Source organism: Fundulus heteroclitus, chromosome 6 (genome assembly GCF_011125445.2).
Source record: "Fundulus heteroclitus isolate FHET01 chromosome 6, MU-UCD_Fhet_4.1, whole genome shotgun sequence".
NCBI classification, from domain to species: Eukaryota; Metazoa; Chordata; class Actinopteri; order Cyprinodontiformes; family Fundulidae; genus Fundulus; species Fundulus heteroclitus.
In genome coordinates this window covers 6,783,111-6,851,907 of record NC_046366.1, presented here as the reverse complement: position 1 = coordinate 6,851,907, position 68,797 = coordinate 6,783,111, and the positions used below count along the sequence as shown (strand labels likewise).

Below are 68,797 nucleotides of genomic sequence, written 5' to 3'. Positions count from 1 at the left end.
CGCCGCTTTCTGACTTCTCATTAACATGACTGTAGCCCGTTAAGCCAAGATGGTTTTAAGTAGTGGCAGTGTTGAACCCGGACGTTTTTTAAACCTATGTAATCTGATACTGGTGACCAATCATGATTATGTAACGTCTAAAGGTGGATTTTGTAAAAGATGGTTGACGGTTGGAAGCCCACGGGCCGGCTGTGTTGGAGCGGGGGACTCTGCAGCCTTGCAGTGTTTTTGTTTTCATGGTCCTGCCGACCCAAACGTGCATTTGGAGTCCAAACAAATGAAAAGTGTGTGTTTTTGGAAATCAACCCTAGTGAGATAATTCCTGTTTTGTGAATTGCAGGGTTTCTGATATCAGCAGCGGGAGGGTTTGTTGTTGTTTTTTAAGAGACGGTGTAGTTACAATTTAACTTGTGCAGCTTCCTCTTCAAGCCGTGCTCCAGTCGCTGCTGCTACACTGGTTTAGGTGGTAGTAAAAACATGGTGGCGTCTTCTTGGTGTAGCAGGTTTGAGTTATGGGATCTCTAAAGTTCTGCAAATAGACACTTCTACTGATTTCTATCTTGAATAGAGAATAAACAGCATACAGGCTTAAAATAGCCAAGCAATGTTGGCGTGTGCAACCATGAACGCCAACAGAGCCATGAAGACTGGCGCTCCCGTACCTGGAAGTAACGCCGCTACACCGCAGCGTTAGTTTGGGAACAGCAAACATAAACTCTGATTCCAAGTTTTAATCACAGTATTTAAATTGTATTTAATATTGGCTCTGGTCCCATGACTGCATCTTCAGCCCACCCTTATTGTGAAAGTTTTTTCTTGCTTTTCAATTCTTTGATTTCGTTTGCGCGGCCTTGGACGAGTGGTTCTGTCAAAGTGGACAGATGGCGCTCAGGGCCTTCAGTGTCCAAAGAATGTGCCACATGTGCAAAATGACAGCACTCGATCTGGACCATCAAACGACGGTGTGTTCGTATCTGTGTGAATGCATTTTTATGAAACCGTGTTTCTCTCTTTTATCCTCAAAGTGAACAGAATATTTTAAATTTGATTCAAACCACAACTGTTTTGACTTTTCTGCCGTCTGGGGGCCCTTATTTTTTTAACTCTGCGCGTAAAGTTGCCAAAAAAAGAAATGGTGTTAAACTGAACTTTTCGTTCATGCCTATGAATGTCAGATGTCTGTGTGGCAAATATTAGATCTATGCTGTAAGAAAGAGCATGTGCACCTTCAGCACTACACACAGGACTATCTCTTGTGTCAGTCCTTTGCTGCGCAGATGAAAGGTTGCCAGCGGGATCCGGCCTGACTCTGCATCCCTGAGCAGAAGTGTTTGGGCTCTTATTGTTGTGAACAGGTGACTGTTCTGCTCCAGGAGCATCGAAAGTTACGGAAATGTAATTTTTTGCGCTTATCTTTGTTTGAGACGACGGTACGGATGCTAGCTTTGGCCCAGAAGAGAGTACTGCGCTGCATGAGGACTGAGGTTAGCTGGCCTTTTGTTGTTGTCGTCGCCACAGTTGACTTTCCCTCTGAAAATGCCTGTTTGTGCGTTTAGGCCTCGAACTTCCCGGCACAGCACGGTACACGGTATTGGAGGTTTTATGGGAGTATTCATACCTCTTGAACTTTAGTAACCTTTGCAGTGTTACAACCATAAACCTTAGTGTATGCTACCAGGATTTTGTGACCAACACAAAGTAGTTTTAAAACTGTAAGGTGGAAGAAGAAGGGTTGTAATTCAGCATTTTATTTTCACTAATGTAAACCAGAACCGTGTTGCCTGCATTCATTGCTCCGGTACGTCTAAATAAAGGCAACAGGGAAGAACGGGCTCGGCTCAGGTGTGTAACTATTTGGTGAAGCTGCACAACGTATTGAATTGCAACATGAACGTTTGCTATGTTGCCTTTAAATGGACGGTGTGGACCCAATGTTTGGTTGGAGATCATATTTTGAGGGCCATGCATTCACTCTGAGGGTCTCTAAGTGCCCTGCATGCACATCATATGTAGTTTGTAGAGGCTGAGATGCTAAGCCTCATAAAATGTGGTAATGAGAAGAAAAACAGTCTTCATAGTCGTCAATATCAATCAAATATTCAGCAGTCGACCCTAAACATACAGCTGGAGTCGACATGGAGGGGTTTATATCCGGGTTCGCTCAAAGTCCAGACACAAATCCAATTGGAGACATGTGGAGAGGCTGGTAAATGGCTGCTTACAGAGCCTCTCCAGCTAGTTTGTCTAACTTTGAGCTGTTCTGCAGAAGTTTCAGTCAGGTAGGAGAAGACCTGGAGAAACATGCAGCAAAAGCTGCTTCTGCCCTGAGGGATGAAATCTAATACAGATTTTTATTGGTGAGGAATGTAGGAAACCAGCTGTCGATTCTTCCACTTTACAATTCAGCACTGCTGTGTTGGTCCATCAGGTAAAATCCCTATAAAAACACTGCAGTTTGTGGTTTTAATGAAGCAAAATATAAAAAGGTTCAGAGGATAACATGACTAGCCCTAAGCCCTGTAATTTAGGGCAGTAGAACCAGTTGTCCACCTGAAGTGTTGTGATCAGGGACGTAGGAAGTTGCTCGTCGTCACCAGACCTGGCCATGTTCCGGTTGTTCCCTAACGCGTTGATACTGCAGTCTGTTCCCTGGCAGAAGGTGGGTTTTGTCGTGGAAACAACCAGACGATGTCTCACTGCTGCTGCCAGGGATGGCCCGAAGAACGTAATCTAATTTGACCTTTGAACTTCAGAAAAGGACATGTATCATTTGGCTGGAGTCCTCACTTTTAATGACTCAGCATGTTGAGAAAGATGGTGACTTTCCCTTATTTCCTGCTCTAAATGAGGTCCCTGGAGTTATTCTTTAACTTAGTCTAGTTGTTTACAGACGGATTATAAACTTAACAGTCCCGACTTGTGGTCAGAAATAAAGCCGAGACCAGCAGATGTTCTGTAAATCGTTGAGCCCTCTGTGTTCTCCTGAAGAATAGGGATGTGTGTAATGTTCCCCCCCCTGGTTGCATTGGGTTTCCTGCTTGCCTGATGTCACCTTTCTGCCCTCCTTCAGTCCCCTGCTGCCAACCTTGACAAGCAAGGTGAGCCTCACCACCACAGAGACGCCAGACCTGCTGTGAGCCGCCGCCGCCACAACTCCTCTGATGGTTTCTTCAACAACGGCTCCCTGCGCGCTCCAGCAGGTAAGCCCTTACTGCCGAGGGAACCTTGTTTCAAACCCTTAGTAGAGAACCGGGCAAAACAGGAACACCAGTGGCATAATGACCTGACAGAACGTGGCTTATTGCAACGTTCTGACGAGAACCTGGAGTTGAGTGGAGCGCTCCTAGAAGTTCTGCAAAAAGAGGGAATCCAGCTCCCATAAATGCAAGCAACCAAGTAGAATCACTGGCCTTCACTCTTGTATTGCCGGCTGATTTAGAGAAATAAACAATTTAAGTGTCACTTCCTTGTTTGGCTAAACAGAAGCCAGGAGAACACGTAGTGCAAGTGTTAATGACCTTCTTTCTGTCATGCTGAGTTGCTTATCCTCAGTGAACCAACGTGTGCTTCCATTTCCCCGTCAATTAATATAGGATTAAGATAGATTTTACCAAATTAAGGGCCATTCTAAACTAAAATAGACTGGATACTGGTCCATGCAAGTATTCAACAGCAGCACTGTACAGTTTCTGTCTCATTTTGCATGATAATTTTTTTTAGTGATCAACAGGGTAGGTTGTTAGGAGTTCCTAGTTTTTTTTTTTTTCTGCTCTAATTGTAAACTTCTGTCTGGGTTATTAGCCTCTGACAGCTTTGCAACTAAACAGAGAAGTAAAAGCTTGTTTCGTTGCTTCACTATTTGTTGGTCAACCGAGCATGTGGCCTTTTTCTGTCCATCTACCTCATAGGGAAGGTTCCACCTCCTATGGAACCAGAAGCTGGTTAATTTATAGAAAAGAGTTCCAGTTTCTTTAATGAATAAAGAATAATTTAGGCGATGGGTTGAGATGGCCTTGTTGGAGGCAGTGGCGTCTTCTAGGTTATAACCTGGTTATAACCTAGTAGTTATAACCTGGTTATAACTACTAGGTTATATATAACCTGGTGGTGGCAGAGTCCTCTCTGTGACTTCACGTTTAACTTATGATAGTTTTTGTCAGCGTTCCAATCTTTCCAAAAACTTTTCTCCTCCCCCATCCTGTAGGCGACGGATGGCAGCAGCCCTCGCTGCTACTGAGACATGACTCAGTGGACTCGGGGGTGGCCAAGGGGGGGCACGGCGGACTGGCAGGGGGCTCTTGTTGGAAGGAAACGGCCAACTGGCACGGAGCTCCCCGCGGTGCCCCGGACAGCCACCACCACCAGGGACGCCACCCCAAACGAGGAGGAGGCGACAGGGACAGGCAGGGGGGGCACAGGCAGCGCAACGGTAACTTCCATCCCCGCAAGGGGGCTTCGTACCAGGACAAGTTTCCCACCGAGGAACGCAAGGACGGCAAGGACGACAAGCTGAATTTTGTAGAAGAGGACTTTGTGAGTACACGCCGCTGGATTTCTACAAAGCTTTTATTGTAGTAGTAGTAATAATAATAATAATAATGCAGCACTGACCTGTTTAGGTTTGGTATGTTGGGCATCCTTCTTTTCTTTAATACTTTGTGCTGATTAGTGGTGGGTATTGCCAAAGAAGTCGCGATTTGATTCGAATCACGATTTACATGCCACGATCCAATTCTATCACGATGCATCACGATACTTGAATTATTGCAATGTATCGCGATGCATTGCGATATTTTCACTGAACACTGTTAGAAAACAATACAGCCGTTACCAGTGGCTGACTGGCTGTGTATGATCTGGATAGTGTCTTCAATTGATACATAACTGAAAGCAACTGAATTCATACGTAGCTGTATTTATTGAAATGACTTTTGGAGGTATTTCCTTGAAAACGATTACTGTTACTGGACACAAATATTACTATTACTGGAGTGGACACACAGACAAAAAGTGCCTAGGATATATAAAACTTAAAATAACAAAATAAGGATAATCAGTGACGTTTACATGGCCTCAGTGGTCCTTTAAACCAATGAAGTTGTATTCCACTTGTTTTTGGCTGATGTTTGCAAACCATTCATGCGATTTTATTTATAATTTTTTTTAAATTAATAATCGATACTTGGCGTCAAGAATCGATGCAGTAGATCGCGAAAATTAGAATCGCGATGCATCGTCATGACGATTGTTTTGCACACCCCTAGTGCTGATTGTAAAATGTTTTGGTCTGCAGCCCTCCCTCAACCCTGAAACAACTGGAAAGCCTGGCAGTCAGATGCGAGCAGTGGCTCCCCATGCGGGGGTGTGGGGTAGGAGCATCTACTCCTCATGGTTAAATGTGTCGATTGTCTTCACCTGTGAACCTGTCCTCTCTAATTGTTCGGCGTGTTTTAGAAAACCCTCCTGTTAGCAAGCAGATGGTGTCCAAAATGCTGGTCATCAAGAAGGTTTCCAAGGAAGACACTGGCACAGCGTTCTCTGCAGGCTTTGCCACTGCTGGCACCTTGCCCGCCAACGGCAGCAAAGCCCCCCTCACAGGCTCCAGCGTCTACAAGAACCTGGTCCCCAAGCCCGCCGTGGCCCACACCAAGGTACGGATGACACCAGAGACGTTTGAGCCACCTCCAGAGGTGTACGTCCTGCTTATTTAATGTTTCTGGTTGGCAGTATAGCTCTGGCTGGGAATGGCAGCTTAGGGGACTGTCTGTACGTTCTGCGGGTTCTCGCTGGGTGTTCCGGCTTCCTCTCACAGTGCAAAACCATCATCCGGGGTGGCGAATAGCGCGTCTCCACCTGGCAATCTGCTGGGCCTGGCAGTTGTCAGGAGACGGTGCTGGTCTGGCTGTGTTGTGTAAAGAGTAAAGTTTAGAGCGGCTTCTGGTGTGGGGTTGTTTGTAGGAGCTGGTTCTGAATGCTTCAGCTGACATAGATGACAGTGTTTGATAGGGAAGACCTAGACTGGCCTGCAGAGTCCTGACCTCAATATAGTGTATTTCAATGCTTCACACACGACTGCCTAACAGATCTAAGCCTCTGGATTAAAGGTTCAGGGAACAGGTTTTAGCTTTGATGGCCACCAGGGGCAGCAGAGCTTCATCATGACATCAATTTAGTTGATCTGCTATTGGGAATAAAATGGGGTTCTAATGATAAAAGAGCAAAAAATATAAGGCCATAATTTTTTTTTTTTTAAATATGTATGGAGAGATCTGAAGCTGCAAAAAATATTTGATGTGGTGAAAGTGGTAAAAAGAATGATAATTTTTATGAGTTTTTGAAGCGGCGCTGGTGGTTAAAGAGCCTAAACTCATTTGGACTCTTTCTGTAAACAAACTGATCTTTTCCAGAACCCCCAGTGGAAGTCCGGTGGGAGAGAGATCACAAAGTCGGGCCTTCACATGCCAGGCCGGGATTCAGTCTTCACCAGCCCCGTCTCTGCAGCCAAACCCAGCCCCCCAGTCAGCGCACCACAGCACAACACCCAGAAAGAGGTGAGAACGCCTCACGGGGCCCCATAAAGGGCTCCCCCTGAAAGAAGGCTTTTAAAATGGAGTAGATTCTGGGATCTCTGTTGTTCTTGTTAGATGGTATTTATCAATATACATTTCAATCTGGCTAATGATATTTGCTGAGCCGCAAAACTGAAAATGGCGCATTGTGAATATAGTCACTGTTAAATGACCTGTCCCAGTGCTGAAGGTTATACGTGCCATAAATGTTGGATTAAAAACCAACTTTTCTCTGTTGTCGTGCGTGCAGCAACCTTCCAGCACGACTCCCCCCATAGATATTGCTCCATCAAGACTGAAGCTGATGCGCCGCGGTCCGGACCGAAAGAGTGAGTTTCTGCGAACCCTGAAGGACGAGGGCACCGGAGAGCTGACGACGAGCAGCAGCCCAGGAACATCAGGAGAGGTGGGCCGCCGTTCACAAAGCCTGCCTCATAAACGCCACCGGTGCCACTGAACCTTTCTGTGGACAACGTTTCATTTCAAATGAAAGGATTTAATCGTTTCATCACTGGTCCCAGAGAGGAGGCCGCTAAAGAGCGCCGATGCATATTTGAAGTAGCTCACATCCAATCATGTTGCAAATACAACCTTTGCATTTCGATAAGCTAAGATTTCAGTTTGTAGATGTTCAAAGCTGGGTGAGATCTTCCTCCACAGGACTTGCAGCTGTAGCTGCTGCAAAAAGGGGATTGACTCACATACACAACCATGTGTAGGTGTTTAAAATGACCCCTGCTCTGTGTTGGTCCCGCACATAAAAGCCTAATAAAACAGCAACATTTGTGGTTGCAAGAAACGAATCAAGTATTAATGTTCGGAGGTGTGAATGAATTTTAACGTTGACCCAATATGGCTTGTTGTGTTCCTCAGGGAGACAGCAGCACCCCAGAGCCCAAAGCCTACAGCGAGGAAGCGTGCCACGAGAACGGCCTTACCTACTCCCTCAGCGATTCAGACACGGAGCACCTGTCCAGCTCCCTGGAGGCAGAGCACAGGTAAGAGGGCCGCGGGCCGCACCTGCGCCGCGCACATCTGCTGCCTGAACAGACTAAGCAGAGCGTTGGTGTCCTGCAGGCTGCTGAAGGCCATGGGCTGGCAGGAATACCCCGAGAACGACGACAACTTCCTGCCTCTGACCGAAGACGAGCTGAGGGAGTTCCAGACTAAAACCGAACAGGTGAGGACTCGACGACACGAAAACCAAACACCGACGCCAGCTTTCCCCCCCCCCGTGACTCATCCCCTGTGTTTCTACCAGCTGAAGAAGAACGGCATGCAAAGGAACGGGGTTCTCCCCAAGACACGGGGCGTGACCCTCCACTTCACCCCCTGGAGGAGTGTGGCGGAGGCGCGCGTGGAGGAGGGTTCCGAGTCCGAAACCAGTAGCAGCAGCCAGACCTCGGACGACGACGACTGCATCAGATCCTAACACGGCTTTACGGAACAAAGCATACAAGAAAACAGCCGACACCACATCCCAGCAAGCCACCCCCCCCCCCTCTTCCTGTCTCATCTTTCCTTTTAGAGCACCATTTTGTTCTCAATTTTCTTTGTTTTTGTTTTGTTTTTTTTCGTCATTCTTGCACAAGGGAAAAACCAATCATATCCCAGTGAAGGGGGAGATTCCTGCTCTGCCAGACGTTGTTTTCCCTGCGTTTCCTCCTTCACTGCAGTCCTTGACCTCCTTCCTCCCCTCACCCTCTTCCTTTTTCTTCCTCGCTTTGTTGAACTGAAGTGTTCATCAAGAAAAAGAAGGGCAATGAATGCACACTTGATTCTGCTTTAAACAGACTAACTCATTTCATTGATGATGCTGATGACACATTAATAATGATATTAATAAAAATTGGTTCCTGACAAGCTGATATGTTTCACTATGAACCCGACTCCTGTGGTGCTTCATCTGGTCCCTCCTTCACGTGGTCTAGACCAGCAGTAGCTGAAACTGTGTCTGAAAACGTATTTTGGGCCGGAGTGGGTCAGCGGTCACCATGGTGACGGCTGGCCAAGTGGTGCCGTCAGTAAGGAAGGTGGGAAAAGGTGCCTGTATTTACTCTTTCAGATACGACTTGTTGGTCATCCACGTGGATCAGAGGCCTTTGGCCGTCTCTGCAGCAAATAAGGTGCCACAGATGGGGGAAGAGTAAAGTTTTAAGTCAGGAAAGCCATAAAATTGCTGTGATGAAACCATGTATATATGCATACCTTGGGAATTGAACTGATTAGAGTGTACGCTTTATTTTGCATATAAAGTAACATTCAGTTAAATTCAAAAACTTCATAAAATGAAAACAAAATCATCACCAGTGAGACCATAAGCAAATGGACCAGTTACTGCTAGAAATATGAAATCTGTATAATGTGTTTGTTTAATGAGATTCAGCAACTCTTCAGGTTTATCTCACTTGTTTTGTAGTTTCTCTGTAGGCCTGAATTTGACTCGTGCGTTTCCGTTACATAACGTCAGATTTAAGGGTTGTCAGAAATCTGCAGCGCAGGGTGAAGCTCCTCTGCTCCCCACCATAGAGTCCTCCCCGTTGACCCCATGAAAGGTTCAGGAGCTATCAGGTGTTTGTGGATGCAGCAGGACCTTTTGGCTCAGCGTGAAGAACACTGAGCACTTCATGAGATGTTTTCACTCCTATATTGCTTCTTCTGGTCTTGACCCATAGATCTCAGGATGCTGGAGCTTCATGTTGTAGATTGACCTGCAGGAAGCCGACTGAAACAATGTGGCGTCAACATGCTTTCATACATTTTCCAGGATGAGGTTTTTTCTAGATTATATTAGGACTTGTTTAGCACTTCAGGAGCAAACTTTTTTTCTGCTAGATTTTTGGAGGTTACACAAGTTGTGTTTTAGGTGATTCAGAAACACTTGGATTTAAAGGGTCCAGATTGGACTGCACACCTCAGTGCATCAGGTGAGCTGAGCAAGTCATGGTTTTACTCAGTAAAACTAGAGTGTACACGCCTAGAACGTTACTCATAAGCTTCAGTCTCTCATGGATCAACACCAAGTAGTGTGTAATTAGACAGTTTGAGGGGATGATAGCTGATTTGATCTAAAATGTCTGTGCACGAGTATTCAGTCCCTTCTACTCCCTGCCTCTAAAAATCCAGTGTAACCCACTGCCTTAATCTGAATCCTCCCAGAGACGTAGTGGAGCAGCTCAAATCGTCTGGCAATACTGAAGCCAAAAACAAATTCCTAATACAAGTTTATGGCAGTAAAACTAATAGAATCTTTTCCAGAGATCTGCATCTGCAGGTTGGTTTCTGTCAACTCAGAAATGTGGTCTTCAAAAAAAAAAAAAAAAAAAAAATTTTAATTCTAGATGTGCTTCCATTTTATTCATTTTTGCCCAACCTTTCCAGTGTATTTTGTACTTAAGTTGAATTTACTGACACAAAGCACAGATGACAGCATTCTTTAAAATAGGCACCTTACCAAACCACATTTCCCCCCATTTAAAGCTAAAATATTGTGATCAGGCTGGACTGACTTGTTGGACTCTGTTCACCTAACCGTGTCTCTAGTTACAGACCATCTGTAGTTTAGCCAAGATTAGAGTCCATCTTTACTGAAAGCAGTCAGCATTTTCTAGGATTTGGGAAAATGTAAAAAGGCCCAGAAGAGCTTTAAAACCTTGTGAGCTTGCTTTATTATGGTTAACTTCTGAATTAACAGTTCCATTATTTATATTTTTAAATCTTTTGGTCTTTCATCTGTTGCCTTGTAGTTGGTTCAGATTCATGTTCTCAGTCTGACTTAACTGATCAGAGCGTACATTTCCTCTGCTCGTCTTCAGCCTCATAGTAACCTTAGTCAGCCACTCCATTCAAAATGTTACACTCTTGGTGTAGATCAGCCAAGAGCCATCTCTTAGCTCTGTTAAACCATTCTACACAATAGAAGGAGTCATTTATTAACAGGAATTATTGGTATTTAAGTGTTGGGGAAATAATCCTGAAACATCTGTAGCAAAATTCACAAAATTGCTGAAGAATAATCAGTCAAAGTTCAATCTTTATTTAGCTTTACAGGTTACAAAACGGTTTAGAAAATGACATATTTACAACCACAGCAACCAGATGGATGCGCTGGGCAGGAGGACATGAACCAGTTTGGTTCTAAAAGCACCAGGAGGCTCCAGCTGTGTGCAGCCAAACCTGACCAGAGTTCTCAGCAGTCTGCTTCGGCAACACGTCCCCTGAAACGACCACCTTACTATTCTTGGACAGTGAGCGCCAAAGAAAGAGCAATAAACCTTGAAGCACGGGTCGGTGCTGGGATCTGACGCTACTTGGCCACCTCCATGTTCTCAGCGTGTTCTGCTGGATCTCCGTTAGCTTTAGGGACGCCGTTGGTGTGCGGCTCCTGCACGGCGTCACCGTGGCCCTCATCCTGCTTCACCCTCTTCACTTCAGTCTCCTTCACTGGACTTTCCTCTGGTTTCCTCTGAAGGGAAGCACAGAAAAAATGAGGTCTCATCATTAGATCTGAGACTTCAGATCAAACGGCCTCCAGCTGGACTGCAGCCATACTGGTTTATGGATCTGCTGCTGCTGACTGATGCATGTTCTCCACATCCCAGATTTCATGTTACAAACACCACCACCACCCAGTAGTCAGAGAGAAGCCCCTTTGCTTTGTTGGCAACTTAACCCAAACCCTAGATGATTCATTTAAATGAATTTAATGAAGCAACTTCAGTGAGTTTGAGCTGCTTATGAACTGGACTAACAATCCAGGTTTTTAGCAGCAGACTGCTGAGAATCACCTGCTGGAATGTCACAGGAGTCACATCTGTTACCATGCCCTACAATAAGTTTCACCGTAAACGCTTCATGTTTGGGTTTGTCCTGAAAGAATTCAAACGCTATTCCTGCAACAGAGGCGCAGCAGCTAGGGAGTAAATCCTGTAACCGGAGGGTTGTCGGTACGACCCCATGCTCTGGCTCAGTGGTTGTGCCCTGGGTAAGACGCTTCTCCCTCTTTGCCGGGTGGAGCTGATGCACAGCAGCCTCGCTTCTGTCACCATGTGAATGTAGCTATAGAAGTACAGTTACCACTGATATACCCCAAAAAGAAATGACGAGTTACTTCTATCTGGACTATTGCATAGAATTCCTCCAAATGGCTCCTTCTCAGTAAGAGCTTAGATCAAAGTTTTGGTTGTGCCCCCCCCCCCCCCAGATCAAAGTGAGCTCTTACCTTCTTCCTGACCAGGTGGGAGATATCAGACACGGGAACTGTGGAGGCCTGTTCAGTGGTGCTGCTGCTGCTGCTTTTGAGCTGGTTGGGAAACGGGACAAACAGCATTAGGAAAAACAACCTTTGGACATTTCTGATCCATAACAACAAGTCAGGCTGCAGTTAGAGATGCAGGAAGAAATTGGTTTTCAGGTTAAACAGAACAGGGCTGTGATGGACCCAGAAGCTTTCCTTTGGAGTACACCAGAAGGAGCGTCTGGGTAGGAGATGAGATCGCTCCTAAAGCAGGAGTGAGCTCAGCACACACCAGAAAGGCTCGTGACCCTTTCAGCCATCCAGATCTATTGTGGAGAAAACTGGATGAGGAAATGTCCAAGCTAAGAGTTTTTATCTATGCTTTAAACACTGATCTGCATGTAGAAATGGTCTGAAAGGCGACCAGCCTCTGCTCCTCAGATGGTGGCTCCCAGAAAGTCTGCTTTAGGTCGTGTTAACACCCGACAGTCGGGTAGATTCCAACCACTCCAGAGTTCAGTTCAACCGAGCAGAGAACCCGGTTCTGAGGTGGACCACAGTTAGGTTTTTGGGTCCATAGTTCACATCTCCCCAAACCAAGAGAACTTTCTGAGCAATGAAGCAGTGTGATTAAAGCGGACTGAACAGGGCAGATGTGAAAGCTCCCCACGGCTACAGCCAGTGGTGCCCAGGAACAGGAGGAAGCTCATTCTTCACAACTTGGAACCAAACCAGGGTTTCTAAGAGGAACGTGGAGAGAACTTTACTCATCATGATGTAATTTAAGAAGGCAAACATTTACGGTGACTGTTTGGAAATGGCTGTTTCTCAGAGCGAGAGGATTTCCCCTGAAGGTGTGAGCTCAGCGACACACTGAGGCCAGCAGAGACACTGAGGACATTTTGGTCACTTCTCCTGAAGCAGAAAGTGGAGCTGAGGGCGCCGTGCTTCAGGAGATTAACTGTAGGCTGAAGACCACCAGCTCACACTGAGGGGTTGATTTTAGTTGAAGACCAGCAGAGACACTGCAGCTTTCAACTCCTCCATCCTGCAGGTCAGTTTCATTTAAATGGCAGATTTTGTCAACCAGCGTGCTAAAACAGATCATTTGAATTTGATTAAAGAAACACGATGAGTTCTCCTTTATGACTATAGTTATATAAAAGGTGAGCTGAATTTTTGCTGCATGTTTTAGTCTTGCCCTTCCTTAAAGGAAAGGATGCTCAGGGCTTCTGCAGCAGGTCAGGCAGGACAGAGACACCTAAACATGCCTGACTGGGTCCCTGAGGACCAGGGTTGGGACCCATTGGTGCAGGGAACCAGGAGTCATTCACTGCATCAGGTACGTTTATATTGAAAAGTGTTCGATTGTAGCTGGATCCTGGATATTTGATCCCTTTCCTAATCCCAGGCAGTGATGTTAGATCAGGACGAGCAGAGAAAAATCTAACACTTACTGCTGGACTGGATGAAGAGTCGGCACCGTTCACAGTGGAACCAGGCAAGGCAGAGGAACTGCTGGCTCCATCCTACAGGGCGATGAAACAGGATTTCATGATTTACCTCTAAACAGAATCCTCTGTCTTCATATGTGGAATAAGTCCAGAAACAAACACTTCCAGTTAAAATGACTTAATGGGATACGGCGAGTATCAGCTGACCTGAGCAGTCTCAGACTTGGTCTTCAGGCCTTCGGTGGCGTCCTCCACCTTCTCCTGGATGTCAGGAAGCAGAGCCTTCAGCTCCTCCAGCTCCTTCCTCTCTGCTGGCAGAGCTTCTGGACCCTCGGCTTTGTCAATCATCTCCTGCAGTTTCTCTGAAGGGTGAACAGCGTCTGACTAAACATGGAGCTCCACAGGCAGCGATCTGCAGAGAGCTGGAGCTGCAGCGGCCCTTACCTAGCCTGCTCTTGATGACGGAGATGGAGTTATTGAGGGCCTGGATGGCCTCGGCGTACTGCAGGTTCAGGCTGTAGGTAACGCCCAGCTGGTAGTGGGTCTCAGCGAGCAGGCGGCTGTCTGAGTCCAGATGTTTCAGCTGGAGCTTCAGACACTCCTGGAAGTCCTCCAGAGCCTGTGTGTAGTTTCCTGACAGAGCGACGGAGAACAGAGTTAACACAGCCGACAACGTTACTGCACATCACCACCACATCATCCACTGGACTGAAAACAAGGCGATCTGCAACGGACCGAACACTGGAGCTCTTCAGAGCGTCAGCGGGATCACTGACCAACCATGTGAAGCAAAATTCACAGGTAGGAGGAATGTGGCATACTACATTATAAAGTAGTAAAGAATCACTCAGCTGGGCTCAGCATAAATGCAAGCCGCACCTTTCGGCCATTTGCAGATCTGTGGGAAACCATATACAGGACTGTCTCAGAAAATTAGAATATTGTGATAAAGTTCTTTATTTTTTTGTAAAGCAATTAAAAAACATGAAATGTCATACATTCTGGATTAATTACAAATCAATATCGCAAGCCTTTTATTGTTTTAATATCGCTGATTATGGCTTACAGCTAAGAAACCCAAATATCCCATCTCAAAATATTAGAATATCGTGAAAAAGTATACTAGTAGGCTATTCAACTAATCACTTGAATCGTCTAATTAACTCGAAACACTGCAGGGTTTCCTGAGCCTTGAAAAACACTCAGCTTGGTTCAGTAAACTAAATCACAAGTATGGTAGTGGTTAAGAGACGACATCAGATTCTCACAGTAACTGGTGTACTGACCATGGCATTACTGTCCTTGATTGGCCTGCCAATTCCCCTGACCTGAACCCCATAGAGAATCTGTGGGGTATTGTGAAGAAGAAGCTGAAAGACACCAGAGCCAACAATGCAAATGAGCTAAAGGCCGCTATTGAAGCATCCTGGGCATTCATAACACCTCAGCAATGCCACAGGCTGATTGCCTCCATGCCTCGCCGCATTGATGCAGTAATCTGTGCAAAAGGATTCCCAACCAAGTACTGAGTGCATTAATGGACATTTTCAAATGTTTGATTTTGTTTTGCTGTTATAATTTTTTTTTTTTACTTGGTCCGAGGAAATATTCTAATATTTTGAGATAGGATATTTGGCTTTCTTAAGCTGTACGCCATAATCAGCGATATTAAAACAATAAAAGGCTTGCAATATTTCAGTTGATTTGTAATGAATCCAGAATGTATGACATTTCATGTTTTTTAATTGCATTACAGAAAATAAAGAACTTTATCACAATATTCTAATTTTCTGAGACAGTCCAATCCTGGAGGTCCGGTGCCTTGTAGCCCTACATGCAGCTCTGCTTCAACATGCCTGAGTCAAATCCTCAGGGATCATGTTTAGAAAACATGAAGCAGAATCCATGTGAAGTGTACCAGCGGCAAAAAGCAAACCGGGCACACAGCTAGAACCTCTCCTCTAGATCAGAGCCGTATTAAACATCTGCCTAGCAGGTCCTGCCCTCCGCACACATTCAGCCATAGATGGTCGATGCAGATGTTGATTTAGATTAGTCAGCTGATCCTTTTTGTTGTGGAATGGCACAAAATAAAAAAACTAAAAAAAACCCACCACCACAAAAAGCAGAGCCCTAATGCCAGACTCACCTGTGCACTGCATAGGTGAGTCTGGCATTAGGGCTCTGCTCTGGGGTTTGGACCCAGTCCCTGGAAGTTCTAGCAGAATGCCACTCTGGGTCTAAAGTGGTGTATTAAACGTGAGGGTAGGAAACGTCCATATAATGTTGTGAAAACTTTTATTTAAAATGGCTCATGGACCTCCCTTTTATTCATTATGTATACCGTATTTTACGGAATATAAGGCACACTTAAAATCCTTAAACTTTCTCAAAACTTGATGCTGCGCCTTATGATCTGCTGCTCCTTATATATGAATTACAGCTTACTGACCCATTTTATGTGGTACAGTGAGCTCATAAATCTGTTAAAATGTCTAAGTACATTACTGCACGACTCTGGTTAGCAACAAAGGCGCTCCACTCTACAGATATTTAGAGCATTACGGTACACTGTGTCACTACCTGATCAGACCCCTGAGCTGTCTACAAGACTGCCTGACTGTAATGTCTAAACTAGAAGTGCATTAATGTAAAAGCAGCCCGCACTCAGAGTACGTGCTAGCAACAATAAACTAAGTTAATTAAATATAAAAGTTCTGTTTATTTTGAATAACATGTAATGGGCCTTATAGTCCGAAATAAACAGTTAAGTGTCACCAGCTCCAGCGTGAATAACACAAATGCTTATGAAAACATTGCTCCACGATCAAAGTGTGATAACGAGGGAACTTGAACGTCAGGACTGCTCATGAAGTCTGGATCCAACTTTCCCCGTCTGCACAGCGAGCTTCAGAAATGAGACCCCAGGACTTTAACAGGACACTGCTCAGGAGCTAATCCAGCCGTTTGCTTCAGGCGTCTGACAGTTCCAGGACACCAGACCTCGAAGACCCCTGCTCTAAACCATGAGCTCCATCTTCAGGATGGAAGGTGACCAAGGCCAAGGTAAAATAAGCTGCTGGTACCTGACTCAGCAGAAACTTCTCCCAGCTTCAGGTGGCTCTGAGCTGCCATCAGCTGGTCCTCCTTCGTCTCCTTCCTGATAAACCCAAACACACGGCCAAGGTCAGGACCGGACCCAGCAGGACCCCCGGCCCACAGGACCCACTGCACTGCTACCTTTTGTAGATCACTTTAGCGACCTCCAACATCTCCCAGGCCAGCTGCAGGTTGCCCACCTCCTCATCCTCACTGTCCTGAGGAAGAATTACACAGATTCATTAAGCCGCCATCACACTTCAGAGGAGGTTTAAAGTTCTCTTAAAGCCATTCTTCAGTGCCTTCTCTGCTGTGGCCTCCCCTTCACCCTGCTCCTCTGCTTCAGCCTCCATCTCCTCATCATCCCCCTCTTCCTCCTCTGCCTCGTCATCTAAAGAGGGGGCGTGTTGTAAAGTTTGGTTAATAGTACATTCAGTGGCATCAGTCATTTGCATTCATTGTCCGGCCACATCAGAGAAATTACCTCCTGCTTCTTCTGGCTTGTCTGCAGATTCTTCCTGATCAGCAGCTGGTTCCTCTGGACCACATTCTTCCTCCTTCTCCTCCTCCTTTTTCTTCTCCTCAGCTTCATCCTTCTCCTCAGCCTTGTCCTTTTCATCCTCCTCGCTGTGCTTCTCCTTCTCCTCGTCTACCTTCTCTGGTTTCTGCGGCTCCTCAGCAGCCTCTGAGCCGTCAGGCTTGCTCTCCCCTGTGGCCTCGCTGTGCTTCCCGTCATCCTTCTCTGAATCTTCTGCCTTCTTCTCTGCCATGGCGTCGTATATCTGCACCCTCAGCTCGTCTCTGGTCTTTTCTAAGGACCAGAGGGAGGAGCGTTACAGCCGGTAGGAGCTGGAGCAGAGAGCCGGGGTTCGCCCAGCGCACCGTCGCCTCACCGTCTACGTTCTCCGTGCTCTCGATGTTAGGGTCTTTGGGTTTTTCTTCGTCCTCCTCTTCCTCCGGCACTCCTTCCAGAGCGTTCCCCAGGACAGAGTTCTCCATCCTGTAATCACATGCTACGGTCACTGCCAACGTGCCTCCGTTTGAGGAAGAATAAATCACTCCCAGGGTTAATGTGAGCAGGAACGAGTGCTTTTAAACCCACCGTGCCAGATCCAGCAGCGCTTTACCGCACCAGAAGAACGCCTCCCCGCATTCGTCTGCCGTGTCTCCGTACTTCTTAGCTCTGAAATCAAGACGGTTCCCCTCGGTCAGATCATCAGCCCGTTACCAGAGTTACTGTTCGCACCAAAACACTCCCATGTTCCTAGACCAACTTCCTATACTAGTTGAGCCGGTAAAGCCAACAGGAGGAAAAGATGATAATAAAAAAAGCCCCAATGGACCGATCTGTTGGTCGCACACCGGAGCTTTGCCATCAGAGCGCAGGATAACGGCGTTCTGGCGGCAGCAGATGCTGGACGTGTGCCTGTAGCTGACCGGTTAGGTCCCAGCGCTGCAGACACTCAGTCCTGCCCATCTGCACCATGCTGCTGAACACTTCACCGTTTACCAGCAGCAGCGTGTTCTTTCCTTCAGAAAGTACCCCTGGCCCCGTGTTTGTGTGATTTGATTGAATTGGACTTTGTAAAGTGACTTCAGATGACAGTTAATGAATTGACACTACATAAATAAAATTTAATTGCGTAATCCTCTCGTCTCCTAGATGCTGTCCATCCTCAGCCTGCTTCGGGTCTCGGTTTCCACCCCCACGCTTTCTCAGGAAGATGATGTTGCAGCAAGGGTCCGATATCTGCTTATAACTTTAGTCTTTATTTCACGATCTGAAGAGTCTGACTGTATTTTATTAGGAGTGGAGGTCACTGGACGTCTTGGGCAGTTGGATGGTCCTCTGCACCGCCACCTTGTGTTGGCAGCGCAGCATTACAGCCAGGCGCTAAGAACAGCAGCAGCAAACTAAAGACCTGTAGCTACTCAACGTTGGACAAACAGCTTCTATCACCAGTTTGGATTTCACTGCACAGATCATTCTCAATCTGTTAAAAAAAAAGGACCCGTTTGGTACTTTGGCTCGAGATCAAATATGTTTTGAAGGGAGCTATAAAATAACCTGAACTCAAGAAGAGATTTTGTTTTTAAACATTTGCATGTTCCAAGCATTTATATTGTTGAATGAGCACATTTTCAATCCCTTTATACGACAACAGAAGAGTTAGTGAATGAATGAATGAATTTCCATCTGACACTTTTGCTAAGGTCAGGTCTTTGGTTGCTTTGCCCCTCAGTCTTCAGGCTTAACCCCACATTTCTCCTAACTGCTGGTCACCTAAATATCTAAATATTTGGTCCAGTAGTATCAGAACATTTAGTTTAATGCAAGTCTGTTTTTCCTGAAACAAAACTTTTTTTTCTTTAATCCAAGTAACTCGTAAGAAACAGAATACACTAAATTATAGTTTGAATTCTGCTGTTGCTCCAGTGAAACATTGATCCCTACACAGTTTAGACAAGTATGGTCAACAGGGGACATCTGAGTTTAGATCCAGTTTTCCTAAATAAGAATAAAAAGTAACATGTGCTGCAGGATTGACAACTGCAAACGGCGATGAAGATTCCTGGAGGAAGACTAGCAGACACGATAAAGTCTTCAGTCAAACAAAACAGCAAGTTTAGAGTCTGTGAGGGGGGAATGTTTTGACCTCTTCCACTGGGAAACAGGATGGGATCCAGATACAAAACATGCTCCACAAACATCATAAAGAAAGGAAAGAAGCAGTAACTGGTGAAGAACTGAACTAACCTGAAGAAAGAGTTTTAACAGATGGATGGTATGATACGGACGTACACGACCATCTTCAATAGAACAAAGATACCTTCACTGTCCTGAATGAGAAGGGAGGCCAAATAATGCGATAACCTGAGGTTCTCAGATGCACCAGCTAATTGTATAAAAGCACAATAGTCGCGCTGGGCTGCATCCATTCATCCCAATTAGAACAACAAAGAACACCTGAAGGAACCTGGCATCGAGACTCCGGCCTGGTGGTTTCCCCACATGCTCCTGAACTTCGCTGAGAATCCGTGTTCCGTTCGCTAAACCTTTAAGTGGAACCTTAGAGGTGCAGCTATTGTAAACCCAGGAGAACCATTAGTCCTGAGCCTGTCTGAGACTCACAGCATGCCGCAGGCCTCCTGCAGGGAGCTCACCGCCTCCACCACCTTCCCCATCACCAGGTACTTCTTGCCAGAGCCGACCAGCTTGTTGGCCTCCTCCATCTTGGCTTCACTGGACAGAGACCGAGATTAGTGGTCAACGGGGTTCAAAGACGGAAATAATGGCTTTGCCAAAAAAAAATTAAAAGTTGCATTAAGAGACAAGTTTAAACTGCTGAAGTCACATAAGCTAAGCTTTAGAGAGCGCAGACAAACAGCGTACCTTGTTTGAGAGTAACACCGGCGGCGAGAAGTTCAATCAGGAGACGCGACTGGTTCCTCGCGTGGACTGCTCCGTTGTTTCAATTTAGCGCGAAACGGCCCTCTTCTTCCGGGTTCACGGACAAACGCGGGAGAATTCTTAAAGGTACAGGCGCATCTGAATCGCTGTCCTGTATTTTTTTTTCCTCATGATGCTTTTTTAAAATACAATAAAAAAACAATTTTATCTGTTTTGTAAGTTGATAAGAACCATTTAGCTCATCTAAAAAGGTTTTGTTGTAATCACATTTTTTTTTTAAATACAAAAAATTGTAACAATTGGGTTTTAGGGGCAAAAAAGAAAATAATCTGATGTTTATAAACAAATGCATCACAAGACAAATACTATACTATTATTTACAAGAGGTAATCAGTGCATTTTTGAAAAGGGCGAAGCTGGGCTCACTGCTCAAGGGTGCCTTTCTGTAGGGATGGCCTGTACGAGTGACCCGAAACAGATCTCTATAGGTTATGGCTTTGATGTTGAAGTTGGTGTCTCACTCAAGGTTTTCTGGTATTACTGATTTAGTCTGAAAGTAAAAGAAGTTTGAAACTATGGAGTAGATTTAAAAATATTTCAAATGAGTTTATGTTATATGGCAAGTAGAATTAAATCAGTCTTGACCTGGGTGTGTGTGTGTGTGTGTGTGTGTGTGTGTGTGTGTGTGTGTGTGTGTGTGTGTGTGTGTGTGTGTGTGTGTGTGTAAGTGTGTGTGTGTCTGTTTTGTTTTTGTTTTTTTTCCAGTATATATTGCCACAGGTCAGGTTCTTACCTGGTCAAGTGGATTGTATTAAAGGTAGAGTAGGCAAATTTTTTTTTCAAGTCCCTTTTGAACAACTGAGCATGCGCAAGAAGACCATCTTACCTGCTCTTCCGCTTCTCAGGGGGATCGCGTGAAACAAATCTTCCAAATTCAATCAGGTCTTATTTCTTTCTTCTGAAGCCTTCCTCTTCTCAGAAACTTGTAAGATAGTTTGCTTCTTGTGACTCTCAGCCATGTTCAAAGTACGCGGTAAGAGCAGTGGAGCTGCAATGAACGGTAACACTGAAGCTAACTGGATACATAAACACTAGAAGTGCGCATGTGCATCCGGCAAGAGGAAACTAACAAGGAACGAGCACGCACACTGGCATTACGCGAGCGTGTCACAATGGCTGGCATGTGGGACAACCAATAGATAAGGTGATCCCCCTGGAACTCTAAGCCCAAAAAGGTCGTCCACTATACCTTTTAAAAACCAGAAAAATTCAAATGGTGTCCATTTCTTTAAAACAAGTATCCAATAGGAATGCTTTAACCCTGAGCTATAGTAATCTATATTGAACAGATTGTTTAAACTACGAATCAGTGTTGATTATATTCTACTTATGTAAACTAAATTCCCTTTGTCATATGTACAGAACTGCGTGCGGGATGCTGTGTTCTCTCCTCCTCCTCCCAGGGTGTGACCGGCAGGTGCAGCTCTGTAGCTGCAGCTCATTAAAGGTCTTCAGGAGGAGCTTAAAGGGGTAATCACTAGAAGGTTCTGCTCACATAAGTGGTAATCAGGAGCTCATTCACTTGTGCTTCTTCAAGTCTTGACTCTAACTTCCCTAGTCTTCTCCCACAGAAGCCAGATTTCCCCATCCATGTAGAGTTTTCGACATCAGTAATCTGCCTCACTATCCCTATATATAGCATCTGTGTGGAGAACACCTACAATTGAACTTGTCTGGGGGAGCACACAAGATCAGGGGTGTGACCACAAGCGTGAGTGAGGAAGCTGATATGTTGTCTGAAATTGTAATGTAGCAGATCTCAGTAGCAGGCTCGCAATTATTGTCATTTATGTGGAAGTAAAAATGGTCCAAGAGGCGGACAGAAAGTGAGGTGGCACATAGCTGGGTGAGATTTTCTGAGAAATCAGAGAGAAGAACAGTTTGGCTTTTTTTGGGAAGGGGTAAATGACTGCAGTGACAGGAGGAGGGGGACCAAACATATTGAACGGCACATGTTCAAATTAGGGAACATCGGGAATGGAGATGGAGTTTGTTTTAAATCCTTTCTATCCTTGCACCTCAGGGCGAGCCTTCTCAATGAATGTGAAGCCAGGAAATGTGCTCTGGTTTGCTGAGAAAAAAACCCAGGAGTTTGTGCCAGGTTTCAGTGAGACAGAGGAAATCAAGAGTGAGTGAGTGTTGAGGAGAGAAAGTTTCAGGTGGTGTATCTTGGTGACTGGCTGTGAGGACAGAGAAAGAAGCCTGAGATTGGACAGATTCACTTGTTTATCATGATGATGGCATGAGGAAGTTGGATTGTGACAGCAGGAGAGGGAAGGGATCACTGAGAAAGGGAGAGCTCAGTTTGAACCAAAGTTTTCTTATCCAATGCACACTTCAACTGAGCTCAATGTTCTCAGACAACACCAGCAAGATTTCAAAAATCCTCAGAGTTCTGCATGACAAAACATCGAGGTAGGAAGAAGTCATAATCATTAAAAACACCATTCATCTCTTCCCTTATGAGGAATTCTTTTTGATTAATGTGGGATCTCAGACAGGGAAACAGATATGTAGCAGAAACGTCGACTGAATTCTGCATCCTGGGGACGGATTTGGGTTGAAATTCATCAGCTCTAAATGGGGCCTTCCTGAGTGCTTTCAGAGAAGTAGCATCATATTTTGAAAGAGGGTTAGTGTCAGTACCAGAAGCCCGTTAAAGAAGCAAAAAGGACTTGTTTTGTAGATGTGTCATCTAAAAGACACAACTCTTTGTGTGTTATTCAGCACAGTTACCTCTGTTCTTAATCTTCCTAAGACAATTCTTTGGAAGCCTCTTCTGAAATGCTAGCCTGGGTGCCATTCCGAACTTAGTCCCGCCCACAACGAGAGTATGACCATGTCAGGCTACTGAAATGCATGATTATTTCTTACATTTTCATTATTAAAAAACGTTGTCATCACAAGGGCTCTTATTTCATCACTTGGACCCTTCTGACTCAGCTCCTTGCTCTTTTGTCTTTAATCAGTTTGAGACTGTGACTCTTTTTCGGAGGATGAGGTGAGGCAGCTTAAGCCATTGGGCTTCAGGACTCCGTTCCTCCACAATATTTAAGAGGTCTTTCTGAGCAGTGGTGGTTCTAGATCAAAATTTGAAGGGTGGCAGGCTGGGGCCAGTGTTTTCTCATGGGAGCACAGAACCTGAGGAAGGGAATTTCAGAAAGTAAAAATCCCTGTCTAGAGATTAGTTCCATCTATTTGCATATCCAGCTCCACAGCATAGAGAGGAACTAAAATCACCTGGTTAAGTGAACAGGATGAAGGAAAACCAGACTGTTTTTTTTTCCTTCTGAAACCAAATTTATCCACCTCTGCACAAAACTAAAGAATAAAACACAAAAGGGCAATAATTCATCTTTCAATATATTGAGTAAGCCAAAGAGCCACTTGCGAATCTGAAACTTCTTTGCCCGTATTTACAAAGAATCCTCGGACTAAAAATAGCTCCTAGTTATTTTAGGAAATAGCTTAGAATTTCCAGAATTTTAAGATTTTTCTTAGAATTTAACCATGGTAAGATAGAAGTTATTCACAAAGCATCTCAGGTCTTCAAAGAGCTACTAAAGTGACAAAATGTTAGTAGTGAGGAGGACTTTTAGTGAGCCTAAGAGTATGTTAAGTAGAGAAGATGGTGGAAACAGAGAGAGCTGTTTGGCTGATCCACCACCTCAACAGTGGAGGAAATGAGCACATAAACTTCTTTAATGATCATACAATTATGTAGATAAGGTATACTTTATTATCACCATAGGAGGAAATGAATCAGTTTTAGCAGCCCAAAAGATCAAAGACGCAGCTCTAGTAATGTAATTTTACTGAGGATAAGTATCAATACTGAGTAATCATAAATAAGAAGCTGAAACATTTACAAAGAAATAAAATGTGTGTGTGTGCATGTATGTATATATATATATATATATATATATATATATATATATATATATATATTATATATATATATATATATATATATATATATATATAGAGAGAGAGAGAGAGAGAGAGAGAGAGAGAGAGAGAGAGAGAGAGAGAGAGAGAGAGAGAGAGAGGTGAGAAAGTAGTTTCTGTATCACATGATAATGTCAGTAGCCTATTAGCAAGTCAATTTCAGTGTGTCTTTGCTTTTTGGATGTAAAGGGACAAATGAAGATGATTGGACAACAAACACAGGTGTGGTTAAATGGTTTTATATCTCCATGTGTTTATCTGTACAGCTGAGGTATTATTAGCAGGTGTTTGTATTTGCGCTCTGCATGCTGTTGTCATACCCTGCTGTGACTGACAGCTCCCCTCTGTGTTGCTCCTGCTGACTCTCTGGTCTTCGCCATGTCAGAACAAGTCTCAGCCTGACGCTCAGCCGCTCACCCATCAATCTGTCCTCATTAAGGACAAAGATCTATTACATTGCACACGTGGACTTATTGTGAGCACATCCACCCCATTATCATTGGATCCTTTTCAGGGGTGCTGGTGCGTAGTGTTTGACAAGAACACAGGCAAGGTACAGCCAGGACATGTCAGCAGGTAAACACAGAAACATGCAACAATAAAGAATCATTCACTCCAAAGGCCAATTCAGAATCTCCTATCAACATGACCGTCTCTGGGCTGTGACAGGAAGCCAGAGTACCCACTCACTTGTCATCACAGGGTAAACATGCAAACTCCAGACAGAAAACCGCCTCTGCAAAGTTTGCAGCATACTTGGTATTTGTAATAAACATATATTTCAATTTAATTCAATTCAATTTTATTTATATAGCACAAATTCATGAAACATGTCATCTCAAGGCACTTTCCAAAGTCAAATTCAATCAGATTATACAGATTGGTAAAAAAAATAATTTCCTATCTAAGGGAACCAAGTTGATTGCATCAAGTCCCGACAAGCAGCATTCACTCCTCCTGGAGAAGCGTAGAGCCACAGGGAGAGTCGTCTGCATTGTCCATGGCTTTGCAGCAATCCCTCATACTGAGTAAGCGTGAAGCGACAGTGGAAAGAAAAACTCTCCATTAACAGGAAGGAAAAACCTCCAGCAGAACCAGGCTCAGTATGAACGGCATCTGCCTCGACCGACTGGGGGTTAGAGAAGACAGAGCAGAGACACAACAAGAGAGACAAACAAGCACAGAAGCACACATTGATCTAGTAATCTGTTCTACATTAGATGGTAGTAGCGGGTGATCTGTCTTCCCTGGATGATGTCACAGCTAACAGAACGCCAGAGCAGGTGTACCTACTATGAAGAAAAAAGAGAGAGAGAAAACAAAAAGTTAAAAGCTGAAATGACAACAGTCAATGCAAATTGGAGATCAGTAGGAGAACTCAGCAGAGAGAGAGAAACAGGCCCCGATGTCCTCTAGTAGCCTAAGCCTATAGCAGCATAACTACAGAGATAGCTCATGGTAACATAAGCCATAAACCATTTCAAACTTACCGCTCGCCAAAAATTCCAGACAGTTGTCAACGAAATGATGGCGGCTGAATGTGTTCCTCCGAGGGGTAATGAAGGGATCCAGATGGTGGAAGGTGATTGGTCAAAAGGAAGCCCACCAGCACAGGACGTGATTGGCTGAGCGGTGCTTGAGGCACACACTGATTGGCTGCAACATTGTGTAGACATCAGGGGCAGTTCCCCTGGATTGGCAGACTGGGGTGGTGGTCCCCCTATTTAAAAAGGGGGACCGGAGGGTGTGTTCCAACTACAGAGGAATCACACTCTTAAGCCTCCCTGGTAAGGTCTATTCCGGGATTCTGGAAAGGAGGGTCTGTCGGATAGTCGAATCTCGGATTCAGGATGAGCAGTGTGGTTTTCGTCCTGGCCGTGGGACACTGGATCAGCTCTACACCCTCAGCAGGATCCTGGAGGGGGCATGGAAGTTTGCCCAACCAGTCTACATGTGTTTTGTAGACCTGGAGAAGGCATTCAGCAGTGTCCCCCCAGGGATCCTGTGGGGGGTACTCTGGGAGTATGGAGTACTGGACCCTTAAATAAGGGCTGTCAGGTCTCTGTACGACCGGTGTCAGAGCCTGGTCGGCATTGCCGGCAGTAAGTCGGACTCGTTTCCGGTGAGAGTTGGACTCCACCAAGGTTGCCCTTTGTCACCGATTCTGTTCATAACTTTTATGGACAGAATTTCTAGGCGCAGCCAAGGTGTTGAGGGGATCCGTTTTGGTGGCCTTAGGATTGTGTCTCAGCTATTCCCGGATGACGTGGTCCTATTGGCTTCATCAGGGCGTGATCTACAGCTCTCACTGGAGCGGTTCGCAGCCGAGTGTGAAGCGGCCGGGATGAGAATCAGTGCCTCCAAATCCGAGACCATGGTCTTGAACTGGAAAAGGGTAGAGTGCCTCCTCTGAGTTAGGGAGGATGTGCTGCCCCTAGTGGAAGGGGTTCAAGTATCTTGGGGTCCGTCTCTCTACTTCCCTTGGTTGGGTGAGGCAGATTTCATGTGTTGGTCCCTCTTGGGTACCTTTGCTGTGAGGGTTCCTTGGGGCATCTGGGGTTTTGGTTCCCCTGGTGTCTGCCTCGGTGCTCTGAGGGGCAAGTCTTTGGCTTCATACAACCGCTACTGAGCAATTTTCTCATGGATAAACCTTGCATACACAAGCGCACTCTCACAAACACCTACAGGTGCTAGGATCCAGGTAATTACATACTCACTTCCATACAGAAAACCCCTATTACTATCTTTAGCTGTAACTTTATACATATTGTGTTGATTAATACTGTATATTCTTCAGTGATGGTATCAAGGCTTTGGTTGACTGTATCTTTAATACTATAAACAGTCTAACATGTTTGATTTGAGACAATGTATAGTGGTCTTACTTTCAACCTGTTAAAAGGGCACATTATAAATTACACACCAGTTCTTAAATAGTGTTAATAGACCAAGTAAAATCAGAGTTATGCTAAAATAAACTTTTAAATCTTTGTTTGTTTTCAGGGCATGTGAGAAATGCTTAAAACAGAGAATGTTAAAGGGAATTAGCTTGCAAACATGAAAATGAAAACGCAGCATGAGATCCCTTGGCTACTGGGAATGTTGCATATTCAAACGTGCTGCATTGTGTTGCTTAGTAATGGAGAGAAGTTGAGCAAGTAACAGCGAAATTAAGTTAGAATGAAAAGCAGGAATAGGGTGGAGCCTGAAAGGAGTAGCGGGAAAAACAGTGAAATGGTGATATTGACAGAAAGTTTCGATATTGGAGCGATCTGTGATATCCAATTCATATTTTGTACGTAGGTTAGTGGTTTTTGTTTTGTATGTAAAAGATGATGGTTTTTATTGAGAAATATAAAAGTCAAAATTAGTCAAAAACGACCGTATATATCCTGGACACCAGAGGGTTGAAGCCTGTGAGCTAAATGCTGTTCTGCTTCTTAATAACTTTGCTTATTCATCAACATTATGTTGAAGTCAGTTTTATTCTTTAGTGTGGGTATTGTTGGATAATATGGAAAATGATTTAGACAACTTTATTTAAAAATGCAGGAGAAAAACATTCTGCAACAACAGTGTGCAGAAGAATGTTCCACCATGTTTATGGCGCAAAAATAATGGTGCAAAAAGGCATTAATATGAGAAAGTTCGGTGCAGTGCAAAATAATATGGTGCAGAAATACAGTAAAGGTTCAGTTGTGAAAATTTAAATGGTTTATAAGAAACTAAATGTGTAGAATAAATGTGTACTTTTGTATGTTTCTCAGTCTACTATTTTGTTATTTAAATTAGGGCTGGGTGATATGCCGGAAACTTATATCACAATATAATTATGGAATTGATATAAACAAAACAAAAACCTCAGAAAGACTGCCAAGAATGCCCACAACAGATGTCTGTACAAACTTATCACTATTCTTTTGTCATGTTTGTAAAACCTCCAATATAACATTTTACAAATATTTGCTTTGAAAAATAAAATGCATAAAACTAAATAAAAACCAGAACGTCAGTCAGTAACAAATGCTGTTTTGATGGACTGTTATATATTGAAATATTGGAACTGTCATATCGCCTTTATTGAAGGTAATTAAACTTATATTGTGATATGTATGTATATAGAATTATTGTCCACCTCTAATTTAAATTAGTATATAGTCTTATCATTTTTATTTTGTAAACATAAGCCATACTTATTCAGAATTAAAAACATATAATTGTGCGTATCTAAATCACAATGTGTTAATATTGTTGAGAGATTATTCTGTTTAGCTTCAATAAAATTCAAACGTTCAAAGTAATATACTTGTTAGAAACATAAATAATCAAACTTGATGTAGAAGAATGTTCAATACATGTAATCTTTAAGATTTCAGAATCAGAAATGGAAATACTTTAATAACGGAAATTTCAAGTGCATTCACTATTTAATACTTAGTAAAGCTACAGAATATTTTCACTCATGTGCACCATGCAAAGAAATCTACTTATTAGTGACTCAGATGATGTTTGCTAATCTTTACTAAACCTAGTTTAGAGACCATTGTGTACTTGACAATCAACCACACATTGCACATTACATTTTTACCTGTGTTTACTTATCTGTTAAACTGCAATTTTCCCTAGGTTTATTATTTTAATGCAGCTTTTATATGGCAATTGACCAAAATTTTAACCTAATGACTCGACTCGAGTAGAGTCTCCATCCCAAAAGAGAGAAAGTGTCAGGGAGGAGAGCATCCTATACACAATTGACTAGGTAAAGCATATATATACATACATAGGAAAAATGCTCTAGAGAAATTAATAAAACAACAATTAAAAAGTGTGTGATGCTTCACACTATAGTTGTGTACAGCTATTAAATTCTACTTTTTTAATGTGTCCCGGATGGTGTTGTTTAAGTGCTTGACTAACATAATACTACTCTCTTATAATAAGATAATAATAGCAGTGAGTTCCCAGAGCCCAGCACCAGCGCCATGATGGTAAAATTGATCATGTTTTATGACTGGTTGTTTTTGGCCCGATGAAAAATATGAGCTGTTTTTCTCTTTCTGTAGCCACTGTCTAATTGTAATAAATCTATTACTCTGTAAGTTCTGCTACCACTGGTAGTGCTATGCCTGTTATACTAACATCATAACGATCTTAGCACTATTATGAAAATATATATTGTAGGAGTTGTAAAAAGACTTCCATGCCAGGAGAGATGTCCCAAGATGAGACTGTCTGACACAGAGTCAATGTCCATCATCGCATCATGGATACAGTCACTGAGAGCATGCACCAGCAATTCCTCAAAAATGGAACCTTGTATGCTGATTTGGCCGTTCTAGACCCAAAAAACTTTAGCCAGATTAAATCACGTTCAAGTGGTTTCCCAGAGACAGCATTTAAAGATCTGAGCAAATGTTTGCTACCATTTGATGACAGGGCAAGAGTCACCAATTTAGGATGTGAATCCTCAGTCTGGCAGGACAATGGGAAAAAATGAAGGCCTCAATATTTGAGGAACACACAACCAAGACAGCAAAAGAAATTGGGTCAGGGGATTATGAGGATGAGGTGCACATGGTCAACACAAAGCGCTCGTCTTGCAAGGACTGCCCATTGTGTTGCTACCAAATGCTGAGGAAGTATAATAACCCTCTGACAGATGCATAGCACATAATCGGGCTTGCCTACTTGTTGCTGCTTACTCTATCAGTCACACAGGTAGCATGTGAGCGCAGCCTTTCAGCACTTAAATTCATTAAGGACAGGCTTATGAGCACTCTCTCAGCATTAAGGCATTTATGCTCATGGCAACTCAGCAGGATGTTTTGAAGATGCTGGGTAGTGAGGAAATCATAGATGGTGTGGCAGAGAAAAGTGTGTTGCTGCAGAAATTGCTACTTCAGTAAGGCGATTATAAAACAATCATTATATTATTATAATTTTTTTAGTGTAAATTAAATGTTTCCCAATCTTTACAGTTCTAAGCAACTATTCCTGGTAATTCTAAGTAAAAACTATTATAAATTTATTCTAATCAAGGCCTCGGACGAAATTATGTCATTATCTCTTCAATATTGTTTACATGCATATTCGTTGCCTCCCACACATGTGAACGTATTTGTTCCTATGCCAGCATCCACCTCTATAATCCACCTCCATCATCAGCCTCCAGCATTCACCACCATCATCTGTCGCCCCGACCCCTGGGTGGGCCAGTCAGGTACTAAATTCTCGGGCCACTTTGTTTGCCCCAGTACGCCCCTGGTAACAAATGGCTTTAGCGGATTCCTCCTGAAGTTACTGATGAACAGAAATGAAAAAACAGTTTTACTTACACGAACTGCTAAGGGTGGAGCATGCGAGAGTGTACCCGCACACCTGCTATTACAGCTACTACAGCTGCTATTACAGCGTTCAATTTCCTACGCTTGCAGGGAGACCACCATGTTGGCTTTGACATTTCGGCTCTCGATCCTTGCGCTGGGGGTGTGGCCCCCAGGTGAGACTTTAAAGGGGTGTGTTTAATTATCTTGTGAAGATTTATATTTAATATATATATATATATATATATATATATATATATAAGAGAGAGAGAGGGAGCCTGTAGAAATAGATCTAACAAATATATTTAGATATAATATTTCAGATTTATTTAACATTTATTTTTATCATTTCCCACTAAATGGGACAAAATACACTAAATGTGAAGAAAGTGAGAGTGAACATTTCTTGGTTTGATTTTTACATTCTGGACCCCACACACTACACGTGGGACTGAAAATATTGCATACTAAGCCACAGGTCAAGGTAAAGGGAAATAACACACCTGTAGCTTACCTCTGATGACCTCAAAGGTAGAAGCTACATTGCAAGTAAAAGGTTTAATAAAGTTAACTCAAAAACTGGCTTCCGGCTGGTTTTCAGACGCACCTGCAAACTCTTATTATCAAGGATAAGATGCTTCATGTGATCTGTACCTTCTAAGCTCCTAGGGGGTACAGGAGGGCCACTCTGAAGGCAACTTCTGAGAGTGCTAATAACGGCCATTATCAGGGTTGCTAACACTGGAAGTGTGATGCTCATGACTGAACTAGCGGGGATGGACCTGTTACTGCTGGTAAAGGTGCCCTGCACCAAGCTGATCAGCTGCTCCCTTCTTGTTAGGGCTGTCTTTACTTTTTACTTTGCTGCTGTAAATAAAGCTTTCAATAAAGCTTTATTTTAGTAGTCCACTTCTCTCACGCATGCACGTGCGCCTTGGTCCACGGTGGCCATGGAAACGGAACTGTGGAGTTAGAAGGCCTATAAAAGGCCTTCGCGTTCTTCAATGCTTCCTTCTACGCCTAGACTTTGGTCGGACGGAGAAACCTGAAGGAGCCTAAAAAGCCTCTGAAGGATTAAACTCGCTGAATAAGCCTATACTTCGACTACTTCTGAAGATGACTGCTGCCCGGAAGAAGCGCCTGGAGGACCAGTCGGACGGTAAGTGGAATTCTTCTACTGGTTTAATTAACAACTTGGTGCTAGAATGTTAATGCATATTTACTATATTTGGTATTTGTGTGCTATGTAAGAAATTTTGTCTGCTGTATAAAAACCCAGATAGTGTACGTTTTAACATAGTTTTTTTTTTTTAGGATTTAAGTGCTTTTTAGTAGACTGAATTTAGCTGGAAATGCCAGGAATGTTAAATATGGTGGAGACATTTGAAGGAAACTCTTCTCTGTGTTTTGCTATTTTGTGCTTTACCTGTTAGGTTGTTGACATTTGAGGAGAAATGTTTGAGATGTTAACAGTAGTGTAGGTTTTTAATTTAAAAAAACAAACAGCTATGATGATGGAAGAAATCTGTTTTGTTAAATTTGATGTCCAGGGCTTGAAAAACTAGATGGTGCTTGGCTAATTTTTTGAAAAATGCCTTGATAAACATTTTTGGTCTCCATGGATACAGCAGGTAAAGTACATTAAATAAGTATGAAACTTTAAAAACATTAGAAAGACAATGTGTTTCCAATAGCATCCTAAATTCTTATTTATTTATTTATTTATTATTATTAAGAAAGAGAATTTTGAGGTTCATTAAATGTTGTTGTTTTGAGATAATTTACTTTCTGACTAATTTGTTGGTTTACTGAAATTTGTTGGAAAAATATCAGGAATGCTAAATGTAGTTAATTGTCCTTTCCATTTCTGGAGCTGCAACATATTTCCAAGTTGTTTAGATTTTGCAGGAAGAGTCGGGGTTTGTTAATGGTGGTGACTGGAAAATCACTCCTTTTAGTTTGGGAGAATCGATTTTGCTGAATTTGATGTCTAGATTTTAGAAAAACAAGATGATGCCTAGCCTTAGCACACTTTTTGAAAGATGCAAAAAAAACAAAACAAGCAAACGCTTTGTCTCCATGGAGACGCTAATATTAAAAGAAGCATTTAGAACAATATGAGGTCTGAGCTTTTACCTGAGTGAATGCTGCTGGGTTGCTGAGTCTCTTACCTGACCTTTAGGTTGATGTAAAACATTTCATAATGCTACTAGAACCCATAAATGGCACAGAAAGAGTTAGAATAACAAGCTCTTTATATACAATATGGACCTGTTCTTTTGTTTTAATGTGTGAGTAAGCAAAGAGAAAAATGGTATAAGGAAAATAAATGTATTCCAATCTCTTATGTCTTCTTAACACATTTTCTACAAGAGCAATAAGCTTAAATAACCCCAGTAGCTAACTGTGATTCTCCAGGAGCACTCGCACTCGTAAGAATCTAACGGCCTTATCTCCAGACAAACTAATGAGCATTTCAACACTGGATCTAGATTTCTAAACCAGTGAAACACTTCTCTTTGTGTAGGAGGATTTTAGGAAAGATCACTTGTTTCGACCTAGTTCTTTAGATCGTTACTCTTTAAACACTCGGTTGTATAGATGTACATTTCTGCTCTAGGCAATATGTGTTAGTATGTAGGTCATTAATCATACTATAGGATTTAATGATGGGTGTCAGGTTGGCTTTGGCTGCGATTCTGAAAAATCAAGGAGTCTTAAATAGTTATATTCTATTAATAACTGCAGGAATAACCAAACCCATAGCAGACCTATTGTCACAATATTGGAAAAAAAGAAAAATGGAGCCTCTTTGGTCCATCATCCTGAGCTTTGCCTTTGTGACAGACAGTTTAATGAAGTCTGTTTCAATAATGAACGGCTGATGCGAGCGTAAAATGTGTGACAACCAACGCCTGTCGACCCTACGTCTTCAGTAGAAATACAATCAACCTGTTGGATCCTTTTATTTTATTCACACTAATGGTACAGTTCAGGATTCAAGGTGTTTTATCCGCCAATTAAAGTCCTCCTCCACACGGTCTAGAGCTGATATTAAACGTTCACCCAGTACTGATTAGTTCTACCAGCTTGTGAGAACGTGATGAAGCGTCTGCACTGACTGATTGGTAGCAAAGCTGAAGCTGCGGTTGTTTCTCTGACGGATTCATGTTCTCATGCAGCAAAAAAGGGCTTTCTCTTAGAAAGTTAGGAGCATTTGTTGTCATTCTCATTTTTATGCCAAAATATGTTTGATGGTTTTCTTGCTGTTTGGTTTTGTGTGGAGATGGGCTTTAAATAACAGTTCAGGCTATTATTGCCTAATCTCATGTGTCAGAGCAACGATATTATTTATGAAATCTGCTCAGAGCACACAAACATGTTCACATGATTAAGGTTTTTCTCTCTATTTCAGTTTTTACTCTCAACTTTCTGTGCAGAACTAGATGTTGAAGCTGTGTGTTTTGTGTTCCTCACAGCCCGCATCGTGGAGCGTCCAGCTGATGGATTCCCTCTGCGGATAGGTAACCTGGAGGAGGGTAATGATAAGAATGACTTTATTGTATCTTCACATTTTCCTGCTGAGTTCAGTTCTGGGGATGAAAGAGAGGACGATGATTATGAGTCAGATTGTAGTTTTAGCGCTCTAGTGTCTAGTGAAGAGTCAGGGCATTCTAGCTGGGACGCCGAGGAAGAAGACACTGGTGTTGTAGATGTGCCTCCACCAAAACGTAGGATTGTCCAGCAACTTCTTCCTAACTTCCGAATCTTGTGGGACATAGACGAGCCAGAAGAACCCCTGGAGCATGATGAAGACGCCAAACCTCGAGGGACCTCCCAGCGTCCATGCGTGCTTTACAGTTCTGAGGATGAGGATAAGGATGAGTCAGGTTGCAGTTGTAGCGTTCTTTCAGAAGCTGCTAGAGTTCAGGTGGTGTCTAGTGAAGAGTCAGGGCATTCTAGCTGGGATGCTGAGGAAGAAGATGCTGGTGTTGTAGATGTGCCTCCACCAAGACGTAAGATTGTCCAGCAACTTCTTCCTAACTTCCGAATCTTGTGGGACGTAGACGAGCCAGAAGAACCCCTGGAGCATTATGAAGACGGCAAACCTCGAGGGACCTCCCAGCGTCCATGCGTGCTTCATAGTTCTGAGGATGAGGGAGAGGATGAGGATGAGTCAGGTTGCAGTTGTAGTGTTCTTTTAGAAGCTGCTAGAGTTCAGGTGGTGTCTAGTAAAGAGTCAGGGCATTCTAGCTGGGATGCTGAGGGTAAAGATGCTGGTGTTGTAGAAGAGCCTCCTCCAAAACGTAAGATTGTCCAGCAACTTCTTCCTAACTTCCGAATCTTGTGGGACGTAGAAGAGCCAGAAGAACCCCTGGAGCACGAAGAAGACGCCAAACCTCGAAGGACCTCCCCATATGTGCTTCATATTTCTGAGGACGAGGGAGAGGATGTAGATTGTAGTTTTAGTGCTCTTCTGGAAGCTGCAGGTGTTCAGGTGGTGTCTGGTGAGGAGTCTGGGGATTCTGGCTGTTTTGAGGATGACCTGGCTTCTTTGGCTTGTCCAAAGAGGATGAATGCGGATGAGGGTCTTAGAGAGGAGCAGTCCCCTCAAGAGCCGACTCCGTCTTCATCTGGTGTTTGTGTTTCCAAGAAGAGGAGAAGGGAGGAAGGAGCTGAGGAGGAGGAGCGCTGCGTCAAGAAGACTAAGAAGAAGGTCCCCCAGGAGAAGCTAACCCTTGGAGAGGACTTTGAGGATCCGCAGCCTTCCACCTCTTGGGGTAGTACTTGGGGGAGCTCCTTAGCCTGGTGGTATAGACCAAAAAATGAGTCTGGCAGCGACTCTGATTAGTGTTGATCCCTGATGGCTCAAGGAGATCATTTCTTGATTGAGTCTTTGTTACAAAAGCTCATGTCTTTGTAGCAGGGCTGGTGATGCCCTATAGGTAGCGCCTTGCACCGGGGCTTTTCTGTAACTCAGTACAGGATTTTGTGTTTTAAATTCTAAAAAGTCTTTCAGGGTTGGTGATGCCCTCGGCAGCGCATTGCACCGGGGCTTTTCTGTAACTCAGTACAGGATATTGTGTTTTTAAATTCTAAAAAGTCTTTCAGGTCCGGTGATGCCCTCGGTAGCGCCTTGCACCGGGGCTTTTCTGTAACTCAGTGCAGGATTTTGTGTTTTTAAATGTTAAGGAGTCTTGCAGGGTTGGTGATGCCCTCCATAGCGCCTTGCATCGGGGCTACTGTGGGTGTGTGGCTGAAGGAAGATGCCGACGAGATCTACAGGGACTTCAACAGATGACCCTTATCTCAGCTGCAGACTTTAAAGGTGCATAGCTACGTTATGAAACTTTTTTATTTATACATCACTGATTACTTGAGTTAAGTTTTTATGAAAGATTATCACGTCCTGCTGGCGAATTAGTTCTTTTTTTTTCGAAGCATATAACGTGGCTATATACCTTTTAATGCAGTGTGAGGAACAGGTGAGTAAATGTTCAGAAAGTTCACCCTACAACCTCTAATTTAAACTAAAGCCAGTATTGTAGGCTGGCTGTGTTATTTTTTTCATTTAGGATTCTCTGGAGTACAGGAAGGTAAAACTCCCGTTGGTGATCCAGGGTTTCAGTGATGCACAGCGAGGAGCTTCCTAGGGACACTTGAACCCAGTGAAGATGAGCCAATGGGACAGGATGTGGAGGTCGTCCTTTTCTAGGCTAACTTAGCCCGATGATTTAAACCGGCCTTCAAGCTGTAATCAGGCCTGTTTTGGATCTGCTGACCAGCCGCCAGTGGGGGGCGCTGTATATAAGGAGGCTCTGCTACCTGTCTGTTTAGGTGACTGATGCGATTGCCCTTCCTGGCCTCTTCTGCGCTTTTGCAACGATCAGCAGCGTGCAAACAACAGACTGGGTGGTAGGTACATGGTGTCTGTCTGCACGGCGGCTGTAGAGCTGGGCTGGCTTAATCAAAGCTGTTTGTCCACGTAGAAACAGTGGTGTGCTGAGGTGTGACCTTTATCTCTCCTCCATGGGTGATGAGAACATGATGGAGGTGTGTACCGTGCTCATCTCAGTGTTGGTGGCTTTTGGACCTTCTCATCTGAGCTGTCTGCACGGCAGACGTTCCTGACCTGCGGTGCCACCTGTTGCTGCTGGCTCAGGAAGCGCTCCTCTTCTGTCCAGCTGGAGGAAGTCAGCGGCTCTGGTATGTAGAAGCTGCCTGTTTTCTTCAGCACTTGGCTCTAAATTTAAACTGGTAAAAAAAAAAAAAGGTGTTACTTTCTAGAAATTGTAGCTGCTGCTGCTCTGCAGGACGTCCTGCTGCTTTTCTTCGTTTCTTGGTGGTTTAGTATGCTGTTTATTTTGACTAAATGTTATATTTGGTTCCTTGGTATGTTATTTCAGATTGTTTTAGTTAATGTGATAAATAATTCAGTTGATTAAATTCAGGTTGATGCAAAATGAAAGTTTTTCTTCTGGTTGTGTGGAACCCCCTGATCTCCTTCCCTCTGCATCATTCCCTGTGGCTCTTTCTCTTCCCCAGAGGCGGAGGCCCCCCACCTCACCTTCCTCCAAGGTTGCCGCTGCTAACTCATTAAAAAACACGACAGCGATGGACGTGAACACTCAGCGTTCGGCCATCAGAGGAGACGTCTGTGTCTTACTGAGGCCTTGAAGCAACAAGCCCCTCATACTTGGTCGCGGTTACGTACTCACTTAAAATCAGACATTACTGTGTGTTGGTACCTAAACGCATCATTGTGTTACCAAGTGAGGGAAGGAGTGGCTCATTTTCCATGCCGACCTGAACACAGCATCACATACACAAGAGCGTAATGAGGTCAGTAGCAGCTGGTCCAGTCAACAAAGCTAGCATGACTGATAGAAAGCAGCTAGAACCTGGAGGATAGCAGCCCTTGAGGACTTTGAACACCACTGCTCTACAGCCATCACCACATTTAAGGTAGTTTCTGGTTTCCAGGCTCCTCCCAGGTCCTCTGCATCTGCAGGATGTTGGCTTGTTCTCTTTGTTCAGCCTCCTTCTTCTCAGAGTCCCCTTTTGGTTTCATGGTTTTCCTTTCTCTAGCCTCTTGACTGCCTGTGAGCCCGAGGTTCTGTTAGTGGTTCTGTGTCTCTTTTGAGGACTTTGACATCTGTTCCGTTCTCCTGGTGTGTTCTAGCGTTGGTCTGCTGGTTACTGTAGTGGTTGGTCATCGGTGGCATTCAGCTAGAAAAGCTCCCAGACCACCATCCCTTGCCTATGTGTCTGATTTGTGTAGCTTGTCAGGTATTGCTCTTCAGCGCTGCTTTCCTCCTCTAGACTGATGTGGGCTGCTGCTGAGGAGGAGGAGGAGGAGGAGGAGGAGGAGGAGGAGGAGGAGGAGGAGGAGGATGATGATGATGATGATGATCTCTGAAGTTCTTCCAGGACTCACTGCAGCAAGAATGAAACCATTGTTGCAGAATCTTCTTAGCTGGGGAGTGGAAAGCATCAATGAGCTCCGATATGTGGAGGGAGCTCCAGGAGTGGACCTCGCTGATGTACTGACACACATCCACATCTGAACACTTCTTCACCAACTAAAACAGGTACTGTCCATTTTTACATAGTTGTGTTATTTAACACAAACCCTTAATGATTTGTGAAGCCTCCTAAAACCTCCAGTCGTCTTGTGTGATCCTGGACACCCAAGTTACCACAACATCTCCATGGACTCAGGACTTCAGGACCAGACTCTGCAGACCTCTGATCATCCCAGGATGATCCACCTTCAGCTCCACCAGTCAGGAGGAGGAAGATGAGAAAAGGTCAAACTTTCTGTCTACACATCCACAGAACTATACTTTTTAAGCTAAGCTACAAAGACGAGCTGAGCTTTAAAAGCTGTGTCAGACTTTGTGGCACAGGGAGGCTCTGCTCCTCATCATCCTCATAGAAATCCTCCAGCAGCCCTTCATGTCTTACCCTTTCACCTTTCTCCCTCAGCGCCGTTGTGGAACCAGATCCCAGGAGAACCACTCTTCAGCTGTATCAATAATTGTTCCAAGGATCTTCTGTTGTCCGTAGTCGTCATGATCCTGAGCACGTGTTGCTACCTGCAGACTGGCGGAATCAGCTTGGAGGGTGCGGCTCATGGCGCCTTCATGATGCTGTGGTGGATATAAGGGGCGCTGAGACGGTCCAACTTGGCCTGATGCTCAACCTCTCTGGTAGTGCAAAGTCAATATTAGTACTTCTAGTCTAGTCTTCTTTGAGTTGATTTAGCAGAGTTCACACATTTAGCTCCTCTTTCCTCCAGGATGCTGCCTGCTAGCGGCCCGTTCACCTGACCAGGATTTCTCTGGGTCTGATCGCCTCAGTCCGCTCAGACTTTATGGTCCTCCATCCACGGTCGTCTCCAAACTGCCCCCTCCTCCCTCCTGCCCGCTGTCCAACCCTCCACTCCGGGAAGTCCACCTCCCAGCTACCGGGAACCTCCACTCCCTCAGTTCATCTGCCGTCTCATCACGGTAAGCCCTCCTCCTCTCAGCAAGCACCTGCTGGCCTTTCCTCATCCACCAACTAAGCTGTCATTGTGTCTTCACACCGAACGCATTTCTAATGTGGCCACGTTTGAAACGCGTATTGCCAGCAATTGGCTCAGCGGGCGACCAGCCAAAAATACAGCAGTAACAATGGCGCCATCTAGTGACGCTTTCACTTCCTGCCACTGCTGTCTCCTCACTCACTCTTCAGGTTCGGTCCTTTCTAGACTTGTCTCGTTCGTAATAATAACCTCACAGCCACACCTAGCTCCTGATTGGTTGTCGCAACGCAACAACACACCAACTGTCGCTTCACATCCACCGTAGGTGTCGTGTCGCTGTGGCTTCACTGTTCGACACCAAAATGGCGACACGTCTGCTGTGTCGCTTTCCGTCGCATCGCTCCTGTGTTGCACCTGTACATGGGGATAACATGTAGATCTGTCGCTTGAGCCACCACATTCGCATTCGGTGTGAACACACCTTCAGGGTGTGGGTTGTGCTGCTCCGTTCCTTTCCTCAGGTGGCCACTGGAGGGCAGAGCTGAGATCAGTTTGAGCGATGCTGACTCAGCACACCTGGCTCTCATCATCATCAGCGGTGCATCTGAGGAGCTGGCTGCTGATCCTCTGACCCCTGGGTGTCCTCCTCTGTGGTACATCAAGCCATTCTGAATCATCCCCATGTTTCCTCCCATGATCATCGCCTTTGTATTTCCTGTGCTCTCTGCTCCTCTTTAAAGGTGCCTTCAAAGAAGATTTCTGGACTTACCTGGCTCTCCGTCAGATGGCAGTCATCTGGTTACCTCTTCTACGATCAGAGGATCGTAGAAGAGGTAACCGCCTTGAATCGAACCTGTTCGCCCATTTTTAGTCTTCACCGGACGCTCTGTGCTCACGACCCGGAAACAGACCGCCACTTCCAACTCAAACGGTAAACAGCTCCTGATCATTCACTTTACCTCCCGCTTTGCTCAGTACACTTATCTCTGCTTCATCTCCACAGTGAGTTCCTGGTTCCCCGAGCTGACCTTCATCCCAGCAGATCCCACACACCATGCACTGACTCTAATAAACTGTTCACCTTTCTGCTGTAACCTGAGAGTCTGTCTTGCATTTGAGTCAAAAGCTTAAAAAACATGAGGATACCTGCAATCATGTTAGTTGTTGCCCGCACAACTTGGACATCTGTGCCTATATTAATGAAGAATCATAAGACTAAAAGTAGTAGTGGTGACATTTTAGTTGTTTCCTCCGCTCTTTAGGTGGTGGTGGAACAGAGAGAGAGCTGATCCACCACAGGAACAGTGGAGGAGATGAGCAGATACATTTCTTTAGCAATCAGACTATTGTTATGGTAAATAACTTGTACCTGGGACTACCAAAGCGCTTTCCACTACAGTTTAGTCATTCACCCATTCACAGGCTGATGGTGGTTAGCTATGTTAGTAGCTATAGCTGCCCTGGGGCAGAGGTGAGGCTGCCATACACCGGCACCACCAGGCCCTCTTACCACCACCAGCAGGCAATGTGGGTGAAGTGCCTTGCCCAAGGACACAACGACAGAGACAGTCAGAGCGGGGATCGACCCAGCAACCCACCAATTGCAGGACAAACTCCCTAATCTACTCCACCGTCACCCAATTGTTGTTATCTTGTTGTGTAGATAAGAAACGTTATCATCCCCAAAGGAGGAAATGAATTAGTTTGAGCATTCTGCCAGGTTTAATCTGGTAACGCCATTTTACTGAAGATAAATTAATAGGTAAAATATCGATTAATCATGAATAAAAAATTCAGAAATGAACAAAGAATATAGTGCAGATGATTCATTTTTATATTTATAGAAAAACTCAATAAACATTTTAGAATAAATGAATTTGCAGAAAACTAGCAGGCTTAGGCTATAAAGAGATTTCCCAAGCGTAGAACATCTCACAGAGCTCTGTTCAATCCATCATCCAGAAATGGAAAGACTATGGCCCAACTGTAAACCCACCAAGACAAGGCCGTCCACCTAAACTTACAGGCAGAACAAGGAGAGCACTGATCAGAGATGCAGCCAAGAGGCCCATTGTGACTCTGGAGGGACTGCAGAGATCCACTGCTCAGGTGGAGGAATCTGTCCACAGGACAACTGTTAGTTGTGCTTCTGGACAAATGTGGACTTTATGGAAAAGTGGCAAGAAGAACGCCATTATTAAGAAGAAACCCATAACAAGTCTTGTTTGCCAGAAGCCATGTTGGGGACACAGCAAACGTGGAAGAAGGTGCTTTGGTCAGACGTGACCAGAATTTCACTTTTTGGACTAAAATGCAAAACGCTGTGTGGCGGAGAAGTTACACAGCACATCACTCTGAACACACCGTCCCCACTGCCAGATATGGTGGTGGCAGCATCATGCTCTGGGGGGGATCTTCAGCAGGGACAGGGAAGATGGTCAGAGTTGATGCGAAGATAGATGGAGCCAGATGCAGGGCAATCTTGGAAGAAAACCTGTTCTAATGTTCTCTCAGCTGGAAAAAGTATTTTTGTGAAAAAAAATGTTTAAAGGGGAAAACAGTTGATTATTGTTGTTTAAGTGCAAAATAAACACTGTTGTGAAGATAACAAAATAAGATTACATCATTATATAGAAATTTTAATAAATAACTGTATATTTTATAGGGGTCTCTACTTGTTTCACATGACTAAATCCTTTTATTATGAAGAAAAGATAAGAAATTCCGTTTTTGTCCCATAAAGCAGAAATTCATGCGTAACAGTGACAAAGACACAGAGTTACACACAATTAATTGTAATGGGGTGGGAAACAAGCTAAAGCTAAAGTTAGTTTTAAAGCAACATAGGATGAACTTTATCAGAAATGTCAAAATAAAAGTAAAAATAAATACCAGAGTCAGTTTTGCACCATTATTTATAATATGGCAAGCTCAGGCAAAAAAAGATGACATTCAAGTAAAGCAGTGGAAAAGCTCCAGTCTGTTTTCAGTATTTGAGATGGTATGCAACATGCATGATAGTACAGCAGCATGAAGAATAAAACATCACAGCTGGGGCCCTATAGCAATATCCTGTCATCTCTGTGTGTTACAGAAGGAAACACAAACGAAGGGAACTGCTTTAATTCTCTAACCTTGGAAGAAGCGTATCACTTTTCTACCAGTTTTACAGCTGCCCGATATATCTGTGATGCTCCAACTTTATTGTTGCTCTTCAGGGTTCATTGAAACCAGGACAATGGCCCTCCACAAGGGGCCCTTCAAACATCCAGCAGCTTCAGAATCAGCCGTTGAGCACAATTACGGGGATATTGTGAGACGGGAGATGAACAGAGGACAGTGTTTGATCATGTGCCTGCAGCGGTGCATCTAAAAGGAGCTTATTATGTGTCCCCCCTCTTATCTGGCCCTTGATGTGATGCTATAGCAACAGTGTGCAAATACGTCGATCGGTGACGAGAGAGAATAGATGAAGGGTGAGGGGGGCTGCTTGAGTAGAGGAAAACTCCTATTTCCCCACAGGTAGCATGAACTGATATTAACCTGACTCTCACCAGATGGATTTTGTTCCGCAGAGCTCAACACAATACAATTCAATAACAAGATAGGATGTGGCATTCAGTGCAATATGCACTACTCCTGATATGTTCTACTACTTTATAATTTCACACATAGCATCTGTGTGGCTATGTATATAGCCACACAGATGCTATATATATAATATATATATATATATATATATATATATATATATATATATATATATATATATATATATATATATAAATATATATATATATAATATATATATAGATCTAAACATCAGGCCAGCTATAGCTCATGCAGATGTCAGCAGGATTTGTGCTCAAGTTTGAACAAAAGGGAGAGGTTTATGCCCCGGGTGTCGTAAGATTCACGTCTATTTGAAGAATTGTATGAAACCAGGATATAAACCCGATCTGGAGCTGCTACAGGCTCATATCTTATAAAGGCAGGCCAAATAGCATGCACATGTCCTTAAAACAAAGACAATAGTCTGTTTAACTTCCTTTTTCACTAACCACCAAAAATTGCCTCCATTGTAAAAAGTATGTAGACAGTGTGTGCTGTCACTTAGCTTAGTCACTGAGTTAATACAACAGTGGTACAAGTGAGGAGGAAATGAGAAAGGAAAATGCCTTTTGAAGCCAACTGATTAAAAGTACACAATGTCGCAATAACAGTTTAAAGAAAGCAGGAAGTTTCAGCTTCAGTATATTTTATGATCCCTCAATGACGATGGGAACAGGCTCGGTCTGGCCCCTCTTCCACAAATATAAATCTCCAACAGAGTGGGGTCTGGCCCATTCCCAGGAGCTGAATGTTGGCGTGCTTTGTCCATTCTAAAAAATATGTTTTGGATCATTGTCCAGTTGGAACAGTCAATTAGCTCCAAAACCTTTACACATCCATTGGATCACCTTTTAAAGTTTTGAAGGTAATCCATTGTTATTCTGTCCACCTTGTAGAATGCAATGCTGCTGCTGACAGTGAAACCGTCCCACAGTGTTATGCTGCCACCACCATGCTTAAGAGTTAGTACAGGTTAACTTTCACTCCTCCAAACATATTTTATGTCACTGTAGCCTATACAATAGCCTATAATGCTTGAGATATTGTCTCTGTTTAATAAAGCACCATTCACATATATACAGTGAGAAAAACAAACTTCTGCTTGCCATTAGATATGGACCCATGACATTACAGTGAGTCTCTTGACTCTCGTACAGTGTTGAAGCTGATTCACTTAAGGAATATGAGGATTATTTTTACTGCCAGTTCATGGTGATAAAGGAATACTATATGGAAAGGGGTTGAGTCATATGACAACCTCATGACCATTTCCTTGTTGTCTATCTGGAGGTATGGACCTCAAAAAATTGTTATAAATGATATAGATTTTTACAATGACAAATGACAACAGCCCTTAAAATATATAACAGTTATTAAACACTTCCTTTAATTGTTTCCCCGACGTCTTCCTCCACCGCTCTGATTTTCAGTAACACCATAGTCCTTACATTCCAGGAAAGGGGGTTTGGAAAGTGCAAAGTCATGCTACATCGTGGCCTGGTTGGAGAAGAAGAGAACTGAGAGGAGATCTGTTCACGTTGTTAGGTACAATTATCGCGAGACGTCGTCCTGCTATAAATCATCCAGTCGCGAGCCAGCAGCGCTGTCTTAAACATTCTGCACGGCTGTGGAAACGAGGTGAAAGCACACTAAAGGTAGGCGTTTGAAATGCATATGAAGTTTTTGTTCCCCCTCGTTGCTGTTGTTTGAGATTAGTTTTTGTTGTTTAAAGCGTTCAGATTCGCAGCTAAGGTCAGGAAGTTTGCATTTGTGAATGTGAAGCGTTCAACAAGTCTTTGTTTTTAAATAAAAAAAACTAGGCTCGCCTGTAAAGCCAGTGTGTGGCAAGAGTTATAGCTTTCCTTTTTTTTTTTTTTTTTTTTTTTTTTTACATTACTGTCGTTAGTGAGGTAAATCTCGCATTTCGTTAAGTAAAAACGTTTTCTTCCCATTAGCACAACGGGATGTTGTCGACGAAGGGACGCTGGGAAGGAAAAAAAAATAATCACTTTTTTTTTTCTTTGTATTTATTCATATGCGGAAACACCTGTGAACCGAGAGGAGAAGTGCTCCATGTTTCGAAAGCTATCTGCTGGTTTCTAGCCAGACTGCACATCATAGCCTGTGCGATTAAATGTATATAATCGCATAGTTATTGTCTGCAGCATTTAGTTATCAGCGAGCAATCAGATTAGTATTTTAGCAATACAACTAGGTCATTAAGTAATTACTTCTAATGCCTCACAAGTACAGAACGATGTGGGACAGACGTAAAAACCCACTTAAAGTCTGTTAGTGGTGACGTTTGAAGTAAACTCATATTTTAAAAGCGTCTTTCACATCTTAAACATAACCAAGCTGAAGTGTTATGTCAGGGATGAGAAAACTACTTGTTAAAAATACAGCTCTCATTTCTAAAGGAGATTGCTCAACTAACTTCCATTATCTCACCGGGTTTCTGCTGAGCCACCAAGAGTCTTGAATTGGATTTTAACCATTTTCCAGGTGCGGATAAAAAATGGAGCAGGATGTGAAAATACCTGTATAACCTGCATTCTCACCCTGTCCCTTTCTCTAAGCGTTTAATCCATCCGTCCATGGCAGGGAGTCAACTTCTGTATTTACAGTTCAGAAGAAGCAAGAAAAAGATGTTGAGCGCTGACAAGTCTGGAAAATTATCAAACGGAGTTGAAAAATAAGTAGGGAGGCACAAAGTGAGATAAGATGGTAGTAGGGCTATGAGATCTAAATGAATTGCACGTTTTCACAGATTTTGCAAACACACTTCTCATTTCATGAGTTGTTTAAAAAAAGAAAAAAAATGAGCAACTGGGCTGGTGTTTATATTAGACGTTCCTTTCCTAGAATAAACACGCAGCTGTAACTTTTATAAGGGGTCGTATGTGACACTCCTCTTCCTCCTGTGATCCAGTCTGACTGAAGATGGCTGCAGGCAACGCAAAAATTGGGAAGCTGGCTCCGGACTTCTTGGCTAAAGCGGTGATGCCAGACGGCCAGTTCAAGGACCTGAAGCTGTCGGATTACAGAGGTAAAACTGCTCCACCTGTGCTTCAAGCTTTGCTGTGTGCAGGATATTGACTTTTAATAGGTGCTGGCTAGACGTGCAGATGTTGAGTGGAATGGATCTGAAAGGGACAAAAATATTCTTGTTTATATCTCCTCTGGTTGCAGGAAAGTACGTCGTCTTTTTCTTCTATCCGCTGGACTTCACGTTCGTGTGTCCAACTGAGATCATCGCTTTTAGTGACGCTGCTGACGAATTCAGGAAGATTGGCTGTGAAGTTATCGCCGCCTCTGTGGACTCTCACTTCTCCCACTTTGCATGGTAACATGCAACAACTGACATTATTAATTTCTCAGTGATGTGCTATCTCCTTTTTTATTTAGATTATTAAAAAAATGCTTAATTTTCCTATCTTGTGGTCTTCAAGGACCAACACACCACGTAAGCAGGGCGGTCTGGGTGCCATGAAGATCCCGCTGGTGTCGGACACACGTCGCACCATCTCCACTGACTACGGTGTCCTGAAGGAGGACGAAGGCATCGCCTACAGGTGGGCTGACATGGAGGTGCACCAGATTTAAAAAATTGTTGGAGGCCATAACAGACTTCTCTGCTTTCATCTGCATTTATTTTCTGGTCGCGTTTGAGCTCACTTTGATTGTTTAAAACTGGATTTCAGTTGGACCCAGTTTGTCTGGTAGAAGTGCTTTGAGGTGGCTTCTGTGGTAATTTGGTGTATCAAACGAATTTAATTCATCCTAAAATCCACAAAACATCTACTTCCTGTATTTTAGGGGTCTGTTCATCATTGACGACAAGGGCATCCTGAGACAAATCACCATTAATGATCTCCCGGTCGGACGCTCTGTAGAGGAGACCTTGCGTTTGGTCCAAGCGTTTCAGTTCACAGACAAACACGGAGAAGGTTGGTCTCTGGCTGTTTGCCACTCTGTTTTGAATGTTACCTGCATCCTTCTTGGTAGGGCTGGGTGATGAATCGATTTTTTTTTTTTTTTTTTTTTTCAATTTACGAATTTTAAGATTTAGATTTTGGAAAATTTAGATTTTATTTTGGGCTTCAATGAAAACAGCATGCAAACTTAAATTTAACTGTATTTTTTTAAGTTAGTTTGAAGTTATATAAGTGAAGTTGTGTAGCAGCAAACATTTAGTTATATTTTCATTGTCTACTACGGCTACCATCTTGTTTTACAAGCATGTTTCACAGCTTGTATTTAGCTACACTTTGAATACAGGTCAACTCCCAGATGAAATGATTGACATGAAAGCAAGTTTTTAAAATCTCTTTATCTTTTTGTGAAACAAAAAGGAGGAAAATAAATCTGTTAATTGGATTTGGCATAAGATTGGGAGATTTTATTTTTAAGCTATACCGCACAGCCCTGCTTCTAGGACCTATATTTTCTTATCTGTGGGCCGAGAATCATTACATGCTTATCTTTTCAGTCTGTCCAGCCGGCTGGAAACCAGGAAGTGACACCATCAAGCCGGATGTCCAGAAAAGCAAAGATTTCTTCTCCAAGCAGTAATAAACTCAGGACCACAGTCACCGCCTGCTCTAGGAGATCGCATTTTGTGATAACATTTTGAATAATGTTAGAGCCAGAGCTTTGTGTCGTCATCCCCTGTATGTCATTTCTGTGTAAATGGTGCCCCAGGACCAAAGTACAGTAATCATGTTGTGGTAGCTATCGTCTGCTGTAGTCATTATTTGTCTGTGCGGCCGATCATGTCACTGTTTTTTTTTCTTATTGGTACAAGAGGACCTCACAAACACTTTCAAAGGAGCAAAGGCAGACTACCTGTGCTCGAAATGATGTGTATGATTGTTTTTTTTTTTTTTTTTGTTTTTCCTCTGTGCATTGAACAAAGGGTTATTTCATGGGAATAAATAATGCTTTTTACATTTACAGTGATGTTGTCTTTCAATAATAAAACACAATCTGTTTCTGAAAGTATTTAACAGTACCACTTGAATATAAATAAAATGAGGGATCTTCTTGAATTTTTTTTTTCCAATAGTCATTTGTAAAGATAATTCAACTGATAAAAGTATTTTCCTGTTCAACCATAGCTGGTATTCTGTATGTTTACCCAGCATGTATTAGAACAGATTTTTAAAGAAATCGGCTCTAACGAAGTGGGGGAGTAAACTTCAAGGTTATTTTTGGTTAGACCAAGCAAGAAGGTTAATGTTTAATCCATTCAATAATCAGGTAAGAGCTCCCCTCATTGACTGTAGGTTTGTTAAAATCGAGAACAAATGTTCATGAATCTAAATGCTACAGGCGGAGGGTGCACCTCTTTTTTTTTTTTTTTTTTTTTTTTTTTTTCCCCCCCGACCCTCTGGCCTTCCCTCACTGGGCGGGAAAACGGAGCGGAGCAGTCAGTGCTGTTCCCGGTGTTTCTAACGGTTTCCAGCTCTAACCTGACTTGTTCTGGATCAAAACCAGCGTCCATAGGTCTACTCTAATAACTCCTAACATCCCGCTAGCTTAGTGGGTAAACGCTGTGTTTAAGTATATTTGATCTTGTTCGGCATCCCGTTAGCTAATCTAACGGTCGGAAGTGACTGGGCTACGGTTGGACAGGAATGAGGAAAATGGCGTCTGGCAAAATGTGCGTTAGAGGAAGCAAAGAGGAAACGGCAGAGGTTTGGAGACAACAAAATATCTTAAAGCTAACACCGAAATGTTTTCAGTGACTAATGTTTGACGTTTTCTTTTATGTTGACGTCACTAGCTTGTCCAGGTGAATATCAGAACACCAGCTTGTATATTAGCTTTCAGTAGAGAAAGTGGTGTATTTCAAACATTTCTCTTTATAAAAGTGTGATGATTGTGGTATCCACACCTAACCTAAACCCATAATGCAGTTGCTCAGAAAACCAGTGAACATTTTAATCCAGACACGTCAGCTCACTGAAAGTGTCCGTGTGCTGTGCGGTTCATGAACGCAACACTTTAGGATGAATTAATACAGGATGGGAGGGGTCTGGTGTGTCCTCTTGTTCTGGACAAGCCTCCAGAGGTTCTCTGGGGTTCTGGTCAGGCCTGCCTGCTGGGCTACCGAGCAGTTACCACCAGGGTATTGGTACCTTTGGCAGTGTGGGCTGGTACCAAATCCTGCTGGAAAATAGAATCAATATATATATATATAGTGTGCGATTTGCAAAAAAAAAAAAAAAAAACAGGGGGGATCATTTCAAAAGTTTTAATGAATAAAAGTTTTTATTAATAATGGTTAGCTAGCTAGATCCAGTCGGTTAGAGACTATTGTTTTTAAACTTGCGCCATCTACTGTCGGGAGTGGGTAGTTTACTTTAACCGCTTTGAGCAGAAAACGTAATAATACTCTTTAAAAAACAAAAAAATACATTTACAAATGCGAAGGACACAAGACATGTATTAATATAAATTTTGAAAAATCCAAAATATTACTTATTTATATAAGGGGGGAGGAATGTATCCCCCCAGGGATAAAACATGAATGACCAGAGGGAGCGACATCAGTCAGCAGCATGAAGTGTTCTGAGATGTCCTGGTAGACGACGGCTGAATTGACGGTGTACTTGAACCTAGTGCACACCAGAACCAGCAGATGACCTGGCGGCCCGACCCATCCCTGACCGTGGAAACTTCTCTCTGGACTTGCGGCAGCGTGGACCCTGAGCCTCCCGCTCTCCGTCCAGATCCCAGGACCTTGATTGAAAACTAAAATGTAAATGTTACTTTCACATCAAAATGATTTAGGACCTCTGAGCAACAGTGCAGTTGTTTTCCATCTCTGGACCGTGTCCCCTGAGTACAGCTGCAGCCCGCGCCGTGTGTGCGGGCTCTTCAAGGTAGTGAGTTAGTTGGTAAAAAAGGAAGAAAAACATCTTTGTAGTTGCATATTCCAACAAACTAGGTCGTCTGCATTCAGCCCATCCCTTCAGGAGCATGGGGCAGCTTTTATAGTGGCAGTCTGCAGGGTCAGAACCAGGTACTGACAGCCTTCTCAGAGTGCACCGCTTTAGCCCCTGGGCCACCACTACCCCTTAAATAAAGCTGATTTATATAGCAGCTTTGACAGCTAGGAGTCCCAACATGCTCCAGAAAGAGAACATAAACATTAAAACATGATTCAAAAGGCAAATTAAAGTATAAAGAACAGACTTGACCGCTCAGGTCCACACGATAGTCGACCATAACACGGCCGTAGCAGAACATTCCCCTAACTAAGTTTTCATAGAAAAATTATTTAGAGTTTCTCATAAACCGCATCCCATGATCATCAGAGTTAACATAAACTCCTGAAGTGCATCAATCTGTAATTTCTGGTTTTCACTTTAGGAACCGGACCAGTGGTACACACGAATTTTTCTGCTAATCCTATTTTATCCCTTTTTTTCCCCCTTTTTCTTTAAAGTGGACCGGATTATTCATCAATGACCTACGGACCAAGCAGGAGTCTCTGGTCTTTGTGAAGAGGATGATGGCTGTGGCCGTCTCCTCCATCACCTACCTGCGGGGCATCTTTCCAGAGTACGCCTACAGGTCCAGGTACCTGGAAGGTGAGCGCAGCATCCGCAGCAGCATCCGCAGCAGCACCTGCCGTGGTGTACGGCACGTTAGAAAAAAATCAAACGGCGCAGGAATGCTTTAGGATGTCGGACCCTGACGTCTTCTTTTCCCTCTCTCTTGCCGTTTGGCTAGATTTGTGCATCAAGGTTTTGCGGGAGAACAGCAACACCCCTGGCGCCAACAAAGTGGTGAAATGGTAAATATGTCGTTTCTGCGCCTGAGACTAGAAGGAAGTGGGCTTTGTCCACAGCAGACCCCCCGCCCCGCCTCACACACGGTGCTTAACGCTGCTTCTGTCCTTGCCTGTGGTTGATCTAGGATGATGGGCTGCTTCGACGCGTTAGAGAAGCAGTATGTAAGTCAGATCCATCCTTCAGCTAACTTTGAAACTTAAACCGGCCACCTGTTGTGCCATTTTGACCAATCCTACGCCCCCTCTGCTCCGTGTCGTCCCGTTACAGCTCCAGATTATATCCATCGGGGTGAGTGCTTCTTGTTTGCTGAGGCGGTGTTTGGATCTGAGGGGACGGTCCGTGTGAAACTTGTTCATGATTTCAGCTTTTTTTTTTTTTTTGGCGTCTAGGTTTACACGGATCCGGAGGACCGTAATGTAAGTTGTATAAAGAAGTGCGGAATATCCTTTTTGTTTTCCAGCAGTGATGTCAGTAATGTGAAGTCTGCTTTGTAATTTTTATTGTTTCGCCCGCAGTGCATCATTGAGTCCTACCAGTTTAACTTCAGATACGCCGAGAAGGGCCCAGAAATGGACGTACTCAGGTGTGGACGGACGTCCTCCTTCTGTGGTAAATTTACAGCCCCTGCCTGTGAGCGCTGCCGTCGGTAGATGGCTGACGAGAACTTTGTGGAACCCCAGGAACGATGAAATGGAGATGCAGGTGACCCTGGAGGACACCAAGAGGGCGTCAGTGCTGCTCATCAGGAAGCTCTTCCTGCTGCTGCAGAACCTGGATGTCCTCCCCAGCGACGTCCACCTCACCATGAAGCTCTACTACTACGATGACGGTAAGACAAACTCCTCAGCACGACTAACACCTGCTGCAGGAAGACAGAAACACCCAGCTTCATAACGGATCCGCTGCCTGTGGCACCGGAGCCACAATGGCTCTGAACAAGTTTGGCAACTTTTTACATCTAGATAATAACAAATGCAGGTTTTATCTTTCTTTTTCTTGGAACTTTTGCTTTGAATTTCCACAACAGACTGACATCTAAACTACCAGCAATATTTCCACGGGTCTGTTTTCCGTTTCATTAGGCTGGAAACTGTGTTTGTGTTTTAACTTCTTTCTTTTTTACTAAAATACCAACGATCCATAGAAGATGTACCCTAAGGTGACCAGATTTCTAAAATCAAATCTGGGGACATTTCTTGCTCGTGGATAAAAATCAATACATCTAATCAAGATGAAATTAGGAAACGGGGACAGTAATGGTTTCATTTATTTTTACATGTTTATTAATATTTAAACAATAAAAATCAAGTGTAAAAGACAGGAATGTGCCTCTCCAGACCTTTAGTGCATCCTAAGATTAATAAAATCAATAAATAGTGTTATTAATAGAAACTAGAACTGTGTCTCTGGGTTGGGGCAAAGTGGTGGGAGTGGGAGTGGAGGGGTCAAGGGTCGTTAGCAGGGCTTTTCAATTTTGTGGGGCTCAAAGAGCTCTGCCACCCCCTAAGGGGAAAGTGACATGAGGAAAAGAAAAACCAGTAAATACAAACATTTAGCCTGTGGCTGTCTGTGGAGACAGAGTCCCCCAAATTTCAAAAAAATGCAACAAATACTCATTCTGTTCACGTCTACATACCAATGAGAAATAGGTTTTTCTGCGCTAACATCAAAAAGTAGTAGTCAAGCCCGCTGGTAAAGGATGATATATGTTTCTTACTGTCAACTGACCACATAAGGGTTCTGTGCATCACAAAGCAGATTAATTTCTCCCATAATGAGCTATAAGCACATAGAGCACATAGTGCATAGAGCCTGTTTGGGACAAGACATTGTCCAATGGATTGTGGTGATGTGAGGTAAAACAAAGGCACAGATTTGGAAAACCCCTTGACATGAATGCAAGTGATTGTGTGTATAGTGCAGCATGAGCATAAACTTACATAAAGTGTGTATAACTACATTATGTGTATGTGTATGGTAGTAGCTGATGTGTGAGTATATTGTTTGCTCCTATAAGGTGAGTTAACTCCGGTCAGTGAGTCAGCTGACATGAGATCATCTCTGGTTTCTTCAAGGCGTTCTGTGTCTGAAGAGCCATCAGCCACGGTATCCAAAGGTCTGGATAAAATAAGAGGAGAAGAGGATATATTATGTGCAGAACTGAAATTTTTAAAACACAAGAAAAAACAACAACTAAACTGCCTCTTTATTGTGCCACAGCTAGGGAAGTGCAGTGAAACTCATGTTCAGTGCAGAGACTCAGAAAGAGGTTATATCCTCAGACAATTGGGCTTCTCAGCTCAAACCTGAGTATATCATGTCAGAGCTTTATCACTTGAACTTTATTAATACTCTAAGTAAATATTTCTCCCTTCTCGTCAATCATTCTTTACATCAATATTCCTATTTTCCTCCACTCTCATTTAATCTCCTTACTGTCTTCCTATTCTCTTCCTTTCACCTCTTGTATCAATCTTACATTATTCTAAAACAGAGACATTATATATTTAAAATCACTTCCAAAAACATTAGATTGTACAACATGAAAATGTCCAATTATTATTATTATTATTATTTCCTCTGATTAAATACAAAAAATGCTAATTACCACAATACTAGGAGATACAAGCAAAAACAACATAATAAATGAACCTTAAACAGGCAGTTATCTCTTCCTCCATTATTCTCAGATCATGTAAATATTTTCTCATTCAGTTTTCCTGTTACTGACTCCTATTTTTTCATGAGGAACTTTCATAAATCCAAACTGAGCAGTAGAAAAGGTAAACCTAAGCCTGGAAGTTTATGCTCATAAATCAGCAAACCAACTTGTAATAACTCTACTAATAACTAACTATCTGAAATATAAAGTAAAGGTCACCAATCAGTTCTAAAACATCTTTAGAGGAACCCTTGTTGATCCCTGGAGAACCAGAGTACCAGATTAGCGCCTTACAAGGAGTTTTCAATTATTCTGTTACATTTTATCTGAGTGTCTTTTACTCATGTGAGCAGCAACTCGTGGTCTTGTCTTACGTTTTATTGATTATTTTTTAACCTGAAAAAAAAAAAAAACATTTCTCACAGGATCAGCTTGATCCAAATAAAATGAATCGATTAACACACTTACCATAACACAGCAGCTCCCCATCAGTTGCCACCAGTTGACGACTTTTCACTTCTTCTTCTTCTTCTGTTTTAAAAGTGGTGCGCTTGTCTTCTTCTTCTTCCTCTTCGTGTTTTAATGGCATCTGACATCCAAAAGGATCATTACCGCCATCTAGTGGTGCGCTCTGTTCCTCGTCTTTATATTATCAGCAGCGCAACCAGCTACCGCAACACATTTTCCCCCTCGGTAAAATCGGGGACATTTCCGGGGACAGCTTTAGCCGGGGACAGGTGGTCCAAAACGGGGACAGTCCCCGGAAAACGGGGACGTCTGGTCACCCTAATGTACCCATCCTCTTTTTCTAAATGTTCTTTTTTATTTTAAAACCAAAACATAGAAATAAAATCACTGATGTCATTTTTCTAAATGTCCTGTAACATTTGTGGCTCCAAACGAGTTTTATGTAGCTGGTCTGAGGGTGAAAATGGCCCTAAAGGTAGCAGACCCCCAACCTAAATGCTGTGAAAAATCATGGTGAAAATGATCCTGCACAGAAAATGTTGGAAGTTTATTTGTTTTAAAGGTGTCTCTTGTAGATGAGACACTCAAGTCTCAAAGGACTAAGCTGTATAAGTAAAGGATTAATAAAAAAAATCCCAATCTTTGTAAGGATGTATTGTTGCTGAGCAGCTTTTAGCGGGTCTCCTCGGGTATTTGGCCGATTTCTCTTCCGCGATGAGTTTATCTTTAGCCCCTTCCACGGATTCTTCATCAGTCAAGTCGGGACTCCTGACTGATGAAGAAACATGCTGGGAAAACTAAGAGGTCACTTCAAAGCTAAATCTGCCAGGGGTATTATTAAATGTGAAATGTGCTGAACACAAGTTGGCAAAACCCCCCAAAATTAGTAAACTGTGTTTAGAAAAATGCAGATTTGTGTTTTTTCCTCTTAAAGCAGTGAAAGCGATAAAATACTGCTTACTGTGAAAAATGACAGGCGTGACACGACAATAGTTTGGGGAAACAAAGAAGAACTCTTGTTTTTCTGCTTTTGCCTAAACAGAATAGTGGTAAACGATTTCTGTCTAAAACTGACTTACACTGTAACGCCACATCTTTGTCACATTCCTCAGGGTCTAAACTCTTCTCCCTCCATCGCCTCTAGGAATTAAGGAGGAATATTTCCACTGAAGCCTTTATTCCTGCTCATTGTGGCAGGTCCTACTCTGATAGTGCTCGCTAAGAGTTTCTTCTCATGTTTATTAGGCTGGTTTTACTAGATTTGAAACAAAAAAACAAACAACAACAGAGAATTGTCTTCTTTCCTAAAGGTATGCTCTTCTCTAGTGGACTGTATGTCAGCTCTTCATTTCTGCTACTCAGACCAGACCAAATCCAGGGCCGCTCACTGACGATGACGCTGCATTTGTCTCGTCTCTCTCAGTCACGCCAGCAGACTACCAGCCGCCAGGCTTCCAGGAAGGGGTCTGCGACCGGCTGTGGTTCCAAGGGATGCCGGTGCACTTCAAAGTGGGCCAGGTGCACACGAGCTACCACTCGCTGAAGGTCCGCGTGTCTGTGGAAGAAGGCCAGGTGAAGAAGCTGCAGGAAGGAAACTACATGAAGGAGCCTAAGCAGGCTTCCCCAGAGAGAGAAGGGAGCAAGGTGGGTCCAGACAGGAGGCCGCGGTACGGCCTGCAGCCTCACTCTGAGCCAGCCCTGCATGCATCCTCTACTTCCTGTCATCTGTCATAAGACCAGGCCAACCTTCCTGGTTCAGTTCCCCTCATGTTCCCTTTGCTGTTCTCACAGAATCCTCCAGAGAGGAAAAAAACTGAAGAAGACCTCCCCTCTGAGGATGGTAGGTCTATGTCTCCATCTAAACATAAAAAAAAGCTTCATTGAAGTGTTTTTAAAGTGTACCAACTTTACTTCAAACAGAGTCTGCGCAGTTCAAGAAACCCAGAAGACCTCTGGTAAAGGTACACAATCATACGTACAAGTTGCAGAAGCTAAATCTAACGCGCACGATTCAGAATGAAGGGTGAGAAATCAACGCTTGTCCTTTCTGTCCGGCAGAAAAAGGCTGCTCCCAAATCTGCGGCGAGGAAGAGGAGGAGAATGTAGGGAGAGCCAGGAGGCCAGCGGGGCAGGGCGGGTCAGCGGGGCGGGGCCGGTTCCATGGTGCTGTTTGCTGACGCCGTTCAGGTTCTGGGTCACACAGGCTGCTGTGTGCTGACGACACAAAGCACGAGGCAAACGCTGCCGCCACTTCCCAAGGAGCAGTCTGAAGGACGTTTTATTACACAAAGTTACAAATGTGTTGTTCTGATTACTTTCAAATAAAAAGGCAGGTTTACAGAAATGAAGCTTGATTATTAAAAACACTTGTTTTGTTCCAAGTCTCTTAATTATGCCTTTCCTAAGCTGCTGTGGCAAACATGTCATTGCTGAAGGAGGGTCTATAACTCCATGATGGCCGTCATTGAAGGCTCGTTTCTCCGGACCTCTGGGGTGATCGTGTAATCTTTGGCCCACGGCAGGTTGGGTCCGCGCCGTCTCCTTCAGCCTCTGGCTCAGGGCTGCTGCTACAACGTGCTGAGGTCGGCTGGCCTAAAAGAGGCTGTCCACGTCTCCCATCTCCACAAACACGGTCTTCATTTGGGAGTAGAACTCGATGGTCACCTGGCCGTTCTCCCGCCCTATGCCTGGTGGATGGAAGGACAGGAAATGCACTTCCATCGATTAGGGAGTAATCTTAGGACATTTCTGGAAAGATCTATACGTTAAGTTTACTATCTGTCACATTACAATCACAAACTTCAGTTATTTTGTTTGAGATTTTATGTGATAGACCAACAAAGTGAAAATAAAATAGCTGGCTTTCTTATTTTGCATAAAAACCTTTAAACTGGTGTGTGTGCATTTGAAAATCCTTTGTTGATATTAATAGGTAAAGTGCTTTATTTGTCAAACATACAAGGTACAAACAACCAGATTTTGTAGATCAGATGGAGGGTTAGCCTGTGCCGCTGTAAAAAGCTGCTAGACATAAGAGACATGAAGCTGTAACTGCACTGAAAGATGGTTTTAGAAAGTATTTGCTGAATACAGATACCATATTTCACAGCTTTTGTAAAAAGCATGGAAAATATTCTCTCTTCCCTCTACCTTTATGCTTTACTTTGTGTTGGTCTATCACATCAAATGAGTGGTCGTAATGCAGTGGTTCTCAAATGTTTGACATTTTCAGCCCCCCCCCCCCCAAACAAGCTGTCATTCTGAGGATTACCCAGAATCCCTTTAAGAATGTATAACATAACTATGGCATCATTTCTAACATATAACAACGGTTTCTAACTTTGGACCCTTTTTAACTATATATTAACAATATAAAGAGCTTTTAGCTTGTCTTGTACCTGCAGTAGACTTTTAACTAACTATGAACCTGGCTAAAATAACTGCAAGCAATTAATATCAAAGACAAGCTTTAGTTACATTATCTTGTACTTTTTAGAGGTTTAATAACAGTTTTAATCATACCACTGACTGCAGGTACAGACCAGACAGCAGGGGGTGCTGTTGTCACATTTACAAGGCCTGTAATTTCAGGACAAAAAAAAAAAAAAAAAAAAGGGGCAAGGCTGTACATGCCACTCCACCCCCACCGCCCTCTAGGGGGCGCACGCCACTATTTGAGAAGCACTGTTTTAATGTGACAAAATATGAAGACGTTCTGGCAATCAGCATGCTACTGAGATTTAAAAAAAGTCTCCCTCCATGTTTTTCTTCAGATCATTAATCTGTTTATATTTGTTCTTAAGGCTAAACAGGTGACAGTGGCTGCCAGGAAAGCTTCAATATTACTGAGGACGTTCGGCCCCTGGTCCCTATGAGAGCGCTCAGACTGTACCCGACATTTTGAAGCCTCCGAAAGGAACCTCCACAGGAGTGATGTTGTAGTTGTTGATGAAGCAGGAACCAGCCTTGAGCTGCTCCACCACACGGTGGGCTCGCGTCACGTCCCTGGACACAAAATAGTACATCGGTAGAACAAAATATTCTTTATTTACATGTCCTAAATGAAATTTACAGAAACCTAAGCAATGACTATGCAAGGTACGCTTTTCCCTAGCCAGTTTTCCAGAGAGGTAAGTCATGCTTTTAAAAATGCTTCAGTCGAATAATTGTTTTACAAATCACACAACAACCTTGTAAAGACGCCTGCAGCCAGGCCCATTGTAGTGTTGTTGGCTCTCTGCAGAACCTCCTGTTCGGTTTCAAACGCCAGCACAGACATGACGGGACCAAAGATCTCCTCTTTCACACAGGTCATCTCATCTGTGCAGTCACCTGGGCAGAGGTCAAGGGGAGGATGAGAACAACCGAGAGCTTTTAATGTGTTTATACGATCTAGACAATTGTAATAACTAAAACCCACTTTTCATGACACTGCAGTTCAAGCTTTAAACCCATATAAAGGGACCATTTTCTGAATGCAGTTTGATTCTGCTTTGATTCAGCTCTGCTTTATTGTGCTTTTGGCGCCCCCTGCTGGGCCTTCTGGTTGAAAGCGATGTGGTTTGGTTGTTTCCCACACCATGTTTTATATGTTTTAAATTCATTAGGGAAACTATGTTGGGATAAAAAGTCTCACCTAGCACACATGGAGTCATGTAGTATCCACCGCTGAGTTTGGGGTCTGACGGGACAAAAGGTTCTCCTCCACACAACACCTTGGCTCCCTAACAGCAGCATCATCATCATCATGCATATCAGACTCTAATACACAGGTGGCAAAGGCATGTTTTAAGCAACGTACCTCTTTTTTTGCTTGTTCAACAAAGGATAAGACCTTGTGTAGATGCGGCCCACTGACCAGCGCCCCCATTCTGGTGCTCTCTAGCAGCGGGTCTCCGATTGGAATCGCCTGCGTTTTTTTAACCACGGCCTGAACAAACTCGGGCAGAATTTCCTTCTGCACATACACCCTGGTGCCATTACTGCAGACCTGCAAACCAAGCGCATTTACTAAGCAAATGGGTTCCAAAGCAACAATGAGGTATAAATAAAAAGCATGAATTTACTGTGCAGTCTCCAAATCAGGATTCTCTACCTGTCCTTGAGACAGGAAGTTGGCCATGAGCGCTCCTCTCACAGCGTTCTCCAGATCGCTGTCCTTAAATATGATGAGGGGAGATTTCCCCCCCAGCTCCAAAGTCACCGGTTTTACCCCCTTCGATGCCATCTCCATGATCTGAAAGTCAATGTCAGAGTACAGAATACCCATCATTCCTCCGTTTATAGAAATTTGACTATTTATGCTGTTTGTCATTAGAAATAGTGAGTTAGGACACAGACCTTCTGTCCTGTGGGAACGCTTCCTGTGAAGGACACCTTAGCGACATCAGGGTGGTGACACAGTAAGCTGCCAGTTTCCTGGCCCCCCTGCACCACGTTGAACAGCCCCTCTGGAGCTCCAGCCTTTGCATAGATCTCAGCCAGCAACACCGCCGTCACCGGTGTGACCGGTGACGGCTTGAACACCATGGAGTTGCCTGTTTTGGAGGACAAGAAGCAATAACAAGTGAAGCCTGAATCGCTTTACTTATCTAACCAGAGATAGCCCATTTTATCAAGAACACGGTGTAACTCCAACCGTTTTGCTTTAGTATGTAAAGTGCCATTAAACGTTGTGTGTCGGTGAACAGACAAATCACCTGGTGACTGGAACCCATGTTAGCCTGACGTTTGACCCGCTGGTCAGAGTAACATTTGTTCCATGAAAACAACACACCCCAAAGCTCTTGACTTAACATCACTCATTGTTGTGCCAGTTTATCCTTAACAAGAACTAGCTCAAAATCTAGTTCACTTCAATTAGTTCATTGAACATTGTATAGGCCATGACGTTGTTAACAATTTAGCCTATGGATTATGCCGTCGCCCAGCATTCATGTTATTCTGTTGCCTTTCTTAATGGAAACAGGCGTTTATAATGGCTGGATTCCTTAAACAGGTGCTTTCGTTCCATCAACAGAAGAAAACCCAAAACTTTGACTGAAAAACGCTCCATTTCTATGTTTGTGACTACGGTCCTTAACACTATTACCACCATCGTGTGAACACAGATGGGATTTGGCATTAGTCTTTTTTTTTTGTTTGCTGAAAACCTGAACTAATAGCGAACAGCTGTCAAATACATAGAGTTGAATAAAAGAAAAAAAATCACTCTTTTCACATTTTTGATAAAAACCAAAGCATCTAAATAAATTCAGGGTGTCTTTATGTTATTTTCTTTATAACAGACAATTAATTTGCTCTTTATTAAAAGCACAAAAAGACCCTCTATATAACCTAATCACTGGAGGATTGGAGCTTTAGCTGATGTCCTGACATATGAAGCGAAGCTCAAGGTATGGAGGAACTATAGTCTCATTAGAATCAGAATTTAAAGTCGGCACCAAACATTTCACCTGTGAAAATTCACCTGCAAAAAATGTGTTGGGCAGAGGTGAGTGTCTTAAGTTAGCTGGTTAGTGGCTAATTGTTAAGGGACTGATGCCCCAAACATCCACAACTAACAATTATTTTAATAATCGATTAATCTGTCGATTATTTTCTACAATTAATCCACAAATTGGACAAAAAAAAAAAAAGTTTCATTTCCACTTCAAATGTTCTACTTAGGATAAAAAAGGACTGACAGAGTTAATAAGCTCACAAAAAAAAAATCAAGTTGCTACTTAAATGATCTGTTACAATAATATTAGGTAATAAATAATTTTGTTTCAAATAAAGAAGTTTATGTTGATGAGACTGTCAAAGACTTAATAGTCAATGTTGTCTACATGAACAGCGATTTAACAACAAAGGTGAAGCTGTAAACCTGGGGTCAAATGCAGTTGGGTTGAACCTCACCCGGATTCTAGTGCATCTAGGTAAATATTTGGGCGTCGGCTTTATTCTTCATTCTTCTTGAATGCTTTTCTAAAAATGTATTACATTTCTTAATGAGAAACCGGATTCTGCTAAAATTGGTATGGGCAGGTCAAAGCATTTCAAAAGGTCTGACATTGGAAATTGGCCACAAAAGTCCTATGAGTGCATCTCTACATTTAACACAGCAACAACAGCTACAATTTGCCAGAACATGGTAAGAACTCAGAACTAAACTTTTTATTGTATTAACTGTGCAGAATTTGTCATTAATTTGGAGCAGAAGGTCTTCAGAGCTTCAGAAAAGCCCCCTACCACAGGCCAGGGCGGGAGCAGACTTCCATGCAGCTATCTGAAAGGGGTAGTTCCAGGCACCGATGCCAACACACACTCCAAGAGGCTCCCTGCGGGTGTAGGCAAAGGACCCCCCCGGCAGCTGAACATGCTGGCCTTGGCAGAAAGGAAAAATAGAACCATATTATGATGGTATGCATAGAAGTCAGAATGAGATTTGACAGTACATTTATTCAAACATTGTCAAGCAATATACCAACTGTCTATTTATCCAGAAATCTCATTTGTAAAGATAGCTTCTCTTAATTCATAACTGAATCACAGTTTCAAATCTTGCACATCTGTGTTGTCTAACCGCCGCTTTTAAAAAGAGTTCCTTAATAAAATGTGCATACTTCACTAAAACAATGTGCAAACCACTTTGAATGTGCAAAATATTTTATTCAATGGCAAAATAAATAAATAACAATTTTGGAATACATTTCTCCATATCGTACACCAAAATGTCAGATTTACAAGCACAAAATATGGATGACTAAGATTTGAGCCCATACAAACATTCTCAATATGAATCCTCCAAGTTAATCTCTCATCCAATCAAATTCCACCTAATTTTACACTGCTTGAATTTTCTGTCCCTAAATTTCCAAATGCTTCACTGGAATCACCTTTATTGTATCAAAATATCATGCATTTAGTTTTGTTAATGGATCCTTTAAAACCCAGTCATTAGCCCATCCAGTCACATCGCCTTTCTTATATCGCCTAAATCTACTCTGATGACACACAAAGTTTTCATTTTTAAGTAACTCTGTTGGACGCCGTCTTGATTTCCCATAACCTCTTGTTTTTAGTTCTATTCCTCGTCTCACCGAGTCGCTGTTATTCCTCTTTGAAAAATGTTATTGTTGTTATTTCTTAGGTACAGCCTGTGATGAAGCACAGCATGCGGCTCCTCGGGAAGCCATTCCATTCATCAACATCTTTGTCGCCATCTACGTCAGAGCACACTAGTTCTAAAACCTGTTTGCTTTTATCCAATTAGACGCTGGAGAGGTTTTGATTGGTTTCTGAGCAATCGAACGGGTATGCACACAGTTTTCTGTTATTTTGTCCTATTTGTTGTCTGCTTCACAAAACAAAATACAATCTTCAAAGTTGTAGACACAGAGCAAACTCTCAAATCCAGTCCATCTTAATTGCCGGTTTGAGGCAGCAAGACGAGAAAAATGCCAAGGGGGGGAAATACTACCACCCTGAAGCACCTGGAGCCTGCAGCTGAAAATCACCAGCACAGCATGCAGCAGTCAGCTCCATGCTTCATAGTGCTGGAAGGTGCTCTGTGTATACTAAACTGTTTTGGATTCGCATAAGAAGAACGGTTGTAAAAGCTTCTGATGAAAACGGTTAGATTTGCAGATCTTCTTTCACATGTTTGCTAAACATCCCAGAAGTCTTTCTGGTGAAGTTTAGTGTGTGTCTTCCAATGAAAACAGGAGCCGCCTTTCTCTAAACCTGATGAGTTTATCCTATCTTACGACTTAAGGTTGGCTGTCAAAGAGAACCTATGATCTTTAAGGCCTTCTCAGAGCAACTTCTTTATTTATTTTTTGGTGGGCTTGCGTATTGTCCGGTATGTTATGGCCGTAACTGTATCGGTTTGAGTCTTTGCAAATGTATTTAAGGATGAGATAGTCAGAGATGTTCTTTAATAATTTTTCTAACCTAAATTTCTCCATTATTTTGTCCCTGCCTCCTTTTACCTTCATTGAACCTTGTGTCAACCGATGTTGCTGATCTTTGAACTTTTCCTAACAGTTTTAAATACCCTTTACATTACTGTACTGTGGCCCATTACATGAACTTTCCGAAACATTTATTTTAGAAAGCATGTAGTAAACTGTTTTTCAAATCCAGGAAAATGCCTCCTCTCTGACATAGAAGGTATCCCTGGATCAGTACTTTTATGCCCTTTTGTTAGATAGGAAACTTTCTGACCAATCTGTCTGGATGATTTGATTGAATTTGACTTAGTAAAGTGCCTTGAGATGACATGTGTTGTGAATTGGCGCTATATAAATCAAATGAAATAGAATTAGTGTATATGCAGTTTGTACCAACCTGCGAGGGTGCTGGCCAGTCCTGCGTAGTATTCTATACACAGCCTAGCAGAGTCCACATCTAGACGGGCCTCCGTGATGGACTTCCCGTTGTTGACCACCTCCATTTCAGCGATCTCCTCTCTCCTGCTCTGTGCAAGTAACCCAAGGTAAATGCTTTAAACTGCTCCGCGGTAGAAACGGCTGGACGATCAAAACTTTTAAACACCTCTATCAAATGAGCAGCTTCTATCATGATCCTTGCCCTCTCCATCCCCGACATTTTGCTCCAGGGGCCAAAAGCCGACTTAGCTGCCTCCACAGCCTGATCAACCTCCTCCCCACCGCACGGCTCCAAATGACACAAGACTCGGCCTGCAAGTTGAAACAAGCAATAGGCCCATCAAAAAAAATAAACTACTGGAATATAAATACAAGGAAATGTTTTCTATGTATTCAGTGATGATTAAATTCAAGTCATTCTTTAATAAGGACACATTTCCTTGCAAAAGTATTTATTTTTTTGGGGGTATGTCTTTATGCAAGTCTCCCCTCTGCACATCCACAAGCTGAGGATCTTTGCTTTTATTTGTGAAGTAGCTCAAGTTAGAACTGCAATTTATTTATTTATATATATATATATATATATATATATATATATATATATATATATATATATATATATATATATATATATATGGATTAAAAAAATTTATCTCAGATTTTATCATACCAAATCTGATTAAATCGATTTTTTTCCTCCTTTTTGTTTCATAAAAAGAAATTAAAGAAATGATTTTAAAACCTTGCTTTTACGTCAAGCATTCCGTCAGGGAGTTGACCTGAATTCAAAGTGCAACTAAAAACAAGCTGTGAAACATGCTTGTAAAACAAGATGGCAGCCGTGCCATTATAAACAATGAAAATATAACAAAACATTTGCTGCTAGTGGTATTACACATTGAGCTAAGAACAGGCTTCACTGCACTTGTGAACATCAAACTAAGTTAAAAAAAAAGTAAATAAGTAAATGAAGTACCTCGTATTATGGTAAAAAAAGTTTCCACTTAACAATATTTTACCAATACATTTGCCTAAACATATATCCAGCATCACATGCAGTCTCTTCATGGAAACCCAATGAGTGTATTGGCAAAATAAAATCCAGATTTTCCAAAAATGAAATCTTAAAGAATTGTAAATTCAAATTAATCGATTAAATCGATTTATCGCCCAGCCCTAATATATAGCATGAGGTAACTGTCCTTTCACATTTACGGTAATAATGCAGTAGGCTACTTTCTCTTGGGCTTCTAGCATAAAAGCATAACAAAATGCGTTGTTGGATGTTTAAACGGCACAAAGTTGGAAACATACAGGGAAAATACTTTTGCAAGATAAAAGCGACCAATCATGCCTGAATGTCAAGTTGCAAACTGGCTTTGCTTAGGATGAGGTCACCAGACGGTCATCTTCACACAGCAAGGAAGGACCAAAGTCCAGTTGGCGTGACTTACCCGTGGCTGGTTCGTAAACGCTTTCCTTGTCGCGGCTTGCTTTGCTTGTCCTTCTCCGTCCAGCCCAGAAGTTCAGCGGGACGGTGATGCTCGCAGAACCCGACGACAAGCACCTCACGCCGGCGCATGAAGTGGGAGCGGTAGCGGGCCGCCACGAGAGCGCCAGGAGTCTCAGGAGCATATTTGCACCGTCCTTTTTACCCCAAACTTTAAACGGTGGCTGCAAAAATACAAAACATCACACGTAAAGACACGCCATGAAACAAGTGTATCTCAAACGCGAACATTTCCTCGACATGTAATCGTTGCTGTCCTTGACGAGAGCCTTAGCTCTTTAATGGACTTACACACGGGAAAATTCACATGAAATAGCGCAGTAAAGATATTCTAGAGCTCCTGACGTTTCACCAGTTGTGCAGCGGTCCAACGAGGGGCGGAGCAAACTGACGTTGCTCAACAGCGACCAGTAGACGCATGCAGACGTAAATACTGCGTGAGCGCGCGGGCTCCTACGACGCCATATTGTGAATGGCGAGTACACAAGTACAGATTAGTACACCTATCGAGAAACGGCCATGATATACTAGTTAGAATAGCATTGCTTCCTATGACAGTGAAAATAAATAAACTGCAGAGCATATATAACATAAAAGAATAGAAAGAGCAACGTTTCATGTCTGTGTTTTTAAATGATACAATGAATAAAATAGCCTATGTCTATGAAAATAATAAATGAAGGCGTTCCATTTCCACAAATTGCACCTTTTCATAGCATAAAGCTGTTGAAACCAGTATCTACAGTAGGGAACAATGCAACCGGAAGTGTGTTACGGTCACAAAAAAAAAAGTCAGAATTCTGACCTAATTCTCAAACTTTTTTTTCTCAGAATCCTGGCTCATTTTTCCTTTGGCCCTAATAATATTCCATAATTATCACTTCCAGCAGCAAATAGACAATAAAATGAGGAGAAAGAAGCTAGTGCACACCAAGAAGTCCCCATTTAGTACCACAGTATGTGTGGGATGTGTCTGTATCTGCACGTGTGTGGTTTAAAACATGCTGGGCCAGATTTTAGGAAGGGCTTACAGGGGCTCCATGTTTTCCAGGGGCCCTAATATTGTGCTTTAAGTAAGATTAGTAAATCCACATCAGGTGAAGTGTTTTAAATAGCACATATCCAACAACTTGTGCTGCACAAAGTGCTTTCCAAACAAATCAAATGTAATTTACAGGAGTAAACATTGTGTAGGTATGGTACAAAAATTGATTGTGTCCCAGGGGATGACATCCTTCTACATCCAGCCCTGGAAAAATCCACTGGAAAAGAAAAGTTATAAAGGTGCAGCAACTGGATGTCAAGCAACTGGTCCTAAATATGTCCAATGACAGGAGTTTCATTATTTCAGGCAAGTCTCTCTGAGAAGTAACTAAAAAGAAAAAAAAAAAGAAAAAAATACAGGGCAAACTATCCTTGCAAACAGAAAAAAACCCTTATAATCTCCCAAAATGAGTATGATCAGTAAATAATAACTTAACTCTGGGCTTCCATCATACATTTTAACCTGTCAAAAAAAACTTAATTACCGGTCCAATGAAGGTAATGGGACAAACAGATGGCTGGATTGACCATTTTGTTTGACTTTTATTGTGATTTAACGCTAAATTAAACTTTGTCTAACCAGTAACAAGGGGACAATCACTTGAAAAACATTGGAATATTACATTTATTTAATGTCTCTTGCTGTCTGGGTTACAAAAGTCTCCAATCCACATGGCTCTGTTTATGGAAAATTGGCTTCAGAAAGTCTTAGAATTACCTTTTTAGAGAAAACTTTAGTATTATGAAACTAACATTTATAGAAACAATGAAAAAGAATCACTGGATGTAAATTGCTTTAGTAATTTCTCCTCTTTCAGGCATACAGTTTGGCTAAAACTAGATAAAAAAATGTTATTGATCAAATGAGAGATTTTTAATTTCCACATCTTTGTGGTTGTTGTTGTTTGAAGATTTTTTTGAGAATTGTTCGTAAAGCTAACATCCTCTTTAATTGGGAAAACCTGTAGAGGTAAACATAAATCATGGCTGAAAAACTACACAACATTCATGCATAAAATGCCATGGATTGCGATGAGGGCTGAGTAATTTTGGTCCTTGAGAAAATAACCCATTAGGAGTTGATAATCGGCAGCTGTGGCACCTGCAGAAAGGCCTATTTAAGCCTCAGATGTTGGTTACACCTTCAGCTGTGCAGGAAACATGGGAGGTGTTTGGATTCTGATTGTTTGCGCAGTGACTTTTTGGCATAATGGTTTGTTTTCTTCCTCAAAGTTTGTTGTAAAATTGTTAACTTTATTGTGTTCAAATATGCTGATCTTAATCATGGAGTTTCAACAGTCTGTGTGGCTTACAAGGATTGATATGTTTCATGTCAAGACTGTTCGGAAAACAAAGATTACGTTTTTTGTCCTTAGGCTCTGGCTTGCCAATTGATCAAAATGGAGGCATACACTATGAGGAACAGAGGAATAACCGTAAGACCATGTTTTGAAAAAGCAGGCAGAGGAATTGGTAAACATCTTAATATTAAAAGTGTTTCTAACACTACTCTGGTTTTGCTTTGCAGACTTGTCACAAGAAGAAATTTCTCTGAAGACGATTGCTTCAGTCGAGTTCTTGGCATCCAGGTTGAGACAAACTTCTAAAGAAGGTAAGTACATGCCTTCAAACTGCATTTTATTCTGGGAAGCTTGACGTCGTCTTGACTGTGCCATGTATTGTACTTGGAAAGGATAAGTGGAGTTTATTTATTTGTTAAGTAGGCCAATTGGAGCCCAGTAAAGTTGACGTGTCAAGTGACGCCGCCCACAACGTGTCAAGTGACGCCGCCCACAACGTGTCAAGTGACGCCGCCCACAACGTGTCAAGTGACGCCGCCCACAACGTGTCAAGTGACGCCGCCCACACGTGTCAAGTGACGCCGCCCACAACGTGTCAAGTGACGCCGCCCACAACGTGTCAAGTGACGCCGCCCACAACGTGTCAAGTGACGCCGCCCACAACGTGTCAAGTGACGCCGCCCACAACGTGTCAAGTGACGCCGCCCACAACGTGTCAAGTGACGCCGCCCACAACGTGTCAAGTGACGCCGCCCACAACGTGTCAAGTGACGCCGCCCACAACGTGTCAAGTGACGCCGCCCACAACGTGTCAAGTGACGCCGCCCACAACGTGTCAAGTGACGCCGCCCACAACGTGTCAAGTGACGCCGCCCACAACGTGTCAAGTGACGCCGCCCACAACGTGTCAAGTGACGCCGCCCACAACGTGTCAAGTGACGCCGCCCACAACGTTGTCAAAGTGGCAACGTGTCAAGTGCCGCCCCCACAACGTGTCAAGTGACGCCGCCCACAACGTGTCAAGTGACGCCGCCCACAACGTGTCAAGTGACGCCGCCCACAACGTGTCAAGTGACGCCGCCCACAACGTGTCAAGTGACGCCGCCCACAACGTGTCAAGTGACGCCGCCCACAACGTGTCAAGTGACGCCGCCCACAACGTGTCAAGTGACGCCGCCCACAACGTGTCAAGTGACGCCGCCCACAACGTGTCAAGTGACGCCGCCCACAACGTGTCAAGTGACGCCGCCCACAACGTGTCAAGTGACGCCGCCCACAACGTGTCAAGTGACGCCGCCCACAACGTGTCAAGTGACGCCGCCCACAACGTGTCAAGTGACGCCGCCCACAACGTGTCAAGTGACGCCGCCCACAACGTGTCAAGTGACGCCGCCCACAACGTGTCAAGTGACGCCGCCCACAACGTGTCAAGTGACGCCGCCCACAACGTGTCAAGTGACGCCGCCCACAACGTGTCAAGTGACGCCGCCCACAACGTGTCAAGTGACGCCGCCCACAACGTGTCAAGTGACGCCGCCCACAACGTGTCAAGTGACGCCGCCCACAACGTGTCAAACGTGTCAAGTGACGCCCCGCCCACACGTGTCAAGTGACGCCGCCCACAACGTGTCAAGTGACGCCGCCCACAACGTGTCAAGTGACGCCGCCCACAACGTGTCAAGTGACGCCGCCCACAACGTGTCAAGTGACGCCGCCCACAACGTGTCAAGTGACGCCGCCCACAACGTGTCAAGTGACGCCGCCCACAACGTGTCAAGTGACGCCGCCCACAACGTGTCAATGACGCCGCCCACACGTGTCAAGTGACGCCGCCCACAACGTGTCAAGTGACGCCGCCCACAACGTGTCAAGTGACGCCGCCCACAACGTGTCAAGTGACGCCGCCCACAACGTGTCAAGTGACGCCGCCCACAACGTGTCAAGTGACGCCGCCCACAACGTGTCAAGTGACGCCGCCCACAACGTGTCAAGTGACGCCGCCCACAACGTGTCAAGTGACGCCGCCCACAACGTGTCAAGTGACGCCGCCCACAACGTGTCAAGTGACGCCGCCCACAACGTGTCAAGTGACGCCGCCCACAACGTGTCAAGTGACGCCGCCCACAACGTGTCAAGTGACGCCGCCCACAACGTGTCAAGTGACGCCGCCCACAACGTGTCAAGTGACGCCGCCCACAACGTGTCAAGTGACGCCGCCCACAACGTGTCAAGTGACGCCGCCCACAACGTGTCAAGTGACGCCGCCCACAACGTGTCAAGTGACGCCGCCCACAACGTGTCAAGTGACGCCGCCCACAACGTGTCAAGTGACGCCGCCCACAACGTGTCAAGTGACGCCGCCCACAACGTGTCAAGTGACGCCGCCCACA

At 43.4% G+C, this 68,797-nt stretch overlaps 6 protein-coding genes and 1 long non-coding RNA gene across 14 annotated transcripts in view; 5 read left to right on the top strand and 2 right to left on the bottom strand.

Moving 5' to 3' along the window:
• gpbp1l1 (GC-rich promoter binding protein 1-like 1) overlaps positions 1–8,453 on the top strand; it is a 17,063-nt gene extending 8,610 nt beyond the window's left edge. Inside the window, exons 4-12 of the mRNA XM_036137947.1 lie at positions 3,071–3,200; positions 4,205–4,533; positions 5,294–5,369; positions 5,455–5,651; positions 6,408–6,551; positions 6,820–6,975; positions 7,443–7,567; positions 7,647–7,749; positions 7,831–8,453. Of these exons, the coding sequence (XP_035993840.1) occupies positions 3,071–3,200; positions 4,205–4,533; positions 5,294–5,369; positions 5,455–5,651; positions 6,408–6,551; positions 6,820–6,975; positions 7,443–7,567; positions 7,647–7,749; positions 7,831–8,001 (1,431 nt within the window). The 3' untranslated portion in view covers positions 8,002–8,453. The remainder of the gene's footprint in view (positions 1–3,070; positions 3,201–4,204; positions 4,534–5,293; positions 5,370–5,454; positions 5,652–6,407; positions 6,552–6,819; positions 6,976–7,442; positions 7,568–7,646; positions 7,750–7,830) is intronic.
• A 2,131-nt stretch (positions 8,454–10,584) lies between these two features.
• LOC105925254 (histone-binding protein N1/N2) lies at positions 10,585–19,869 on the bottom strand. Its single transcript, XM_012860996.3, has 13 exons — positions 19,753–19,869; positions 19,492–19,602; positions 17,461–17,541; positions 17,252–17,358; positions 16,843–17,169; positions 16,661–16,749; positions 16,500–16,576; positions 16,346–16,419; positions 13,704–13,892; positions 13,467–13,621; positions 13,263–13,334; positions 11,791–11,871; positions 10,585–11,034 (listed from the first exon to the last, which is right to left on the bottom strand). Exons 2-13 carry the CDS (start codon positions 19,590–19,592, stop codon positions 10,876–10,878), a joined length of 1,512 nt encoding a protein of 503 aa, XP_012716450.2. The 5' UTR covers positions 19,593–19,602; positions 19,753–19,869; the 3' UTR covers positions 10,585–10,875.
• An 11,221-nt stretch (positions 19,870–31,090) lies between these two features.
• On the top strand, positions 31,091–35,314 carry LOC110368443. 2 transcript variants are annotated; one of them, XR_004931194.1, is made up of 3 exons: positions 31,091–31,260; positions 33,581–33,640; positions 35,295–35,314. XR_004931194.1 is itself a non-coding variant. In XM_036137945.1 (2 exons), the coding sequence occupies exons 1-2, from the start codon at positions 31,218–31,220 to the stop codon at positions 34,951–34,953; spliced, it is 1,416 nt and encodes a 471-aa protein (XP_035993838.1). In that variant the 5' UTR covers positions 31,097–31,217; the 3' UTR covers positions 34,954–35,187. The 2 variants fall into 2 exon arrangements, 1 of the variants encoding a protein (XP_035993838.1); XM_036137945.1 differs by lacking the exon at positions 35,295–35,314 and having other exon boundaries at positions 31,097–31,260; positions 33,581–35,187.
• Positions 35,315–36,229: 915 nt separating this feature from the next.
• LOC110368442 lies at positions 36,230–39,921 on the top strand. Of its 7 annotated transcripts, none has more exons than XR_004931201.1 (7): positions 36,230–36,308; positions 36,648–37,067; positions 37,568–37,645; positions 37,753–38,314; positions 38,404–39,284; positions 39,372–39,562; positions 39,635–39,921. It is a non-coding gene; the product is annotated as an uncharacterized LOC110368442 (long non-coding RNA). The 7 variants fall into 7 exon arrangements; XR_004931196.1 differs by having other exon boundaries at positions 37,568–37,693; positions 39,635–39,920; XR_004931198.1 differs by lacking the exons at positions 36,230–36,308; positions 36,648–37,067 and having other exon boundaries at positions 37,524–37,693; positions 37,753–37,912; positions 38,091–38,314; positions 39,635–39,911.
• Positions 39,922–43,789: 3,868 nt separating this feature from the next.
• On the top strand, positions 43,790–47,294 carry prdx1 (peroxiredoxin 1). Its single transcript, XM_012861008.3, has 6 exons — positions 43,790–43,898; positions 45,176–45,292; positions 45,436–45,589; positions 45,696–45,818; positions 46,063–46,193; positions 46,736–47,294. The coding sequence occupies exons 2-6, from the start codon at positions 45,187–45,189 to the stop codon at positions 46,816–46,818; spliced, it is 597 nt and encodes a 198-aa protein (XP_012716462.1). The 5' UTR covers positions 43,790–43,898; positions 45,176–45,186; the 3' UTR covers positions 46,819–47,294.
• A 355-nt stretch (positions 47,295–47,649) lies between these two features.
• Positions 47,650–55,522, top strand: zte38 (zebrafish testis-expressed 38). Its single transcript, XM_036137946.1, has 12 exons — positions 47,650–47,942; positions 49,700–49,844; positions 49,987–50,050; positions 50,173–50,209; positions 50,316–50,336; positions 50,438–50,464; positions 50,564–50,631; positions 50,729–50,877; positions 54,602–54,822; positions 54,970–55,018; positions 55,099–55,139; positions 55,237–55,522. Exons 1-12 carry the CDS (start codon positions 47,883–47,885, stop codon positions 55,282–55,284), a joined length of 930 nt encoding a protein of 309 aa, XP_035993839.1. The 5' UTR covers positions 47,650–47,882; the 3' UTR covers positions 55,285–55,522.
• aldh9a1b (aldehyde dehydrogenase 9 family, member A1b) lies at positions 55,441–64,455 on the bottom strand. Its single transcript, XM_012861005.3, has 12 exons — positions 64,354–64,455; positions 64,007–64,226; positions 62,719–62,864; positions 62,512–62,641; positions 60,412–60,546; positions 58,519–58,715; positions 58,274–58,414; positions 57,980–58,168; positions 57,815–57,902; positions 57,369–57,510; positions 57,071–57,183; positions 55,441–55,865 (listed from the first exon to the last, which is right to left on the bottom strand). The coding sequence occupies exons 2-12, from the start codon at positions 64,185–64,187 to the stop codon at positions 55,771–55,773; spliced, it is 1,557 nt and encodes a 518-aa protein (XP_012716459.3). The 5' UTR covers positions 64,188–64,226; positions 64,354–64,455; the 3' UTR covers positions 55,441–55,770.
• Positions 64,456–68,797: the final 4,342 nt, after the last annotated feature.

Bases quoted from the DNA above. Each gene is read 5' to 3' on its own strand.
- LOC110368443 (XM_036137945.1), top strand. From the start codon at position 31,218: ATGACTGCTGCCCGGAAGAAGCGCCTGGAGGACCAGTCGGACG. The intron at 31,261-33,580 runs GTAAGTGGAATT...TGTTCCTCACAG, and splicing joins CCTGGAGGACCAGTCGGACG to CCCGCATCGTGGAGCGTCCA.
- LOC105925254 (XM_012860996.3), bottom strand. From the start codon at position 19,592: ATGGAGGAGGCCAACAAGCTGGTCGGCTCTGGCAAGAAGTACCTGGTG. The intron at 13,335-13,466 runs GTCAGCTGATAC...ATCGCCCTGTAG, and splicing joins CCAAGTCTGAGACTGCTCAG to GATGGAGCCAGCAGTTCCTC. The intron at 11,872-13,262 runs GTAAGTGTTAGA...TTTCCCAACCAG, and splicing joins ACTCTTCATCCAGTCCAGCA to CTCAAAAGCAGCAGCAGCAG.
- prdx1 (XM_012861008.3), top strand. From the start codon at position 45,187: ATGGCTGCAGGCAACGCAAAAATTGGGAAGCTGGCTCCGGACTTCTTG. The intron at 45,293-45,435 runs GTAAAACTGCTC...CTCTGGTTGCAG, and splicing joins GAAGCTGTCGGATTACAGAG to GAAAGTACGTCGTCTTTTTC. The intron at 46,194-46,735 runs GTTGGTCTCTGG...TTATCTTTTCAG, and splicing joins CACAGACAAACACGGAGAAG to TCTGTCCAGCCGGCTGGAAA.
- zte38 (XM_036137946.1), top strand. From the start codon at position 47,883: ATGAGGAAAATGGCGTCTGGCAAAATGTGCGTTAGAGGAAGCAAAGAG. The intron at 50,337-50,437 runs GTGAGTGCTTCT...TTTGGCGTCTAG, and splicing joins TCCAGATTATATCCATCGGG to GTTTACACGGATCCGGAGGA. The intron at 50,878-54,601 runs GTAAGACAAACT...CGTCTCTCTCAG, and splicing joins GCTCTACTACTACGATGACG to TCACGCCAGCAGACTACCAG.
- aldh9a1b (XM_012861005.3), bottom strand. From the start codon at position 64,187: ATGCTCCTGAGACTCCTGGCGCTCTCGTGGCGGCCCGCTACCGCTCCC. The intron at 58,716-60,411 runs GTAGGGGGCTTT...CCTCCAAAACAG, and splicing joins TGCTCCCGCCCTGGCCTGTG to GCAACTCCATGGTGTTCAAG. The intron at 57,184-57,368 runs GTTGTTGTGTGA...TTTTGTGTCCAG, and splicing joins GCTGCAGGCGTCTTTACAAG to GGACGTGACGCGAGCCCACC.